Below are 72,089 nucleotides of genomic sequence, written 5' to 3' on the forward strand. Positions count from 1 at the left end.
TGCTTGAACTTGGCTCACATTATGCCTATATAAAGAAGGCATTGAGCAGTAGGAGTTTTGGAGCATTTGGCTCGGCATGAGTTGTTCTCTTGCTAGTGTTTGGGAGTGATGTTGTGTGTTAATTGTGTTGGTTGGCTTATCATGGCGTTTTCGAAACTTGGCCAAGGTGGAGATTGTTGAATTGTGGCCAAGTGGCCAACTCAGCATCACCTTTTACCTATTAAACAAAGCAAAAGAAAAAAAGGGCCAAATTATTAGATATCTTTTGGCTAATAAAAAAATAAAAAGTGGGGAGACATTATAATTATGTTTCTTATTGTTTTGTGGAATTCTAAAAAGGCTAGCTTCGGATGGAGCATTATTCTTTGGTGAAAAGAATAGTTGTTTGTTCTTGTGTGGATAAAGTTGGTTTTGAAGAGAGAGTGAAAAATTCATTCTGAGTGCAGAGAGAATAGAGCAGAGAGTAGAGAGCAGTAGAGCAACAGAGAAAGGGTGACGTAACTCCTCATAGAAAAGAAACTGCTGTTCATTGGTTAGTAATCATCCACCAAAATAGTACTGTTGTAATAGCTTTGAGCTATATGTATAGAGAAGAAATTATTCATTATATTTCTTACTCTATTTGTTTCTTTGGAGTGTGAGAGCTATTGGGTGTATTGGGTTATTTGGGTTGTGAGATTGCCAACACTTTGTAAACTCCCATTTGGTTGATAGTGATTATTGGGTGAGCTCCTACTGCTCCGAGGACGTACTCCAGTTACACTGACTGTTGAGGAACCTCGTTAAAATCTTGGTGTCTTTAATATTTTGTTCTTGCATTTCATTTGATATATTTTCTGTGGGTTATCAAGAGTTTGTTCCATAAGGTTTGGTGCTATCCTAGCACAACATTGGCTTCAGCTGGTATTTCAATGAACATCTTTAATTATATCTCAAAGATATTTAATATCCCTCTCCTCAGTGTTGCTACATCTTTTGTTGCTGAAGACCTTGCTAAGAGTGAAAGTAAAGTTCTACTTCAGGTGAAGTTCAACTTTTGTTATACTTCCCTGGTCATCTTTGTTGTACACATATTTGGTCTGTCTTTACGTCTAAATTAGAGCAGAGATTACTTAAACCTTTTTTTTTTTGGGGAATCTGATTTTGGCTGATTTTCGTACAGAAAATGGTTATCTAGACGGCAATACTAATGGTAAACCCAAACCTTTTGATGGAATCGTTGAGAGAAAGCAGCTATCTTCAGTGTCTACAGCTTTATTGTTAGCAGTTGGGATTGGAATCTTTGAGGCCGTGGCCCTGTCCTTGGGATCTGGGTTGTTTCTAAATATGATGGGCATATCATCAGTAGGTTACTTGATCTAAAATTACTTCTCATACTGATTTGTTTGTCTTCCTTGTCTTATATCTTTTTACATGATTATACAAACTTTAATTTTTTGTATACATAAATGCAATTATATATATGTGAACAATTACTATACAAGTTTCTAGGTCTTGTGCATGTGCGGTTACTTAATTTGATTTTTTATTTTTGGTTATGTGGGGAGCTTATACGTTTCCTGGTTTCCCCTCTCATATTTGACTGTTTAATTTAAGGAAGATCTTTTTTCCCCCTAATATTATAGAGAAATAGATAGTGACAGAAAGAAGCAGTTCTGTATTATGAATAAATTCCTTAATCATTTGTTTATCATATTGATACAAGATATATACAAGCCTGTAGTTGACTTTGTACAACATAAAAGGTAACTAATAACTCTTGATTATTTACATAAAACAATATAGAGAGAATGGTGGGATTATGTTTAGACAGCAGATGTGGTGGAGAGATTTGTGGTTGATTCAATACTCTTGTCATCCCCCCTCAAACGAAACGGAACAAAGTGTAGATTGAGCTTGGAAGCAAGGAAAGAGAATCGATCACGTGAAAGTCCCTTGCTGAAGATATCAGCGATTTGATGATGAGAGGAGATGTGTCGAGTTTGAAGGACACCATGGGTGAGAAGCTCTCGAACAAAGTGGTAGTCAATCTCTGTGTGACAAGTACGCGTATGAAAAACTGGGTTGGCTGCCATGTGAAGGGCAGAGACATTGTCGACGAAAATGCAAGGTGGAGTACGAAGCGGAATGCCTAGTTCACGGAAAAGATAGCAAAACCAACGAATTTTAGCGGCTGTGGTGGCAAGAGCACGATATTCAGCTTCGGAACTAGAACGAGACACTGTGGATTGCTTTTTGGCGGTCCATGTAAGGAGGTTGGGACCAAGAAAAATGCAAGCACCACTTGTTGAGCGACGATCATCAATGGAACCGACCCTGTCAGCATCAGAAAAGCCCTGAATAGAGAAGTCTGGAGACGAACGAAATAAAATACCTTGTTCAACAGTCCCTTTGATGTAGCGGTAGATACGTTTGACGGCCTGAAGATGAGTTGATTTGGGGTTGTACATGTACTGACAAACTTGATTAACAGCAAAGGAAATGTCAGGGCGGGTGAGGGTCAGGTACTGAAGTCCACCAACCATGCTCCGATAGACATCAGGATCCGAGATAGGATAACCATCATGAGCAGACAAACGCAAAGAGGAAAGGAATGGTGTAGGGCTGGGCTTGCACTGGTCCATCTTAAATTTCTGTAATAAATCAGAGGCATAACGACTTTGAGCTAGAGATAGTTGGCGGCCTCGTCGAGTGACTTCCATTCCAAGAAAAAAATGGAGGTCACCTAGCTTGCGGCTAGCAAAGCTGGTACATATTGTATCAATGAACCTGTGAATAGCATCATTGTTTAAACATGTGACAATGAGATCATCAATGTATACCAGAACATAGAGTGAGTATGTAGAGGAATGCTAAATAAACAAGGATGCATCCGATTTGCTATGGGAAAAGCCTTGATTACGCAAGAATGAGGCTAAACGCTGGAACCAAGCGCGAGGTGCTTGTTTGAGGCCATAAAGAGCCTTGTGAAGGCGACAAACATACTAGGAGTGGTTGGAATCAACAAAGCCAGGAGGTTGTTTCATATAAACTTCCTCGTGAAGAATACCATTCAAGAAAGCATTGCGGATGTCAAGTTGCTGCAATGACCAATTTTGTGAGACTGCTAAGGCAAGAATGGTACGAATAGTACCTGGTTTAACAACAGGACTAAAGGTCTCATCGTAGTCAACCCCAACTTGTTGATTGAACTCCTTGGCGACGAGACGAGCCTTGTGGCGGTCAATGGAGCCGTCGGCCTTTCGTTGAACACGAAATACCCATTTGCATCCCACAATATTCATATGAGGAGTAACAAGAACAAGAGACCAGGTGTGATTCTGAAGAAGTGCATCATGTTCCTCTTTCATCGCTTGCTGCCAATGCGGGAACTTAGACGCTTGAGTATAGCTAGTGGGCTCAATGGACATAGGATTTTCAAGGGCAGCGGTTAAACCGTGAGGAAGTGGATGTCTGGGCGAGTCGTAAGTGAGGGCATTGATGCTCCTAAACTTGCGTGGAGGAGTAGAATCTGGAGAAGGGACAGGTTGTGGTGAGGAAGCAGTGGTGGATGCAGATGACTGAAAAAGTGCTGTAGGTGAAGTTAGTATAAGCGCTGCAATAGCCGTGGGTGGAAAGTGAGGTGGTGGAGGATCAGAAGCAGTTGTTAGAATGTTGCGGGGAAACACAGGTACTGCTGCATGCATCAGTGGCTCCAAAAATAATGGTTAATGGGACTGCTCGTGATGAGGAGAATCTGTCCTGCGATTTTTATACGGAAAGGTGAGTTCATCAAATTGTACATTGCGAGAAATATACACCTTACCAGAAGCAACATCGAGACAGCGGTAGCCTTTGTAGTTGTTATCGTAACCAAGGAAGAAAATATCGGTAATATCGAAAATATCGGTAGTCCGAAAACACGGAAATATCGATGGAAATATCGGGATAATATCGATATCGATAAAAATTACATGGAAACCACGGAAATTGTAAGAAAAACTTGGAAATTTTTAATGAAACTTTGCAGGATGTTTATTTAGTCAATTATCTATTAGTTTATCACAAAAAATTGGAAGGAAATGCATTGCATGATGGATTTAACTGATTTAAGTTGATTATATAGCGACCTGGCAAATTTTTCACTCTTTAAGTTTCAAATTTTTCACTCTTTCCCTGAAATTATATATTTTCACTTTTTCCTTGAAATTGAGTCCTTTATCCTAATCTAATCTGGACCCCTAGATTAATCTATATTTTCACTCTTTCCCTGAAATTATATAAATTGTGCAATTGAGTCCTTTATCCTAATCTAATGTGGACCCTCCATCTTGATTCTCACTCTCTGTCACGCTGCCACGTGGCAGACCACTAACCCTAACCCTATCTCTCTCTCTCTCTCTTTTCCCGAGTCCCTCTCGGACCCCTCACTCTCTCTCAGTTCTCAACTCTATCTCTCTTTCGAACTCTCGTTCTCTCACCTCATTTTCTCCGGCGCCGACTCTGGCTTCGGCTGGAGTCGGTTGCCCTTTCCCCCTTCCTCCTCCTGTTTTCTCTTGTTTTTCCCTTCTCGGTCTGTTCCTCTGTCTTTTCTTCTTTTTCTTCTTCTTCTGTTTTTCTTTTTGCTTTCTCCTCTGTTTTTTCTTTTCCCCCCTGCGTCATTTCCCGATCCGGCCATGTCCTCCTACCCACCCCCAGCGACGATCATCCTCCTTCATCTTTCAGATCCCACATGCAGCTGCTTTCAAACCGCATTTTGCTGCGGTATTTCGAGAGGGTGCGTTGAGATCCGGTGTTCTCACCGACTCGGGTGCTCCGCACCACCACCCTTTCAATGTCTCTCATCGTCGTCGGTTTCAAGATTCGGAGTTCTGGGTATGTTTCTTAATGGGTAGAGATCCCGAGTCGCCGCCGATCCGCAGTTCCCCTTCAAGGTTCTGATGGAGGAGGTCTTTTACAGTCGGCCGAAGCTGTAGAAGCTTCGGCGTTCTTCTCCGATTAGCACAGTGCCAAAATATCAATATTATCGAAAATATCGCGATATTATCAATATTATCGATAATATCGCGATATTTTGACGAAAATCATTTGGATAGTTAAAAAAATATCGGACCCCCAAAAAAACGATAATATCGGCGAAATATCGCCGATATTATCGATTTTTTCTTCCTTGGTCGTAACCAATGAAGACACATGGGATGGACTTGGGCATTAACTTATGTTTGTTGTAAGGAACCAAGTGGGGAAAGCATGTGCACCCAAACGTCTTAAGAAATCGGTAATCAGGAACTTTGGCAAATAGTTTTTCATAAGGAGAAACATTCCCAAGATTATGAAGAGGCAACCGATTTATAAGAAATACGGCGGTTGTGAAGGCTTCCACCCAAAACGTTTGCGGGATATGAGATTGAGCAAGGAGACATAGTCCTATTTCGGTAACATGGCGATGTTTGCGCTCAACTATACCATTTTGTTGTGGCGTATGTGGGCAAGAGAGTTGGTGTGTTATGACATGATCACGAAGAAAATGCCGAAATGCAAGGCTAGTGAATTCACCACCACCATCCGTTTGTAATACTTTAATAGTGCGATTCAAAAGATTTTCAATTATGAGTTTGAAAGTAACAAGGGTAGTCATGACATCGGACTTACGAACAAGAGGGAACAACCACACAAATCTTGAATAATCATCCACCATAGATAAATAGTACTTGTAGCCAAAATTAGACACAATAGGAGCGGGGCCCCATACATCAAGATGTAAGACGTCTAAAGGATATGGAGCCATGGACGTCCGAGAGGAAAATGGAAGGCGACATGCCTTGCCTTGTAAGACAAGCAATAGTTCTTTCATTACCCCAGCGATAATTCTCTCGTCTTCATATTCAAAGTTTGTTACCTAATTGCTTTTGGTAACAACTCTGCGATGGTGTAGGTGGCTTTCTTCTTGGACGAACTATTGCTTGTCTTACGACCTTGACATTGGGAACATCAATGGTGGCTCGTCAAGGTCCAATAGCTATGGCTGCTCATCAGATATGTATTCAAGTATGGTTGGCTGTATCCCTTTTAACTGATGCAATGGCTGCATCTGGTCAGGTATGGACTCGCTCTTTTTATCATGGTAGTCTGTATCTACTTGTTTCCATTATTGAATCAACATGTGAAGCCTACGTATAGTTTCACTAAATTCACTGATATTTGTCTTCTCTGAGTTGGAGTTTTTGAAGAATTGTGTCTTTGTATATGGCATCAAAGTTATGAAGCTAAAATGTCTCTATTTGCAGGCCCTGATTGCAAGTTACTTATCAAAAGGTGAATACAAAATTGTGAAAGAAGTTGTTGACTCTGTGTTAAAGGTATTTGTTTTATTGACTTATCTGTGGTGTAGTTTTGTTACATTGCATATGTAGTTTCTTGATTTCAAAAACGATAAATTTACGTGAATGTTTTTTTCAGATAGGATTGTTCACAGGTATTTCCTTGTCTGTAATTTTGGGAGTACCTTTTGGTTCTCTAGCTACGTTGTTCACCAACGATCCTGAAGTATTAGCTATTGTTAGATCTGGGATATTGGTACGTACTCAAATTTATGTTTGGCGGTATATTAGTCTAGATTCATGCAAATGCAGATGTCTTGAACATAGGTAATGATGTTTAATTTTCCACAGTTTGTCAGTGCTAGTCAGCGTTTGAATGCTCTAGCTTACGTTTTTTATGGCCTCCATTATGGTGTTTCAGATTTTGCATATGCTGCTCGCTCCATGGTAAGCTTGCTCATTTAGACCATCTCAGGCTGGCCAGAGGGTTTGTTTTAGCCCTCTGGTCCTCTATGATATTAATATTTTAATGAACAGTACATGGTCATATTTACCTTCATCTCCAACCGAGGACTAAAGGGTCATAGGCTCATTTTAGCCTTGTCACAAAAAACCGTTTCCAACCGAGGGCCAAAGGGCCATAGGGATAAACATAATTTATTATTTAAAATGTTGTTTCATGTTACTTAATTTAATTTAATGTTGTATAATGGCTTACGAAGTTAGAGGAAAAAAAATAGAATTTAAAAAATATATGAAACAAATTTAATGTTGCAGTCATATTTATAATAGGAATGTGATTGTGTAAATCCTAGTAGATATGGGAATGTATCTCATATTCCTATTAGAAGTAGATTACCTATTAAATGTTGTAATCCTAAAGGGAAAGGTTTTTACCTATCCTACTTCTATATATAATGGCACAATGGGGTGAATGAAACACAACTCACAATTAAATCACTCTCTCTCTTCTCCCTCAATATTGACGGCCCCCTCTCTCTCTCTAAACCCTAGATCGTTCAATCAAATAGGCCTATAACACGTTATCAGCACGCTCTTGCCAGAAGTTGAAGAATGGACGCATCGTATGAGGAGGCTATCTTCCACCAAATTCAAAGGCTTATTTTTGTTTTATGCTAATCAGGTGCGTTTAAATAAAAGAAGATATTTGAAACGTCCACGAAGCATGAAAACATTCCCCATGATGCATGAACCCCTCTATGTTTATATTTTCCTTTCGATATATATATATATATATATATATATATATATATATATATATATATATATATATATATTGTATATGTTCATATATTTGTTTCATGCATCGCACAATTAAATTGTTATGTGGAATATGTGAGTCAATGTATAAAATTAAATTAGAAGCATATTTAGTGTTTCCTCAACCCTAAGGGATTTTGAAAAAAAGGGAAATTAGACATGGTGTGGCACACCCACCGCACCATCACTATGCATGCAAAAACCAGGCCTCGGCTTGGGGTCAATCTGATGGGCTTGAAGCCCTTTGCCTATTTGCACCATGGCCCACGCCATTCAACCAACCTAGATTGGCTGGGATTTTCCCCTTGCACGTAGCAACTTTATGGTTGTTAGGTTTTGTGTTGCCCAGTCCCACAGCCAGCACCTTGGCCAGCGTCACGACCTGTTTCCTCCACGCCAACGCACAAGGTTGGGCTTGGTCCCTGCAACTTACTCCGCGCATCACCTACAGCCAACCCATGCGGCTGGGCTTCTTGCACCAAACACATAGGCTAGCTTTCACTGGGCCTTATGCCGTGCCCTCCCTTAGGACAAAAATTGAAACCTAGCTGCTGCTGGGGTTTCTCCCACCCCTCCCCTTCCCCCGGTAGCCTGCAACCCACTCCCAAGGCCTTTTTGGGCCTTGCCTTTTACTCAAGGCACCCAACCCGAGCCCAAATATTTTTGGGGCTATATTTTCGATCCAATAATATTATTTAGCTTCTACAATCGACCCCGTATGGCCCGATTTATTGAATTAATTAAAAATGACCTGCAATCCATTAATCTGATAATGAATCCAAAATTATTGACCTAAAGATCACTTTTGGACATTAACGATTCAATAATTTATTTTTATACTTTGAACCGTGACATACTTTTGTAGTAACGAAGCTCTCACACTTGAGTTCCTGAAGAACCTCAAATCCACTATATTTAAATTAGTATATTGCATTATGTGTTTCTCGCAGGAACCTCTCATTATGAACTAATTGTTCATAAAAACTAAATTGAACTTGTAGTTTTAAATTTAGTGCCTTTGAAACCTGAAGTTTTCATTTAAAAGATACCACATGAGACCTGCAATTTTCATGTATAAATTAAACTAATACATGTCTATAGAACCTGTATGTTCTATGATATATGTCTATGGCTTCCATATGACTAATCATGTTTTTCCCTCTGTTTTAGGGACATGTCGAACTTGAACAAGCTCGATTTCTCTGCTCTAGAAGTCTCTGGAAGAAACTATCTGAAGTGGGTTCAAGACGTGAAGCTTCATCTGACTGCAAAGGGTATTAGAGCCACCATTGAAACACCTATCCCCCATTCAAAAGATACCACATGAGACCTGCAATTTTCATGTATAAATTAAACCAATACATGTCTATAGAACTTGTATGTTCTATGATATATGTCTATGGCTTCCATATGACTAATCATGTTTTTCCCTCTGTTTTAGGGACATGTCGAACTTGAACAAGCTCGATTTCTCTGCTCTAGAAGTCTCTGGAAGAAACTATTTGAAGTGGGTTCAAGACGTGAAGCTCCATCTGATTGCAAAGGGTATTAGAGCCACCATTGAAACACCTATCGCCGACAAACCTGTTGATGAAACTCAGAAGGCTACTGCAATAATCTTCATTCGAAGACACATCCATGATGCACTGTAGACTGAGTATCTCGCTGATGAGGACCCACGCACCTTCTGGCTTGCTCTGGCCTACCATTTCTATCACCATAAAGACATATACTTGCTTGAAATAAGACATGACTGGCAGCATCTTCGTTTCCAAGACTTTAAGTCCGTGAATGAATACAACTCTGAAGTTTGTAGAATTCGTTCACTGTTGAAATTCTGAAAAGTGGAACTAACCGAATCAATGGAGAAAATCTATTCAACCTTCCATGCCACTAATATTGTCCTGCAGCAACAATATAGAGCACAAAAATTCACCAAGTTTTTGGGTTTGATCTCTGTTTTAGTTATTGCTGAAAAGCATAACCAACTTTTGATGAAGAATCATCAAGCTCGACTAATTGGCTTGAACGCCGCGCCTGAAGCGCATGTGGTTAATTCTAGCAGCCATCAATGACAAAAGAATCGTCGTAGCCGTGGCAATGGGAGCAAGCCCCACCACAGACCCAAGGTCAATAAAGTGTTGCACCTAAGGGAATAAATGTGCCCCAGCATCGTCCATCACTCGCCTCTATGAACCTAAACTTCAAAAACAAGGGCAAAGCTTCTGTTCAACCTGGTTCTACTGAACTAGACATGTGTTATCGCCGTGGATCAAGGGATCATTGGTCACGCGTATACTGAGCTTCCCCTGAGGCTATTGCCAAGTGTCATTCCTGTTGTGAGTCTAACTTTGCACATGTGGATCGTCTGGAAGATGCAACTACATCAATGGAGATGTCATAATTTCAGGAGGCTAAGCTCCTATGGATGAATAAATTAGACATGTTTTTAGGGTGTTTACCCTTAGTGGCCGAATCCACTAGAAGTGGTCAGCCTTACCTCCCCTATTTTTCTAGGTTTATGGTTTAATTTTGAACAATTTTTCTAAGTATTTGGAATAATTTGTATGGTTTTGGTTTGTTTTGAATTATGGATTGTTATTTGAATGGATATTATTTTCTCGAATTGCTTAATTGAATGAATAGACTTATATTTATACATGTGACCAATTCAATCAATTTATTTCTAGGTATGTCTAGTGGGGAAGTTAGTTGTCTGGCAGATAGTGCAACCACGCATAACATCTTGCGTGAACGACACTATTTTACTAACTTAATACCCAAGAAAGCTCATTTGACAACTCTCTCAGGCTCATCCAACTTGATTGAAGGATACAGAAAGGCATGTATCATGTTGTCCAATGGTACAATCTTGACCATTAATGAGGCACTCTATTATCCACATTCCAGAAGAACGTTGTTGAGTTTTAGAGATATTCGAGATAATCAATGTCATATTGAAACCATTGAAGATAATGGTTATGAATTTCTTTGTATTACCTCATATGAATATGGCCTGAAACGTATTCACGAGAAGTTGGAACGTTTGCCGAGTGGGTTGTACATCACAACCATTTGCGGCATAGAAGCCCACAATGTGGCTGACCCTATGCATGAGTTCCAGGACACTTTGTTGCTTTGGAATGACCGTTTAGGACATTATGGATGTGACATGATGCGCCGTATCCTCAAATCTTCACACGGACATAAGTTACATCCCTATGTTGGACTCCCACCATGCAAAGCGTATTCTTTAAGGAAATTGAATACTCAACCCTCATATACAAAGATTATTCATGACCCCTCTAAGTTTCTTCAGAGGATTCAAGGGGACATTTGTGGACTTATCTAACCAGCCTGCAGACCATTTAGATACTTTATGGTGTTGGTTGATGCATCAACATGATGGTCACATGTTTGCCTGTTGTCCACACGTAACGCCACGTTTGCTAAACTCCTGGCCTAAATCATTAAGCTTAGTGCTTACCACCCTGATTATCCGATAAAGTCGATTCGATTGGATAACGCTGGAAAGTTTACGTCACAGACTTTTAACGATTATTGTATGTCAGCAAAGATTGATGTGGAACATCATGTACCCCATGTTCACACCCAAAATGGCATGGCAGAAGCTTTTATAAAGCACCTTCAATTGATAGCTATGACTTTGGTTATGAGAACTAAATTGTCGGTATCTGTCAGGGGCTATGCAATATTGCACGTAGCTATGTTGGTCCGCCTGAGGCCCACCGCTACTCAACCACATTCACCGTTACAGTTGGTCATTGGATGCGAGCCTGACGTCTTACATTTACGGGTGTTTAGGTCCGCCATTTATGTGCTAATAACGTCATCGCTACATACCAAAATGGGTCCAGAGAAAAATGGGAATCTATGTCTATTATGATTCGCCATCAATTGTTCGTTACTTAAAACCCTTGACAGGAGATCTCTTTACCGAACATTTTGATGATTGTCACTTTGATGAAACAGTCTTCCCGTCGTTATGGGGAGATAAGCATGCTAACGTTCCTCGTAGAATGCCGCGAATTATCGTGGTATGCTCCCACTATTTCTCATTTACATCCTCGCACTGCCTAGTCTGAAACTAAGGTGCAACAAATTATAAATCTTCAGAGCATTGCTCAAAGCATGCAGGATGCTTTTAATGATCTAACAAAGGAGACAAGATAACATATACCCGCTGCAAATGCACCTGTAAGGATAGATGTACCCTGCATACGTCCACAACCCACTTGGGAAGGCCGGACCATCCCGGAAGGTAGGGAGGCCACACCTTCCATACGGCAAGGTACATTAGCGGCTAGCTAATCATCTGCTCCAACCCTGAAGCATGGTAGACTCCTTCGTTCAAATGATTCACAACCCCAGAAGAAGAAGATGACACCAATTAGTGACCCTAGTTTGAATCCGATCATCGCTCACTCATTCGTTCCAACGTATGAGGTTATTCTAGATTACGATTATGCTTCAGACGAAACATGTCAGCCTCTCGAGAATCATGAGATTTCGATCTATTTCGCAGTATTGGATGAGGTTTGGAATAGGAATAAGATGATCATCAACTATGCATTCACGTACTCAGTAGTTACTGACATCATGCTTAGCGATGACATTGAACCATGTTCCGTCGATGAATATCGATGTAAAACCGATTAGTCAAACTGAAAACAAGCAATCTAGGTCGAACTCAATTCGCTCGCGAAACGTAAAGTGTTTGGACCTATCGTTCTTACACCACCACGCGTGAAGCCCGTTGGCTACAAGTGGGTTTTCATGAAAAAACGTAATGAGAAGAATGAAATAGTAAGATACAAAGCATGCCTCGGAACGCAAGGTTTCTCTCAGTGTCCTGGGATTGATTACGAGGAGACGTATTCCCCCCTAATGGACGTTATAACATTCCGCTACCCAATCAGTTTGGTAGTTTCCCAAAATCTGAATATGCAGCTTATGGATGTGGTACCCGAGTATATTTATGGGGATCTAGATACGGAAATTTACATGAAAGTTCCAGAAGGACTTCCATTGACTGGTTCAAATAGTTCTAGACCATAAATCACTCTCTCAATTAGGTTGAGGAGGTCACTTTACGAATTGAAACAATTCGGGCAGATGTGGTATACCGTCTGAGTGAATATTTGACAAGTCAGGGTTATGTGAACAACAAATTATGCCTATGCGTGTTCATAAAGAAGTCATATTCTGGATTTGCAATCGTTGCAATTTATGTCGATGTCATGAACCTCATCGAGACTCCCGCAGAGCTTGAAGAAATTGCTGCACACTTGCAATCGAAATTTAAGATGAAGGATCTTGGAAAAACTTGATACTGTCTCGCCCTAGAGATCGAGCATTGTTCGGATGGAATCCTAGTACATTAATCAAACTACACCCAAAATGTGTTGCGTCCTTTTAATGAGGATAAAGCGAAGCCATCGAGTACATCTATGGTCGTTTGGACTCTAGATGCTAAACAAGATCCCTTCCGTCCAAAGGAGGATGAGGAAAAGATTTTGGAACCCGAAGTTCCTTACCTAAGTACAATTGGGGCTTTATTATACTTGGTTCAGTGCACTAGACCTGACATCTCCTTCACTGTGAATCTTTTGGCAAGATACAACAATGTGCCCACACACAGGCAATGGAATGGTGTTAAAGACATTTTCCACTACCTCAAGGGTACTACGGATTTGGGCTTGTTCTATACCCATGAATCTTCCAGTGTTGCCACCCCCTATGGTTCTTGGATTGATTCTCGCCTTGTTGGTTATGCAGATGCTGGATATCTGTCTAACCCACATAGGGCACGTTCTCAAACAGGTTATGTCTTTACTGTTGGAGACACCGTTATATCTTGGAAGTCTACCAAGCAAACGCTAGTTACGACTTTGTTGAACCATGCTGAGATTCTTGCCCTGCATGAAGCATCGCATGAGTGCTTTTGGCTGAGAGAAGTTATGGGACACATTCGAAGCACTAGTGGTCTTACATCAGTTGTTGACCTTCCTATGACGATCTTTGAAGACAATGCAGCATGTATCAAGCAGTTGAAGAAAAGATACATCAAAGGAAACAACACCAAGCACATAACGCCGAAGTTCTTTTACTCACACCAACAACAGCAGCATCAGAACATTGAAGTCAAGCAAATCAATTCCCAAGACAACCTGGCCGATCTCTTCACCAAGTCATTGCCCAAGTATACTTTTCAAAAGCTTGTTCAAGGAATCAATATACGTAAATTATCTGAGTTGAATTGCTTGTAATTCTCTTATTTAGAAGTTATGTCTAACTCAGAGGGAGTATCTAGAAGCATACTCACATGATCGTAATGTACTCTTTTTCTTATGATTAGGAGCATTTTTCCCACTGGGTTTTTGCTAGGTAACGAGGTTTTAATGAGGCACCCATCCTGGGATGATCATACTCCGTTGAGTTCACTACTTTCGTCCTGTTTGACGTTTGTTTAAGACATTATGCATACTTCTAACTTTTCTCCTGAGTCTATGGTTTTTCCCTATGCCTTAGGTTTTACCATAGTGAGGTTTTTTGTGAATTTTACCATAGTGAGGTTTTTGTGAATTTTGAGACTCAGAATCACCTATTGTGCCGATGACTTCATCAACTATTCTACCTTATCTGCTGAAGATTTGATACGATGTTTTGTTGAGTATTTATACACTCAAGGGGGAGTGTTGCAATCATATTTAGAATATGAATGTGATTGTGTAAATCCTAGTAGATAAGGAAATGTATCTTATATTCCTATTAGGAGTTGATTACCTATTAAATGTTGTAATCCTAAAGAGAAAGGTTTTTACCTATCCTACTACTATAAATAATGGCACAATGGGGTGAATCAAACATACCTCACAATTAAATCACTATCTTCTCCCTCAATATTGCCGGCCTCCCCTCTCTCTCTAAACCTTAGATCATTCAATCAAATAGGCCTACAATAAAACAAATTTTGTAAAATAGAAGTTATAGGAAAAAAAATATAAAACAAATTTTGTAAAATGGAAGTTATAGGAAGTAATAGAAAAATAAAATAAAAGTTATAGGAAAAAAATTGTGTAAAAAAAATTAAAAAATAACGGCTAGCTGACATCAGCTAGCCGTTGCATTTGAAATTTGGCCTAGAATTTCTGGCCATCCCGGGATTGGCTGGCTGGCTGGATTGGGTCAACCGGTTGGTCCTTTAGCCCTTTCAGATTTCGTGGGGCCCACGAGCCCTTTGCCTAACCTTCGGTTGGAAACGATTTTCGGGTTATTTTCAGCGCTCTGACCCTCTGGACCCTTCAGTTGGAGATGATCTTAGAAAAGCCGAAGTTATTCAGTCATGTCTTTATTATTACTTTATGAAAGTGCACGTAATCTGTTTTTGTTGTTGACAAAATTTCTATTATTAATAGATGGTAGTGGGTGCAATATCTTCCGCATTTTTGCTATATGCTCCTTCCATTTTTGGCCTTCATGGAGTTTGGCTTGGTTTGACTCTCTTCATGGCTTGCGCGCAGTCGCGGCTATGCCAGGTAATAATATACCATGCCAAATTTTAAGTAAGTGGCTGGTTTATAACCCCTGATGATAATATATCTGAGGCTTCTATTGCTAAAATATGAATACGGGGCATTTGCTTATTTTTCCATTAGAAAAGGCCAAATGATTATTCGGATTTGATTTTTACGTTTATCAGCATCATCACTATCTTTGTTGGCGCTTATTCGTATCCTTGTTTTTCTTTTGTTCTCTTTTCAGATATCTGTCAAAATCAGGCCCGTGGTGGTTCGTGCACAGGGATATCCAGACACCTCAGGTTAGTGGACTGTGGACATTCAAAATTCTTCTAATGCTGTATTTTTCCGTTTTATTTTAGAAATTATTATTAGCACTCCAAAATTTTTATTCTACACTCCTAACTTTCTAAATTTGAAAAGAAAAATACACTTGTGAATAATGTATAATGAGATTTTTGAAGTGTTAATAACATTTTCCTTTATTTTTTCGTAAACTGCAAAATATTTTCACTCTAGCTTTTGACGGACTAGTTGGAATAGGCCGATGAAGCTGTATGAAAGTTAATGTTGTCACCGCGGCATCTTTTTTCCCCTTCAAAATCTTATTTAAAATTTAGAGAGACGATTTGATATGAACTATGAACATGTTTCCAGCTTTTAGAATGTGCCTAAAACTGCATAATCCACTTCTTTTTCCAGCTAGCCAATTGAGATTGGCAAAATCAATTCGATTGAATGGCATCATACGCCGAGTAACTCCCACAAGCCGAAGAGAGGTTTCAGCTGCGAATTGCGCATTTGTTTCAATATTTGTATTATATGATTACAGTTTTTATTTTCATTAATATTGTTTGGGTACGAAAAAAGACCCGAATATTACTTGGTATATATTCTTGTAAATTCCAGTTTACCGTTCTTTTAATGCGATACTCGTGGGGAAAAAGTTATTAATAAATACGTGGTGAGTCATGTTAGCAATTACGGTCCAATTCCAAACTTCCGTTAGAAGACCCCAGGGGCTAAAGTCTTCATGAGGACATGATTGTTCTGCTGGAAACAATGTAGGTTCTACTTCTTGGATACGTCTCTCTTGGCCTTGACTTCAACAAATTCACTCCTTCCTTTGTCGATCCTCCCAAATCCCCAACGCTTGACAACGAGGCATGCCGTTGGCGTTTGGCGCTCCAGACACCGGAAGCTGCGATGGAAGCTGGTGCTAAAGTTTCTAGCTAAACAAAGACTTCGAAAACCCCGTGACCATGGTATAACATACTTTCTTTTTGGTAACTAGAAAGCGAATTCAATTGAAATCTACGCACTTGTCGAAACAACATAAAATAAAACAAAAAGACTTCAAAATTCCTTAAGACTATCTCCAATTCATGAGATAAAACTTAAAATATAAACTTTAAAGCCTCCCAAACAATCTCCAACCATTGGGCTAAAATAAGCCATGGGGAGAAAATATATCTCTTCTGGGCTAGATTCTCACCAGGATTTAAGTTTGGCTTAAATTATTTTGGATCTACCAAACTATCATATTTCAAACTTTTTTTTTGTTTTTTACTTATAATCTAACAGTCATGCTGAAATGAGATCAAATCTAACACTAAAAAAAAAAAGATTCGACAGCCCAAAAATAAATCTAACATCTACAATAATTAAAGAAAATTATTTAAATCAAATTTAACTTAAAATTTGATCTTCGTATACCATGCATTGAAATGTCTGAAGCAGATGCAAGAGGGCTAAAGAGCTTGATTTTCGTATACCATGCATTGAAGCCGTTGTTGGCTGGCAATAAGACTTTGTTGGTGACTATAACTCTTTTTAGGTATAAGTGCTCCCCTAGTTGAGTTGTAAAGCTTGAGGGTTTTTGATTATTTGTGAATGCTAGGAGTTCACATGTACAAGTTGTACCACTCATCTTCTGGTTGTTGGAATGAATGGTGAATTGCTTTCATCACTTGGTTGGTGGTACGAAGGTGAGTTCCTTCATCACCTTTCATCACATTTCATCACCTAGTTGGTGGCATGAAGGAGAGTACGGGTTGTACATTTCATCACCTGGTTGGTGGCATGAAGATGAATTCCTTCTTCACCTGGTTGGTGATAAAAGTGGCAAGTTGCCAAATAATATTAGAGTACGAGTTGTATATTTCATCATCTGTTTGGTGGTACGAAGGTAAGTTCCTTCTTCACCTGGTTGGTGATAAGCGTGGCAAGTTGCCAAATAATATTAGAGTACGGGTTGTACATTTCATCACCTGGTTGGTGGCATGAAGATGAGTTCCTTCATCACCTAGTTGGTGAGACCAAGGGCAAGGTGTCAAGGCACATTGTAGCAAATGTCGAATGACACAAAGTATGTTGAACCCTTTCGAAGCACAATTGGCTTATGTATGAATGTGTTGGAATGTATGACGTTTATGTTGATTGACATGAGTGATGCTTATGAATGTTTTGCTATTCATGAAGGGATCCATGCTTTCGATATGTGAACCATGTTGGTTGTAACACTTAGTATCACATACTTTGTGTCAAAGTATGCATGTTGAAGCTCTGAGTTGGAGTATAGAGGTAGGTCAGCGTAGACCAAGTGTTCCAGTGCTAGGAATGCAAAAGACTGAAAAGAAGTTGTCTAAATTCCCTCTTCTTTAAATATTTACCGAATGGCTTGTGTGACAAAAGATCTCAAACGGTTGTGAGTCAAAACATTTGTGATGTGTATGCCTTCTTATAATAGCATTTCTTTCAGTACCTAGTCCTCCATTTTGAAAGAGTGAGGCTTAGACCCATAGTCATAATAGTCAACAGTACGTTCACCCCTGGTTGTCTTGATACGAACTTTTATCCCTCTTGTTGTAATGGGCTTGCTGAGAGTAAAAATCCTTCCTCTTACCAAGACATAAATACATTTGGTGACTTAGCGAGTAGCTAAATAAGGTAGGAGATGATGCAATGGGTGTCTGAATGGCCAAGATATTCTCACTTGGTAGAACTTGACTTCCACTTCCTACTTGTTGATAAGGGTTAACCATATGGGGGTTCCCTTGGTATGTCCTTGCTTCGGCAGAGGTATGGTTGTAAGCTTGTGCCATCACCTCAGAGCAAGTCTTCCAAGTGTTGGCATTGATCATGTACTTGGAGAAACAATCACATAGGCCTGTCGTGAAGGCTTTGAGGACGGTCTTGTCATATGCCTTAGCGCAGCGAGAATACTCATGGCTGAAGCGACCGGCATACTCTCGTAGTGACTCGTCCAGCTTTTGGCGAATAGTGTACAAGTCATCTACAGAATGTAAGCGATCGATCTGGAAGATGTGTTAAGAGACAAACAGTTTCCTTAGTTCCTCAAATGAGTCTACTGTCTCGGGTGGAAAACGACAGTACAAGTTTAGAGCTCCGTCAGAGAGCGTGAAAGGGAAGAAAAGACATTGCTCTTCATCGGTATGTATCCGATATGCCATGGTGAACTCAAAGAGGTTAAGGTGTTCAATCGAGTCCTCCCTTCCAGTATAGAGTTGTAAACAAAGCTTTTGTTTTGTCTTCGCTTAAAGGGGGGTTGTCGAAGATCTTCCTTGTGAGAGGACTAAGCATGGGTTGGTTCCAGTCAGGTATCTTGGCCTGACATTCGGCCTTCAACTTGTTTACTTCCTCAAGGAGTTGTAAGACAAGGGGGTCCTGAGTGGAGTCATGTACCACTGGAATTTTCTTCTGTAAGTCTCTATCGTCTCTTGAATATAGGAATGTTTGAGCAAGAGCGTGTGATTTTTCCTTGGACTCGCCTTACAAACTTCTAGGCTAGTCTGTCGGAATACCTCCGAGTCCCCTGTACCTTCATGTTCATCTGGGACCTGTCGTTTCTTCCTTAGATGAGCAGCTGGCCTGGGTCGTGGAAGGGGACCGAGTCTTTCAGAAACCTTTGGGTCATTGATTTTCGAGCTTATGTTGAAGGGATTATCTCGACGTTGCTTTAGGAAGTCTCGGCAGTCACGATAAACGGCTTTCGATCCTTCCAACCCTTCTGCAAGGAAGTGTCTTCCTCCACTTCTCCTGCTTCGGGTCGAAGCAGCTGGGTTGAGAGAAGTCTCATGTTGATCAATGTTTTGATGATTAGCTCGCTCTTCATCAGGGATACCCATGTCGAAGGAAGGTGACCCTCCGTGTTAGGGGGCACCCAGATGATGGTTGATGTCTACAGGGGCAACAAGCTCGCGTGTTTGAGTACGCCTAGTTTCGTAGAACGTCTCGAAGAGCTTCTCATATTGTTCTTGGAGGATCTCATTCTTTATTGCTATCTTGTTGTTTTGAGCCTCCAGCTCCTCGACTTTAGCGTGAAGAGTGAGCTTCTTTCCTTCATTCTTTCATTGTTTCGCATTAGGTGCAAGATGGGTGTCATTCTGTGTGCCGTGGCTTCCTTCGTTCCCCATGTTAGAGAGGAATGGCTGGTCAAAAGAGATTGTAAGAACGGTGGAAACCAGCTTGACAAAGCTAAAGAAAGTGGGAATAAGTATCGTTCCTACAGACAGCGCCAAATGTTGATGCACAAAATCAGCGAGGATTTTGGTACAACAGAAAGTGTTAAGTTTGTGACCTTCGCTAGATTGCTCCGGTCATTAGTGTGGATAAGTATGTAAATGGATAGAGACAAGGAAGCAAACACAAGATGTACGTGGTTCACCCAAGTTGGCTACATCGACGGAGTAGAGGAGTTCTCATTAATTGTGAAGGGTTTACACAAGTACATAGGTTCCAGCTCTCCTTTAGTGAGTACTAGTGAATGATTTAGTACAAATGACATTAGGAAATATTGTGAGAGAATGATCTCCTTTTATAGAAGAGAGTCTCTAGCTTTGTTCTAACTTTGACACATATCATGCTGTGTTGGCCTCGGATGTTGACACATGTCGCGTTGTGATTGGCCTCTTGGTTTGAGGGAAACTCTTGTGGATCCTTGACGGTATAACGTTGACTGGTGCTCAGTAGTTTCGGGATTGGTCAAGTATGGTACAAATATTATTCTCCTAAGTTCTCGAGTGAGGGAAGCTCTTCGGTTGGGGACTTGCAAGATCTAAGCCGTTGAGTAATCACGAAACTTCTAAGTACCGAAGTGTGGTATCGTTTTCACTTGCCTTATCTGTCTCATATGTAGATGTGGCATCTTCTCTGGAAGTACTTTTCCTCTATCTAGGGGTGGTACCTTTAACCGATGTGATGCACAAGGTAATGTATCAATTTCACTTGAAGCTTACTTGTAATTTCGGACATGGTCAAGCGCGATACAAACCCTATAGTAGGAGTCCCCCAAGTCTCTGAGCGAAGAGATCTGCCGAAAGAGGTGACAGAAAAAGTAAGCAATCAGAGTTCCAAGCAGTCAATCTTAGATCGAAAGTTTGATCTTATGTTCCGGCTGATTGCTCTCATTCTCCTTGTTCTGTAGACATCAACAAGGACAAAGGAAAGGACATGGAGAAGAGATGATATGAGATACTTTTACTTTTGAAGAAGTAACTTTCCACAGGCTTATTCTTGAACCGAGCTGAAAGGTTTTCTGGTTTCCTCCATAGTATAATGCCGACTTAAGAATTTGAGGGTCCAAACAAGTCCATCAAATCAAGAGTGTGTTCGACCTTGATGATATGGGATACTTTTGCTGTTGACAAAGTAATAAATGCATCGTCACATGTTCTGTTGCGTTTGTCTCCACATGTTTCCTTGTATCTTTCTCACTTGCCCTATCTGTTCCTCAAGCAGATGTGGTAACTTTTCTAGAAGCATAAGATGTTGAAGATGAGTACTCGAGAGCAATGCCAAGTAAGTAATCAGGTAAGGAGTTCCAGGCAGTCAGTTCTTGATTGGAAGCTTGATTCCAAGTGTTGACTAATTGCTCTCTTTCTCCTTGTCTTGTAGGTAAGAACAAGGGCAAAGGGAAAATCATGATATGGGATACTCTTGCTTTTAACCCTGATGATATGAGATACTCTTACTCTGGTATGGCTTGTTTGTAGAGGTATTATTGAGGGGAAAAGAAGCTGAGTATTTTGAGAGACTCTGCTGAGAGTGCCCTCTCGGATGTGAAGAAAAGTTAAGCATTTTTTTGTTTATTTGCAAGTCTGCCTTGCTGTGGAGGAAGAAGGTTGATATATATAGGAATTGCCCTAATAGCGAGTAGTAACGCTGTTCCTTTACCCTTCTCGGTCATACCAATGTAGTGGGAGCTACAAGATTCACGTGTTTTAACTTTGTCAGAGCAATTTGAAAAAGTGGTGTGTGGTATCTGGAAAGCTGATGTTGCGTGTGAAGATTGCAGACAAGCTTTATCCAAGGAAATCTGGCTTTTGAAGTTTGAAGAGCGGTGCCTCTTTGGTTTTTGAACAAGCAATCCTGTCGAGGATCTGGCTCTCGAGATTCGGAGAACAGTGCCTCTTCGATTTTTGAGACAACAATCATGTTGGAAGTCTGGCTTTCGAGATTCGGAGAGCGGTGCCTCTTCGATTTTTGAGCAAGCAATCTTATTGGGAGTGTTTTCTCGAATGTGAGTAAAGGTTGGGCATTTTTGCCAGTCTGCCTTGCCACGGAGCACGGAGGTTAACACATATAGGGACTTTCCAGTTATCAAGCAGTGGTGTTGTTCCTTTACCCTTGTGGGTAATAGTAGGGTAGCTGGACCTTCAAATTTTATGTGTCTAAACTTTGTCAGATATCTTTGGCTCTGACAAAGTTATATGTGGTACCCGAGGAGCTGACGTTATCTGTGGCACCTCCAAGTCCCATGTACCTTCATGTTCCTCTGGGACCTGTTATTCCTTCCTTAGATGGGCAGTTAGCCTGGGTCGTGGGAGGGGACCGAGTCTTTCAGAAACCCTTGGGTCATTGATCTTCGAGCTTATGTTGAGGGGATTCTCTCAACATTACTTTAGGAAGTCTCGGCAGTCACGATAAATGACTTTTGATCCTTCCAACCCTTCTGCAAGGAGATGTCTTCCTCCACTTCTCCTCTGGGTTGAGAGAAGTCTCATGTTGATCAATGTTTTGATGATTAGCTCGCTCCTCATCAGGGATACCCATGTCGAAGGAAGGTGACCCTCCGTGTTGGAGGATCTCATTTTTTATTGCTATCTTGTTATTCTGAGCCTTTAGCTTCTCAACTTTAGCTTGAAGAGCGAGCTTATTTCCTTCCTTCTTTCGTTGCTTCGCACTAAGTGCAAGATAAGTGTCATTCTGTGTGTCGTGGCTTCCTTCGCTCCCCGTATTGGAGAGGGATGCCTGGTCAAAAGAGAGTGTACGAATGGTGGAAACCAGCTTGACAAAGTTGAAGAGAGTGGGAATAAGGGTCATTCCCACAGACGGCGCCAAATGTTGATGCATAAAATTTGCGAGGACTTTGGTACAACAGAAAGTGTTAAGTTTGTGACCTTCGCTAGATTGCTCCAGTCACTAGTGTGGATAAGTATGTAAATGGATAGAGACAGGGAAGCAAACATAAGATATACATGGTTCACCCAGATTGACTACGTCCACGGAGTAGAGGAGTTCTCATTAATTGTGAAGGGTTTACACAAGTACATAGGTTCAAGCTCTCCTTTAGTGAGTACTAGTGAATGATTTAGTACAAATGACATTAGGAAATATTGTGAGAGAATGATCTCCTTTTATAGAAAAGAGTCTCTAGCTTTGTTCTGACTTTGACACGTGTCATGCTGTGATTGGCCTCAGATGTTGACACGTGTCGCACTGTTATTGGCCTCTTGGTTGGAGGGAAACTCTTGTGGATCCTTGACGGTATAACGTTGACCAGTACTCAGTAGTTTCGGAATTGGTCAAGTATGGTACAAACAAAGTTTGGCATAAATTATTTTGGATCTACCAAACTATCATATTTCAAATTTTTTGTTTTGTTTTTTACTTATAATCTAACAGTCATGCTGAAATGAGATCAAATCTAACACTAAAAAAAAAAAAGATTCGACGGCCCAAAAATAAATCTAACATCTAAAATAATTAAAAAAGATTATTTAAATCAAATTTAACTTAAAACTTTATGAATATTGTATGATTTTTAATTACTTATCGGAATTTAAATATTTTTAGATTAAAATGTTCTTAAAAATAATTAGTATAATCTACATAAATTTTATTTTCAAAAAAGTTACCGCAAAAAAAAATTAAGTTAAAATCATTATTTAATAATTTTGAGTTAAAATTTTAAGTAATAAGGATTGGTAAAGAAAATCAGTTTTCTGGATTGTGGCTTAAAATTTTTTGGCTTAAATTTTTAAGCTTTATCCCCAAAGTTGCAGGTGGAGTTTTAATACTACAACCCCTTTATTGAGTTGCTTCAAATTAAATTGCTTCAAATTAAAGGGGACAGAATTTAACCCCATTTGCATGCTTTCTTTTCGGTTGGAAATATAAAATGCAAATCAGGAACAAAACCGTCATCTTAGTTTAAAGATACATTGCCTGAATACAACGACGGGTTCAACATAAACTTTTATGCAACAAAATATAAGTGCCTGAATACAACGACGGGTTCAACCATGAGCTTTTATGCAGCAAAATACAAGGAAAACTAATCTTTTATTATGTTGCTGTTGACCATTTCAAGAGGAAGCATAATCCATGGGGCCATAAGGCTCAAACAATTCAGCAAAGAGTCCCTTCTTTCTTTTGGGGTTCCATCCCATGTCCTTGCACAACTGGTCATTGTACCACAGATGAAGGGCACCGATGCATGATCTCCGGTAGTATTGGCTGGAAGCATATCGCTTCGCGTATGCGTCCCATTTTTCCACATCTTTCTCCATCTCTTTTATGCTTGGTAGCTTAAATGTGCCTCCGAGAAGCTCCGCTAGCCATCTGCATCTCATCTCGGAGGTGTATAAGTTCGAAATACTCTCGGAGAATCCAATCACAGCTAGCTGTGGAATTCTTCCATGTATGCATTCCCTGATTGAAGTAAAATCATACATAAGATTTCCTATTCAAATGTTGTAGCTAATAAAGATACCTTACAGAAACATTTGTGCCACATTTACAGATCACACGTCATTCGAAATTAAGACTCAAATAAAGTTGTTATCTAAGATATGTGATCAGTAATGTGGTACGGTCTATGAAAGGGGCTTAACCTGTAAAGGGGTAATATGGACTTTGGCGAACCGAGGATGTAGTCCTGAAAGGTGGGAGACACAAACATGTCCTTGAGCTTTTTCTCACCCCTAAACCCAGTAGCCAATATGATCAAATCTGACTTCACAGGGGAGCTTTCACCATTAACCAGAATCCCTTCTTGGCAAAAGCCAAAGCCGCAGGGAGACTTTTTCAGTATGATGCTTCCCTCTCGGACTCGATCAAAGAACTTTTCCGGTACTGTTGCGATCATACAAGAACTGATTTCTTGAAGGAAACTGTGCTTAGGTACCATTCCATACTTGGCTAAACCAAGCTTCTTATTTATATAGCTTTCGACAAATTTCGAAAATCCCCATCTCTGTTCAATCCTTATAAGTTTTGTTAGTTTATCTATAAGCATCACAATCAAATGGCATAATTAGGGTTAGCAAAAAATGAAGTTTACCACAGGTGAAAGAATGGTTGCAAGGAGACTGAGCAGGATGCCTTCACCGGGCTTGTGTACCAAGAGCTCCGAGAAGCGATTGAAGTATAAGTATGCGATGGGAAAGCCCCATGGAAGATAGTCAGGAAGATTCCAGTGTTCTGTCTTGTACAACACTGTACATGGATTTGCAACCCCTGAATATTACCAACTATTGAATTAAGGGAAAATGCAACACAAACAGTCTATAAAAATGGTCAAATTATTGCTGAGCTACTTCTTGGACTTGTGTAATGTGGCATTTAAATTCTCAGTTTAGTATAATTACCATTTGTGTTTGAGCACTCCATTGCAATGTCCATTGCAAATTTCTGAAATCCCACAACAGTTACTTGCTTTCCTTCCACAAATTTAGCTGCGCTTTCGTAATCCATGTCCGCATAATTCATGGAGTGTATAACCTCTCCATGAAATGCTTCTGGTCCCTTGTTTGGAGGGAACTCGGGAATGTTTGGAACGTCGCTGAATCGCCCGATGCAAAGGATCACAAAGTCCACCACATGAATCTGCTCATTCATACTAGATCAGTATGACTGAAATATTGATAGTTCGACAACATAATATAATTAAACTCAAAAGCATACGTATATAAATATATGCACATAATGTAAGTATGTACCTTAGTTGAAAGGCTTTGTTTGTCTTCTACAACAACCTTCCATTTCCCTCCGGAGCTGAACGGTTCTCCGGTGCCACCCCAGTGACTCCAAGCTTGCATCTCATCGCCGGATGGACCTTCATACTCAATCCCGCTCACTTTGTTGTTGAATTTGATGTGCTTGAGCAAGTCAAAATGTTGAGCATATGATTGGATGTAATTCAAAACCTGATTCTGGTCTGGGTGGCCTTCTGTCACTGAAGATGGCCATGGAAAATCAGAGAACTGGTAAAATTCTTTAGGGGTTTGGATCTTGGTAGTCTCAACAGTTTTGGTCCACACTCCCCCAATGCTGCTTGAATTTTCAAAAACAATAGGATGAAAGCCCTTTGAAAGTGTGTACTTGCAGGCAAGGAGGCCGCTAATTCCAGCTCCTATAATAGCTACCTGCTTTCCCATTTGGATACAAGTGTTCTGATCTTCTGTTTCTATGAATGGAGTCCTATTATGCGTGTATATATAAAAGGGAGGAAATGATTAAGTATTAATGTCTTGCCCACATGAACTTTTGAGGCTATATACCTAATTATCTTTGGCCTTAATTACGTAGGGGGAATCAATTTTCTAGGAATCCATCCAATCTAACACTAACGATTTTAAAATTCTCAACAAAAACGCACTACTTATTTACTTATTATTGATCATATGTGTTAAGATTTCAAAGAAAATTATAACATAAATGGGTTAAAGTCTTTCACTCAATCATATCGATATATAAAATTTTGGCATAACTAGAAGTTGAACCATGCAACATAAGTCACATTTAATTTGGTTAATTTTTTTTATATGACATTTTTGTCCTATTGACACTCCCTTCATATGGGACCACTACATAATCGGCCAAATGTGCAACCAATTCTATATCAGTCAAACAAGAGCACACTCAAGGCAATGTAGTAAACTCGGTACTTTAGGCAAGACAATACAAAGACCAATTCCAACCCAATCTCACAAAGCGATTATGATACCATGCTAAGATTTTAGAAAGATGGGTCACTATCCCACAACTAACCACACTGATAATGTCCTCTAACTTGCATCTTACTACATGCACAACACGTCATGTGGCTAATACCTTGGGCATAAAATAAACATTTTCTACGGGATCCTTGTGTGAGTATTTTACACAAAAGTCCTTAGTATAACAAGAAGTAGAACCACATATTATAAGTTAGGGTGAACTACTCATTTAGTCCTTGAATTATTACCTCATAAAAATTTAGGTCCTAACAATTTTTTGTGTAAAATAAATCCCTAAATCCCTAATTTCATCCCTACTATTATATTCAAAGCTATTTTATCCAATTTTTCATCAACTTAAGTCACATGACACATTTTAGAGGATAATACCGTCATTTTTCATATATAAGCCCTTAACGTTCCATATAGATTGCGAATCTAACGCCTCATTGACCCTTCAAAATTAACTCCATACACTACTTCTTAAAAAAAAAGTCCTTCAATTTATGAACTACCAATTTATGCTCCAAAATGTATTACATACAAGTCATGTGACTTAAATTGACGAAAATTGAATAAAGTAACTTCAGGTGACTTAAATTGACGAAAATTGAATAAAGTAGCTTCAAATTTAATATTAAGGGATGTAATTAGCATATTTTTATTAGTTTAAGGACTTATGTTACCAAAAAATAATTTAGGTTTCTAATTTTTACTAAAATGATAATTCAGAGACTGAATTGACAGTTGATTCTGTAAATTATATTTCATATTGTCAAATTTTCAATATGAGTTTTTTGTATTCTTTAATTAGAGCAAGAAGCTATGTATTAGTGTGCAGCCCCATGAAACTCTATATGGATCTTTTGATATAGACCAGTTAACCTGCAAAATAAAATAAAAACCTAGTTTTTGAATTGTGATGTTTATGCGCATTTTGCCCCTAAATTAAATTAAAATAATAATAAAAAATTTGGGCAAACGATAGTATTTACACTGAGATAGTGAGAAAATGAACTAAGCTTTAGAATGGGCTTGCACATGATAATGTGGTTCAATTTTGCTTTTGGCGAGAATCGAACCTAAAACCTCTCACTGTCAAGTGAAGAGAAATATCACTAGACTATAATACTACGTGACAAATTAAAAGAAGAATTAATTGAATTCCTAGTTTATGCATTTTTTTTGTTGTAATTTGATTTTTTAATTTTTAATCATTTCTTTGTAAACAACACTTTCAATGCACCTGTCAAAGGTAGAAGCATAGATATATATAATACAATTGTCTACCTATAACGAGGAGATTAATTGTTATCAATTATGACAAAGAAATAAACATTATATATTTATGACGGTGATATAAACTATTATTTACTTATGAAGAAGATTGACATCATTATGTACCTATACCAATTATATATAATTTGTACGTATTGTAATGATAGAAAATAGAGAATAACTAAATACATGCTAAACAGGTCATTTAGTATTACGATCTAGTGATTTTTTTTTACTTATAAGTAAGAGGTCTTAGATTCGATTCTTCCTAAAAGCAAATTTGAACCACATTATTGTGGCTCGCCTTGTGAGGTCTAACACTCTTCCACTCCTTTAGTGTAAATAATTTCGTTAGTGCTAAAAAAAAAATACCTGCTAAATGGATTGCAACAGGTATAAAATATAAAGGGCAGACTTTATATGTACGTTGATACAAGATAAGCCATGTCATCATTTGAATCAAGTTAGAGACGAGGTAAATACAAAGTAGATGACCCTTACATTCTATTTAGTGTGAAAATTGACCTTGCTAATTTACTCGGATTACGTTTTTGTTTGATATTTAGTATGAAAGTGGCCAAAATTACATTAAAAAAAAATTAGGGTTAAATATGAGTTAACCCATCAACTGAAGGGCATAATGAGAAGTTAATTGAGCGAAAAATATGATCAATGAGTTTATAGTAAAACATGAGGATTTCTCCTAAAATGTGCTTGGGAATTGGGTTAATGTGCAGCCCATGTGAACTGGGCAACATTTTACCATTACTTAATTACTCATCAACCCTAAACTCTAAACCCTATCAAACATATTCGACTTTTGGTGGTATGTACTCATCAACAATTTTTTAATTAGCACCCAATAAAATACACTACTCATATATAAATATATTCATTGAGATTGATGAATTGATGATGATAATAATACAAAGACAGTAATGCCACCGGTCAAATTTGTACAGCTCGGAGATAAGATTGTTTTTGATGAGTCGCTTCATGGGGATCCCTCGGGCCACTCCATCTTCATTCCTCAGCTCTGTGTGTTTAATCTGTCAGGATTGTGACATCTGTAACCTCAACATATGGCAACTCGGAAAACTTATCAACAGTGAAAGCGCATTGCTAAGAGCAACTCCACCCATGGAGCCTTCCCCCCTGGCAATCCACTATTGAATCCATCATTTTGAACAGTAACTGCCTTAAATAAATAGTAACTGTCATTAATGAACAGTAATTGCCATTTGCATCTCCACCCTTGGAGCTCTCCCCCCAGGCAATAGGCAATAAAATATTAGTTTTTTTGTTTGTTTAAATAATACAAAATAAAATTATTTGTAATTTCGGATAAGATTTTTTAAATCGTTCTCGTTGCGCCACATGTCATTTTATAAAAACAAACAATTATTTAGCGATGGATTTCGATAAGATTTTTATCCAATGTCATCGTGCCACGTGTCGTTATTTTTTAAAAATCTATGACGATAGATTTTGATCAGATTTTAACTCGTTCAAAATTGCGCCACGTGTCATTATCCGAAAAGATAATTATTGGAAATCGATTTCGATAAGAATTTTATCCAATGTCATCGTGCCACGTGTCGTTATCTTTTGAGAATCTTTGACGATAGATTTTGATCAGATTTTAACTCGTTCAAAATTGCGCCACGTGTCATTATCCGAAAATATAAAATTATTGGAGATCGATTTCGATAAGATTTTTATCCAATACTATCGTGCCATGTGTCATTATCTTTTCAGAATCTTTGAGGATAGATTTTGATTAGATTTTTAACGAATAACGACATGCCACGTGGCCTCATCTACAATCCGATCATTTTCTGAATCGTCCATATAATCCACCATCCATTCTCACAAATCTCACACCAATTTTCTCAACATCTCTATCTCATTATTCATAATTTCTGCTTCTTCTTCACCATCCATCCTTACAATGTCTTCTTCTTCATCAAGGATGATGTGGGAAATCGATCAGCAAGAGGAGGAATTGTTTAACCAATCTGAAGGAATGTTCAACCTTCAGATAGCCGAAAATGAGATGGAAGAGGATGAGGAGCGTAGAAGGAGAGATGATGAAACAAGAATGGCCAGAGCCTCACATTCCCGTCGAGTCATCCAGACTGTTGCTCAGATATGCAGGCCCAACCGTTCAAGAAACATTGATAGAAGCAGGCAACGACGGGGTGAAGAGCTGTTGGACGATTACTTTGTCCATAACAGTGCATTTCCTGATACATACTTCAGACGCCGTTTTAGAATGGAACGACATTTGTTCAACAGAATCATGACTGATGTTTGCAACCATGATTCTTACTTTGTGCAAAAGAAGGATGCTTGTGGTGTTATGGGTCTCCTGCCTGAGCTAAAAATCACTGCTGCGTTGCAGATGCTTGCGTATGGAGCATCTGCAGACCAAGTGGATGAGATAACGAGGATGGGGAAATCAACAATTCTTAAGGCCCTGATGAGGTTTTGCGGAGCAGTCGAATCTTTGTACACCGCAGAGTGCCTCCGAAAACCTACTCACGTGGACTTGCAAAGGCTTCTGAAGAAGGGCGAGATGCGAGGTTTTCCTGGGATGATAGGAAGCATCGATTGTATGCACTGGACGTGGAAAAACTGTCCAAGTGCATGGCAAGGCGCATATGGGGACAGAAAAGGATCAAAATCTATCATTTTGGAGGCAGTGGCATCTTTTGATACATGGATATGGCACGCCTTTTTCGGGGTTCCGGGGGCTCAAAATGATCTAAACGTCCTTGCCCAATCCCCAGTGTTCAACGACGTCCTGCAAGGAAAGGCACCAAAAGTCACGTACGTCGTCAACAGACGTAAGTACGACGGGGCATACTACCTAGCTGACGGCATTTACCCACGGTGGGAAACATTTGTCAAAACAGTGCCACGCCCGCGAAGTGCAAAGGAAAAACACTTTGCAAGCTGTCAAGAGGGGTGTAGGAAGGATGTGGAGCGTTGTTTTGGTATCCTTCAAGCTCGTTGGGCGATCGTCAGGGGTGCTGCTAGAATGTTCGATGTAGAGTCACTTCGATCCATCATGATGACGTGCGTCATTCTTCACAACATGATTGTGGAAGATGAGTTTGATTATGATGCAGTTGATGAATATGAGCCAGAACCAGACACGATGAACAATTCAAGAACACGGATATATTGTGCGCATGATGGCACCGAAGAACCCGTGCAACACGAGCCATTAGAAAGGGATGGACGTTACAATGAAAGGGTCATTCAACGATATACTGCACTTCAAAGGTCATCTATGCACAATGATCGGCAAATTGACTTGATAGAGCACCAGTGGGCATTGAAACAAGCTGAAGATACTTAAGTTTATTTAGTATGTTTGTTTGTATTTGGTGTGTTTATGTAATTTTATTTGGTGTGTTTTTTGTAGTGAGTTTTTTATTATTTCGTATGTTTATGTATTTTTATTTGGTGTGTTTTTTGTAGTGAGTTTTTTATTATTTCGTATGTTTATGTAATTTTAGTTGGTGTGTTTATGTAATTCCAATTGGTGAGTTTTATTTGGTGTGTTTTATAATTTCATTATACGTGAACAATTTGATGAATTAAAGATTCTATTATTAGGATAAATATATTACGAAATTAAATACATGTACTCTCACTTTAAATAAAGTACTAACTTCAATAAAATGGAAACAACATAAATAATAAATTACAACCCAAAGTGATTGGAAAACTATGGGCTCCGATTACAAAAGTACCCTATTCCTCACCACTTAACAAATCTGTGGTGCTAGGATCATCTTGTCTTGTTGTGCTAAGACCATCTTGTCTTGATCTCGCTTCTCTTGCACGCCTCCTTTGCACCACATCCGCTTTCTCCGACTGCCAAAAATATTTAGAATTTGGAGACATCCCTTCTAAACGCGTGTTCATAATGTCACGATCTCGTTGTGCAATTCTTTCTTCTCTACGCAACTCCCTTTCTTGCCTAAGTAGCTCTCTTTCCCTCTGTTCAGCTTGAAATGCTTGTTGAATAGCTGCAGCTTTTACCTCTTCTCTAGCCTTGTCAGCCTCATATTTCGCCAATTCCCGCGCCAACGTCAATTCACCTTGACGAGCAAGTTCTTGCATGTACTTTCCATAATTATTCTTGGAAGCACTCCCTTTCCTCTTTGAAGCCTTCTTACCTAGAAGCCTAATTGGATAACGGGTCGACCCCGACGCTTGTTCAGGAATGGGCGTTTCAGGCACTTCTTCTCCATCTTCTTCATCCACATGGGAGCCATGATCGGGTGTAGAGTGTGGAGGGGTGCTATGTACAAAGGTGATGTGTAGAGGAATGTTGTTCATGCATACTTCTGGACCAACAGACACAACTTTGAATTTAGGACAATCTTTAACAATATTCCAACATTCCCACCGGGTGAATGATTTGTTTCTTGATTTGATTTTGGCACCATACCATGCTTGTGCTTGAAGTTGCTACAAATGAATAATATTGAAATTATTAGGTAACAAATAAATAATACAAACAAATGAATAATAATGAAATTATTAGGTAACAAATAAATAATACAAACAAATGAATAATAATGAAATTATTAGGTAACAAATAAATAATACAAACAAATAATAATAATGAAATTATTAGGTAACAAATAAATAATACAAACAAATAATAATAATGAAATTATTAGGTCACAAATAAATAATACAAACAAATAATAATAATGAAATTAGGTCACAAAAAAATATTGCAAACAAATAATAATAATGAAATTATTAGGTAACAAATAAATAATACAAACAAATAATAATAATGAAATTATTAGGTCACAAATAAATAATACAAACAAATAATAATAATAAAATTAGGTCACAAATAAATATTGCAAACAAATAATAATAATGAAATTATTAGGTAAAAAATAAATAATACAAACAAATAATAATAATGAAATTATTAGGTCACAAATAAATAATACAAACAAATAATAATAATGAAATTAGGTCACAAATAAATATTGCAAACAAATAAATAATACAAACAATTAGGTAACAAATAAATGAAACAAACAAATAATTATAATCAAATTAGGTAACAAAATTATAATACAAACAAATAATTATAATATATTCTTACCTCATCCGCATAATTTGCCCCACTTCGAACATTATTACTAGCTTGTGTCAAGGCATCTCTCCACGTACTAAAGGAATGGCTAAGTATTTTCCAACGACTGGATATCGATTCTTTGGTTCTTTTCCCACTCATTTGCTCAACAAATTTGGTATGAATTAAACTCCACATTTCTCGCAATTGCATCTCATTACCCGTAAGGGAATTATGAGTAACTTCAACCCAGCTAGTGCACAACGCAACATCTTCAAGAAGCGACCAATTCGAACCTGCATCAGTAGCCATTTTGTGGAAAAAATGTGGATTGAAACTTTGAGAGAAAGATAGGAATTTGATTGAAAGTAGTTGAGAAAATATGAAATTGTGGTGTAAGGTAGATGGAGAAGAAGTGGTATTTATAGAAAAGTAAAAACAAATTTTTACAATTTTTTTTCAGATTTTTTACAATTTTTTCGGATTTTTTACAATTTTTTTTAAATTTTTATTCAAATAATTAATCTCTGCCGTTGGATTTAAAATTTTTGAATTCCAACACTTCAGATTGTGCCACGTATTACAACGGTAACTTTTCTTAATTTTAAAACTATTTTTTTTAATTTATAAAGCAGATTAATATCAACCGTTGATCTCAGATCGAACGGTTGATATAAAATCAGTTTTTTTTTTTTTACCGTTGTAAATCGGACGGTTCTTATTAAAGAACCGTTGGGATCTAACGGCCCATGGGAAGCCACGTGGCTTCCCAACGGTAACTGACGCGCGGGCCATCCCCCTGAAATCATGTCGGGCGACGCGCCCCCACTCGCGAGTGAGGGGCACGCGCCTGACACAAAAAAAAAAAAAAAAAAAAGGCCGAACCCAGCCCTTGCGTCAGCGTGATGTCACACGAGCTCGGGGGCCAAGCCTTTCAACTTTCCGCGGGCCTCCGACTCGGGCTCCCACCCTCACTCGGGTCCGTCCCCGCTGGAGCTGCACCCACCGGCCCGAGGGCCCTTTCTCCTCGCCTGTGGCCCGAGCAACCAGCATGGCTGGCGTTGCTCTAAGTGGAAATCCAAAATCCTGTTTTCGGATCGAACGACAAACACAGTGAGCTATAGCGACATAGCCCATTCAGTTCAGTCCATTGTCTTGAGACAAACACATAATTAATTTTCACCTGATAATACTTGCATTTTAAAAGCTTAGGCACTAAGTTAATACAGTATTAACTATTCGTTTTTACTCTACATTGTACCTTACGATTTGTTGATATATAACCCTTGAGCTAATATCTTGGAGCTAAAGTTACAAATTTTGATTTTCCTTTTATGTGCTTTATCTTGCTGATGTAATCTGAGCCATTGGATCATAGTCCAAGTGGTCTCTTCTCTAGCATAGGATCTAAGTGATATAACAAGACAAGTGGCATCATCTCATAGGATGATAGCAATGTATGGTTGAGATTGTGTTGTGTATTGGTGAGTGAAGGATCTCCGTTCCTCTACATACATAACGGTTACAAATGTATTTTTGGATATAGAGTGAAATCGAAGAGACACATTCAATCTTCTTCTCTCTCATTTCTCTGTTTTGTTCTTCAACCTCCAACACAGAGATCTCCATTGAAAAACACATAAAACACAAACTCTAATATGGCCTCAGAGCTAGGTTCGGTTATCTAAACTGGGCGTAAATCTGTGAAAAGAAAACTGGAATTGATTCGAGCTGCAATCTAGCTCATACGACGATCGAGGTGGTGTGATTTCTTGAATCTGATGTCTAACATGGCAGGATCAGGCACTACTGAGCTTCGCACACCAGTTTTCAATGGAGAAAATTATGAGTTCTGGAGCATTCGAATGAAAACCATTCTGAAATCTCATGGGTTATGGGATCTCGTTGAAAATGGGTTCGATGCTTCAGATCCAAAGAAGGAGAAGAAGAAGATAGAAGAGATCGAGGTCACGGAAGTGGAGAAGCCGACGTTAGCTGAAATCCTGATGAAGGATGCTCGTGCACTTGGGTTGATCCAAGGTGCTGTCTCAGACCAAATTTTCCCCAGAATTGTGAACGAAGAGACCTCAAAGGGTGCTTGGGACATTCTGAAGCAAGAGTTCAGAGGAGATAAGCAAGTAAGGAGCGTAAAATTGCAAGGTTTGCGTCGAGAATTTGAATATACTCGCATGAAAGATAGTGAATCCTTATCTGTATATCTCACTAGATTGTTTGATATAATGAATCAAATGAAGAGTTATGGTGAGGATCTGTCTAGAGAGAGAGTTGTGCAAAAATTGTTGATTAGTTTGCCTAGATCATATGATCATATTTGCTCCGTAATTGAACATTCTAAGGACCTTGAAACTCTTGAGATTCAAGAGGTAGTTGCTTCTCTGAAAAGTTTTGAACTCAGATTGGATAGACATGCTGAAAATTCTACTGAACGAGCTTTTGCTAGTCTAAATGTTGGAGGTAAAAACTTTAAGGGAATAGGTTATTCTGGAAATCAAAAGTTTCAGAAAAACTGGAAATTCAAAGGAAAGAGGTGGGATAATAAGCCAAATTTTGTTCAAAGACCAAATGTCTCTAATGATGGAAACAAGACAGCTTGTAGACACTGTGATAAATTGCATTATGGCAAATGTTGGTTTGAAGGGAAGCCAAAATGCACAGGTTGTGGGAAACTTGGCCATGTGATCAGAGACTGCCATGGAAACAAAAATATACAGAAGGTGAACTATGTAAACCATGTTGAAGAAACTGGTACCCTGTTCTATGCATGCAATGCTATGACAGATGTGAAGGTGAATCATTCATGGTACATTGATAGTGGTTGTAGTAACCACATGACAGGTGATGAAAGGTTACTAATCAACATCCAAAGGAATCCGACTTCCAGGGTGAAGATGGGAACTGGAGAGATTGTTCAGGTTGCAGGAAAGGGGACTCTTGTTATAGAGACCAAATTGGGAAGAAAGCACATTCAAGAAGTGATGCTTGTTCCTGGACTTGAAGAGAATCTGCTAAGTGTTGGACAGATGATGGAGCACAGGTACTATCTATTGTTTGAAGGAAATATTGTGAGTATCTTCGATGGTTGGTCAATGGATAATCTTGTGGTTAGAGTGCAGATGACAAACAACAGGTGTTTTCCTCTTACAATGATGCCAGCAAATCAGATAGCCTTGAAAGCAAGTGTGACACACTGTATGCAGATATGGCATAAGCGTTTGGGGCATCTAAATAACAGAAGCATCAAAATGCTTGAAGATCAAGAAATGGTTCATGGATTGCCTCATTTGGAGAAAACCTCTGTTGTGTGTGAAGGCTGCATGCTAGGAAAGCAACACAGAGAGTCTTTTCCATCAAAATCAGCTTGGAGAGCAAAATTTCCTTTGGAATTGGTTCACACAGATATCTGTGGACCAATGCAAACTGAATCTATCTTTGGAAATAAGTACTTTCTTTTGTTCACTGATGATTGTACTAGGATGTCTTGGGTATATTTTCTCAGAAACAAGTCAAGTGCATTTGATTGTTTCAAGAAGTTTAAAGCAATGACAGAGTTGCAGTGTGGATATAAGGTGAAATGTCTAAGGAGTTCTTATCAACTGAATTTGATAGTTACTGCAATGAGCTTGGAATTCAAAGGCAATTAACCATGGCATATTCTCCTCAACAGAATGGAGTAGCTGAGAGGAAGAATAGGACTGTGGTGGAAATGGCAAAGTCTATGATGCATGAAAAGGGTCTTTCTTATGCATTTTGGGCAGAGGCTGTGAACACTGCAGTCTACATACTTAATAGATGTCCCTCAAAGTCCCTCAAGAAGATAACTCCATTTAAAGCATACACTGGTAGAAAACCAGGCATTGCACACTTGAAAATCTTTGGGTCACTATGCTATGTGCACATTCCCTCAACACTAAGGCATAAGCTTGAAGAAAATAGTCGCAAGTGTATTTTTGTAGGCTATGGAATCTGTGAAAAAGGGTACAGAGTGTTTGATCCAAGTTCTAATAAGATCATCCTGTCTAGAGATGTACACTTTGATGAGAATGCTTCATGGGAGTGGGAGAACACTGATAAGAGTGAAATACAAGTTCCCATGATTATTGAGAATCAAATGGCAGATTGTAGTGAAGGACAGAATCAAGTGGAAGTATGTGAACCAAGACAATTCTTGGATACATCAACTCAAGTGGAGGATGTTGTTGCATCACTAAGTGAGAATGTTTTTGAAAGTTCTCAAACAACTGATCACACACCACAGAAATGGAGAAGTGTAAATGAGATCATGGCTCAGTGTAACATGTGCATTGTAGAACCTGAAAACTATGAAGATGCTATTCTAGATGAGTCATGGGAAAATGCAATGAAATCTGAGCTTGAAATGATTGAGAAGAACAACACATGGGAGCTAGTTGATAGACCATTTGACAAGCCAATCATTGGTGTTAAGTGGGTCTATAAAACCAAGTTGAACCTTGATGGATCCGTGCAGAAAAACAGGCCAGACTGGTGGAAAAAGGTTATTCCCAAAAACCTGGGATAGACTACAATGAAACATTCGCCCCGGTTGCAAGATTAGTTACTATTAGGACCTTGATAGCACTTGCTGCACAGAAGGAATGGAATCTACATCAGTTGGATGTAAAATCTGCTTTTCTGAATGGAACTTTGAAGGAGGAGGTTTATGTTGAGCAGCCACAAGGTTTTGTGAAGGAGAGTGAAGAAACCAAGGTGTATAAGTTGAACAAGGCTCTGTATGGGTGAAGCAAGCTCCGAGAGCTTGGTATGATGAGATAGATTCCTATTTTGGCAAGGCAGGTTTCAAGAAGAGTTCTAGTGCAGCAACACTTTATGTCAAAACTAGTGAAGCTACAGGTATCATTATTGTTTCACTCTATATGGACGATATTGTATATACTGGAAGTTGTCTAAAACTACTCGAAGAGTTCAAAAATGACATGATGCAGCATTATGAGATGACTGATCTGGGGTTACTTCATCATTTTCTTGGCATGGGAGTAGTGCAAACAGATAAAAACATTTTTATCCACCAGAGAAAATATGCAATGAAGCTTATTGAGAAATTTGGGATGAAAGATTGCAAATCAGTGGCAACACCACTGGCTGTGAATGAGAAGTTATGCAAGACAGATGGTAGTGAAGCAGCAAATGAAAGTGAATATAGACAAGTTGTAGGTAGCTTGTTATACTTGACTGCTACAAGGCCGGATATAATGTTTGCTTCTAGTTTACTTGCTAGATTCATGCATAACCCCACAAAGAAACACATGGGAACAGCCAAAAGGGTGTTGAGATATATTCAGGGCACTCTTGATTTTGGAATTGAATTTGTAAAAGGGAAGACAACTACTCTGATAGGGTACTGTGATAGTGACTGGGCAGGAAGTGAGGATGACATGAGAAGCACCTCAGGATATGCATTTACACTTGGATCCGGTATGTTTTCATGGGCATCAATCAAACAAAACACAGTGGCACTGTCCACTGCAGAAGCAGAATATGTCAGTGCTGCAGAAGCAACATCACATGCTAAATGGCTAAGGTTTGTGCTTGAAGATTTTGGTGAGGAGCAAGTGGAAGGCACACCAATTCTGTGCGACAACACTTCAGCCATAGCAATGGCAAAGAATCCAGTTCTACACCAGAGAACTAGGCACATCAGTAGGAAATTTCATTTTATCAGGGAAGCTATCCAAACAAAGGAGATTGAACTTGTCTACTGCAAAACAGAAGACCAGATTGCAGATATACTGACCAAGGCTCTGTCAAAAGATCGATTTGTCTACCTAAGAGATCTACTTGGTGTGAAATCAGCTAAAGGGTTAGAAGGGAGTGTTGATATATAACCCTTGAGCTAATATCTTGGAGCTAAAGTTACAAATTTTGATTTTCCTTTTATGTGCTTTATCTTGCTGATGTAATCTGAGCCATTGGATCATAGTCCAAGTGGTCTCTTCTCTAGCATAGGATCTAAGTGATATAACAAGACAAGTGGCATCATCTCATAGGATGATAGCAATGTATGGTTGAGATTGTGTTGTGTATTGGTTAGTGAAGGATCTCCCTTCCTCTACATACATAACGGTTACAAATGTATTTTTGGATATAGAGTGAAATCGAAGAGACACATTCAATCTTCTTCTCTCTCATTTCTCTGTTTTGTTCTTCAACCTCCAACACAGAGATCTCCATTGAAAAACACATAAAACACAAACTCTAATACGATTTACACGGTTCATTTTTATGTTTTCATTGAAAAACCATCCATACGCAAATTTATTTAAGCCAAAAGCATTTAATTATTTTAATGTGGACTAAACAAATAAACAAATACAGTATTTTTTATAAACAATGATATGTGCATGGTAATACTCAAACTGAAATGATTTTTTTTTTTTTTTGTAGAAATGATGCTTGAATTAGAAACTAAATTAATGAATTACTAGAATCACACGATTAAATTGAAGAATAGGTCAAAACAATTGATTTTAGTCATGTGTTGTAAGGAAAATTTTGGTTTTCCTTTTTTGGTAACTTAAATATACTTGGTATGATTATGTTTTTTTGTGAGCCTGTAAACAAGCTATATAAGGGCTTACTCCTGTGGTCAAATTGAGAGTTTTTCACCGTGTGTGTTGGGGCATCCTTCTTCAGAGATTAGAGAATTTGAGGTTTGATTCTTTGTGAGTTTGTAAGCTTGTAAGGATTGGCTGTATGAGAGGAAAGTGATTATTGAGAGATTTGTTTTTTGTCTAACAAACAAGAAGATAACTACATTAAATTCATATAAATTACGAAAACTGAGATCCAATATTTTATATTTGTTTAGTGGAATGTCCATCAAATGCCTGGGGATGTAACTGTTACACCAAAGCACCGATGATGTGTTGTTGCTCAGTGAGCAACATACTTAAGATCATGCAAACCATGATGAGTCAGCAACTGCGAGTGGCAACTGCGATCACCGACAACCAGCAACAAACGTGGCCAGCAGCAGTGAGCACCGACTGCACCGATTGCAACAACATGCAAACATTCATGCGGGGTACGTGGAATTGACACCTGATAAAAATGGCACCCTCGTGGCAGCGATGACAGACTGCAGCGGTAAACAGAAATAAATCCTGGGCACGTGGAGTTAGCCATTTTGAATGACCACCAACTAGATTCACCAGCCATATCAGTCGGTGTGTTTCCACCATTTTTGAGGAAATCAAATTGGAGAATGATATAGACTTGGTCTTCTAAGACAAATCCTTTAAAGAAGCTATTTTAAGTGTTAACTCTAAAACCCATGCAATCTGAGCTAACTTCGACGAAGGACATAAAGTATAGGAATTAGTAGAACAAAAGGAAGGAAAGAAACCAATAAGGTGTAAGTGGGTATTCAAGACGAAGGATTCGAATGGAAATGTCGATTACAAGGAAACATTCAGCCATGTGTCTACCAATGATGCATTTAGGGTGATCATGGCGATTGGTACTCATTACGATTTGATTTTACACCAAATAAATGTTAAAACTGGGTTCTTAAATGGTGATTTAGATGAGAATATATATATATGAGACAGCTAGAAAAGTTTATAGAAGAAGGAAAGGAGAAACTAATGTGAAAATTGAAGAAATCTATCTATGGTCTCAAGCAAGCATCGAGATAGTGTATCTTAAGTTTCAGAGGGTGGTGAAAGAGTATGGTTTCATTGAAAATCCATTTGATGGTTGCATCTACATGAAGATCAGCGGGAGCAATTTTATTATACTTGTTCTTTATGTGGACGATATTCTCCTTGCCACAAATGATACATGTTTGTTAGATGAAACTAAGTCATTTCGAAATTTAGATGAAACTAAGTCATTTCTGCAGAAGAATTTCGAAATGAAGGACCTTGGGGAAGCAACATATGTCCTTGGAATTGAATTAAAAGAGATAGAAGTAGAGGATTCCTGGGGCTGTCACAAAAAGGATATATTGAAAAGTTCTTAAAAGGTTCAACATGTCTTCTTGTGGAGCCACATAAATGCTGATCTCAAAGAGTGATAAACTAAGCAAGTGTCAGTGCCCTAAAACTGATTTAAAGAAGAAAAATATGGAGGAAAGACCATATGCTTTTCTTGTTGGAAGCTTGACGTATGCACAAGTGTGCACACGACCTGATCTTGCCTTCATAATAAGTTTACTTGGCAGATTTCAATATTGCGCAGGTGAAGCTCACTGGAATGTAGAAAAAAAAGTTTAAGATATCTTCAGAAGACAAAAGAACACATATTGGTTTATAGAAGCACATATAATCTTATATTGGGGGGTTACAGTGACTCAGACTTCTCTGGGTATCAGGGTTTGTTTTCACAATCGCAAGTGGTGCTATTTCATAGAGAATTATAAAGCAAGCAATAATGGTAGCTTCAACCATGGTGGCTGAGTATCTTTCTTGTTGTGAAGCTATTGATCAAGCTATTTGATTGAAAATTTTCATCTCAGGTCTAAAAGTGGTTGATTCAATTTCAAGACCAATTCAGCTTTTCTGTGACAATAATGCAACCATATTCTTCACCAAGAATAACAAAAGAGACTAGGGCTATGTTACTGAACCCTTGAACAAGACTATACCGTTTTCAATTTTCAAGAAGCATGTCACAAATATGAGAGTTTTGGCAAGATTCGATGCAACTGACTAGTGGGAGCTAAGTATTATTCAAAGAATTTTCTTGTTTTCTTGTTTTCTAGTTGCCAAGTTTGTTTATTTATCTTATTCAAAGACTACTAAGGATTCTTGACTAATAAAATTGAAACTATGAGGTTGTCAAAGTTTTCCCTTAAATATGCAGTTTAGCTGAGAATGTTTGTATATATTTTATATGCATAATGGTATGACAATCTGTGCAATTGTTATCAGGATTAATAACCATTAAGATGAATTGTTTTTTCAATTCGAAAGAGGACCATGTATTGAGATGATGATGAATACATATGCAGACTTTTTCAATACAATAATTTTAATATCTTGTTGGGGTTTAATGTGTTGGTCAGCTATGTAAATGTGATTATAGGGATATTATTCAAGTTAAAGAATATGTTACCCTTTAGTCGTTTACAAATGTTGGCTAATGACCTAAGCATGGAATCATGATTTGTGTCAATATTGATCTCATGGCCATTTAAGAGAATCTCGCATTAAGGTTAGCAATGGTTAACCAAGTGTAGTTCTAGTGGGAGAATGTAAGTTCTGAAGAGAGCTATACTGTAATACCCTGAAAATTTAAATATATGGAATAGAATATTCATAATTATGAATATGTGGAGAAAATTGAAAATAAATCAATTTATGGTTATGAATATTTAATTGAGGAATTTTAAAATTTTGTTACTGGAAATTATTATAATTTACGTATTTGTATTATTGAGATTTTATATTATTTTTTGAGAATTTATATTAATTTATTTGAATTGAGTTTTAAATTAAACTAGTTACGAAGTTTGGAAATTAATTATCTAAAATCTGTAGACCCTTCGAAGTCACATTTATATGTTTGAATAAAGCTTGATCTCACAAACGTGTAGGTGCAAACCGTTTGTGAAACGGAGTTATAACGAAGAAGTTATTAATGTTGAAAGTCAGGGATATTTTTATAATTTTAACCTTCATACAGAATGCTCTAGATTTTCTGGAGCAATGGATGTGCCATGTGTGTGGCTGTGATGGGGAGGAAATGAGAGAAAATGAGGGGGTGGATGAATCAGAAGGGGGGAGGAAAAGGGAGGACGAATCAGAAAGAGGGAAAGGAGAGGAAATGAGAGAAAAAGAAAAAGGGAGAAACAGGGCCGACCCATATCGCCTCTTTCCCAGCACCTTTCTGTTGGTTTTTTGGCAATCCAAACCACCTAACCACCTGGGAAACACTCTAAGACCTTCCCTCTACCCATTCAACCCCAAATTTGATGGAATTTGGTTTTAAAATAGTGAAACCCGCACAGTGGTTGAGACGGGTTCGTGCGAAGATTCATCAAATTTAGAAATGTTTTCCTCCAATTACGACCATCATTAGACTCCCTTTGAGGCCTGAAACAAAGCCCATGCATTGGTTGGGGTGTCGGAGTTATTTTGGAATCGAATCAAGAGCACCCAATTCGAGGGTTTCAGGTAGTTCGAAGGTGATTTAAGGTGTTTCCCAGTCGAATTGGACTTTTGCCCAGGTATGAAAAGTGTTCCTCTCCTTGAGTTGTACATTCTTGCAAAATTTGGTAATGTTTGGATATAGTTAAATTTGCTGGCGAGTCGGGGTGGCCGACCACCACCCACGTCGGCACGTGGCCAGTGGGCGAACGCTACCATTTTGTGCAAATTTTAATATTCTAAATATGAATTTGGTATCCATTTGATGTGTTTGGTTATTAAAGCAAATGTTGGTTATTTCGGTGATTTGAATATGTTGATGCACAAAATCAGTGAGGACTTTGGTACAACAGAAAGTGTTAAGTTTCTGACCTTCGCTAGATTGCTCCGGTCACTAGTGTGGATAAGTATGTAAATGGATAGGGACAGGGAAGCAAACACAAGATGTACGTGGTTCACCTAGATTGGCTACGTCCAGGGAGTAGAGGAGTTCTCATTAATTGTGAAGGGTTTACACAAGTACATAGGTTCAAGCTCTCCTTTAGTGAGTACTAGTGAATGATTTAGTACAAATGACATTAGGAAATATTGTGAGAGAATGATCTCTATTTATAGAAGAGAGTTTCTAGTTTCATTCTGACATTGACACGTGTCGTGTTATGATTGGCTTTTGATGTTGACATGTGTCGCGCTATGATTGGCTTCTGATGTCAACACGTGTCACACTGTGATTGGCCTCTTGGTTGGAGGGAAACTCTTTTGGGTCCTTGACGGTATAACATTGACCGGTGCTCAGTAGTTTTGGGATTGGTCGAGTATGGTACAAACAGTGCTCCCCTAAGTTCCTGAGTAAGGAAAACTCCTCGGTTAGGGACTTGCAAGATCCAAGCCATTGAGTAATCACGAAACTTCTAAGTACCGAAGTGTGGTATCATTTTCACTTGCCTTATATGTCTCATACGTAGATGTGACATCTTCTCTGGAAGTACTCTTCCTCCATCCAGGGGTGGTATCTTTAACCGATCAAGATGCATAAGGTAATGTATCAATTTCACTTGAAGCTTACTTATAATTTCGGGCTTGGTCAAGTGCGATACAAAACCCTATAGTAGGAGTCCCCCAAGTCGTTGAGCTAGGAGATTTGCCGAAAAAAGTAACAGACAAGGTAAGCAATCAGACTACCAAGCAAGCAACCTAGATCGAAGGTTCAACTTCGGCTTCCGGTTAATTGTTCTCCTTCTCCTTGTGTCGTAAACATCAACAAGGATAAAGAGAAGCAAATGGAGAAGAGATGATATAAGATACTTTTGTTTTTGAAGAAGTAACTTTCCATAGGCTTATTCTTGAATTGGGCTGCAGGGTTTTCGGGTTTCCTCCAGAGTATAAGGCCGATTCAAGAATTTGAGGGTCAAAACAAGTCCATCAAATCAAGAGTGTGTTCGACCTTGATAAAGTAATAGATGAATCGGCATGTGTTCTGTTGCGCTTATCTCCACATGCTTCCTTGTATTCTTCTCACTTGCCCTATATGTTCCTCAGGCAGATGTGGTATCTTTTCTGGAAGCATAAGATGTTGAAGATGAGTACTCGAGAGCAATGCCAGGTAAGTAATCAGGCAAGGGGTTCCAGGCAGTCAGTTTCTGACTAGAAGCTTGATTCTAAGTGTTGACCGATTGCTCTCTTTCTCCTTCTCTTGCAGGTAAGAACAAGGGCAAGGGAAAAGACAGAGAAAAAGCCTGATATGGGATACTCTTGCTTTTGACCCTTATGATATGAGATACTCTTGCTCTGGTGTGGCTGGTTTGTATAAGTATTATTAGGGGGAAGAAAGCTGAGTATTTTGAAAGGCTTCATTGGGAGTGTCCTCTCAGATATGAGGAAGGGTTGAGCATTTTTGCAGGTCTTCCTTTCCGTGAAGGATGGAGGTCGACATATATAGGAGTTTCCCTAACAACAAGTAATAATGTTATTCCTTTACCCTTCTTGGTCGTAGCAATGTAGTGGGAGCTGCAAGTTTCACGTGTTTTAACTTTGTCAGAGCACTTTGAAAAAGTGGTATGTGGTATCTGGAAAGCTGATGTTACGTGTGAAGATTGCAGACAAGCTTTATCCAAGGAAATCTGGCTCTCGAAGTTCGGAGAGCGATGCCTCTTCAATTTTCAAACAAACAATCCTGTCGGGGATCTAACTCTCGAGATTCGAAGAACGGTGCCTCTTCGATTTTTGAGAAAGCAATCTTGTTGGGAGTCTGGTTCTTGAGATTCGGAGAGCGGTGCCTCTTCGATTTTTGAGAAAGTAATCTTGTTGGGAGTCTGGCTCTTAAGATTCGGAGGGTGGTGCCTCTTCGATTTTTGAGCAAGTAATAATGTTATTCCTTTACCCTTCTTGGTTATAGCAATGTAGTGGGAGCTGCAAGCTTTACATGTTTTAACTTTGTCAAAGCGCTTTGAAAAAATGGTCTGTGGTATCTGGAAAGCTGATGTTACGTGTGAAGATTGCAGACAAGCTTTATCCAAGGAAATCTGGCTCTCAAAGTTCGGAGAGCGGTGCCTCTTCGGTTTTCGAACAAGAAATCCTGTCAGGGATCTGGCTCTCGAGATTCAGATAAAGGTGCCTCTTCGATTTTTGAGAAAGCAATCTTGTTGGGAGTCTGACTCTTGAGATTCGAAGAGTAGTGTCTCTTCGATTTTTGAGAAAGTAATCTTGTTGGGAGTCTGGCTCTCGAGATTCGGAGAGTGGTTCCTCTTCGATTTTTGAGCAAGCAATCTTGTTGGGAGTGTTTTCTCGAATGTGAGTAAAGGTTGGGCATTTTTGTCAGTCTGCCTTGCCACGGAGCACGGAGGTTGACACACGTTGGGACTTTCTAGTTATCAAGCAGTGGTGCTGTTTTTTTACCCTTGTGGGTAATAGTAGGGTAGCTGGACCTTCAAAATTTATGTGTCTAAACTTTGTCAGAGATCTTTGGCAAAGTTATCTGTGGTACCCGAGAAGCTGATGTTGCGTGTGGAAAGTGGTGCCTCTTCGAAATCCAGAGAGTAGTGCCTCTTCGATTTTTGAATCAACGGCCCTATTGCCCTTTCTTTTATAAGGGCACCAATTGTGTGCAAGGAGTACATTCAGAGAGTTATTGCTTGTAGGAATTTTCCCCTTACTTCAGAGATTCATTGCACCTTATTTCTCCTTCATCATTTCTGAGAATGTCTGGCCCATCTTACCGTCGTTTTGACTTGAACTTTGGTGAAGAGGCAGCCATGCCTTTTTAAGACAACATATGGCGCTTATCCTTCTTATCTCATACTGGTCCTCTTACCGTTGGGAACTCTGTGATGAAGAATGATATGACCGCCACGGTGGTGGCCAGGAACCTTCTCACTCCCAAGATAACAAACTACTTTCCAAACGGTCTGATAAGTTGGCTGTTAAGGATTCTCTAGCTCTCAGTGTTCATTGTGCAGGTTCTGTGTCTAATATGGCCCAATGCCTATTTGCTTGAACCCGCCAAGTTGAATCATTGGCAGCTGAAGTGATAAGTCTCAAATAGAAGATCAGAGGGCTCAAGCATGAGAATAAACAGTTGCACAGGCTCGCACATGACTATGCTACAAACATGAAGAGGAAGCTTGACCAGCTGTAGGAATCTGATGGTCAGATTTTGCTTGATCATTAGAGGTTTGTGGGTTTGTTCCAAAGGCATTTATTGCCTTCGTCTTCTGGGGTTGTACCGCGTAATGAAGCTCCGAATGATCAACCTTCGGTGCTTCCTCCTTCTGGGGTTCTGCCAAGTACTAAGGCTCCAAATGATCACCTTCCGGTGCCTACTCTTTCTGGGGCTCTGCCGACTGTTGAGACTTCTCATGAGCAACCTTTGTGAAGGCTCCATCTTGTTTGTTTATTTTGATTCATGTATATGTACATATTTGTAACTTATCGGAGATATCAATAAACAAGTTTTGCTTCATTTCAACGTATTGTGTTAAATACACCAATGCCTTCTTCACTAAGTTCTTTGAATTTTTCCTTTTGTTGAAGCTTGTATGTTGAAGCTTTGTGAGTGAAGCATATAGATTGAGGTAGTGCTCCCTTAATTTCCCGAGTGAGAAAAACTTCTCATTTGGAGACTTGAAAAATCCAAGTCACTGAGTGGTCTTGAGACTTCCAAGTATCAAGGTACAGTAGCATATGGTAGGAGTTCCCCAAGTCTCCGGTCGAGGGAGTTGACGAATGAGGCATTTCCTTTCTAAGTGGTAGCCCAAAACTCCTTCTTCATATAAATTTGTTATGAAAGTTGTTAGGCCCAAAGAAGAGGAAGCCTAGGCAATTTTTTTTTTTGGACATTTTTTTTTCGATTTTTTTTTTCGAATTTTCAAATTTTCGAATTTTTGAATTTTTGAATTTAAAAAAAAAAAAAATATATATATATATATATATTTTTTAAAGCTTTGGTGTTGAAGCTTTATAGGTGAAGCTTTGAGGTTGAAGCTTTGTTGGGCACCATGAATTGATTTTGCTTCACACTATCTTGATCAAGATAGTGTGAAGCTTTTGTAGGTGAAGCTTTTATGTTGAAGCTTCGTAGGTGAAGCTTTTATGGGTGAAGCTTTTGTGGGTGAAGCTTTTGAAGTTTTTGTGAGTGAAGCTTTTGTAGGTCAAGCTTTTGTGGGTGAAGCTTTTGTAGGTGAAGCTTTTGTGGGTCAAGCTTTTGTAGGTGATGGGTGAAGCTTTTGAAGCTTTTGTGGGTGAAGCTTTTGTGGGTGAAGCTTTTGTAGGTCAAGCTTTTGTGGGTCAAGCTTTTGTGGGTCAAGCTTTTGTGGGTCAAGCTTTTGTGTTGAAGCTTTTGTGGGTGAAGCTTTGGAGTTAAAGCTTTGTAGGTGAAGCTTTGGAGTTGAAGCCTTTGTTGGGTACCATGAATTGATTTTGCTTCACACTATCTTGATCAAGATAGTGTGAAGCTTTTGAGAATTTGTAGTTGTCCTCCATTGATGAAGCTTTGTAGGTGAAGCTTTAGAGTTGAAGCTTTTGTTGGGTACCATGAATTGATTTTGCTTCACACTATCTTGATCAAGATAGTGTGAAGCTTTTTAGAATTTGTTGTTGTCCTCCACTGATGAAGCTTTTGTTGGATTTCCCTTTTTTTTTTCCTTTTTTTTTTGGGAAACTAGAAATTTGAAAATGTGGGAGAGACAACATATACAAATTTTGCTTCCACACTATTGAGCAAAAGCTTGTGATGCAAGCCACACCTTGTAGTAGTCGAAGGTTTGGATGAACCATATAAATTGAATTTGCTTCAAAGGTCTCAGAATTTTAATTGCCCTCCATTGATGAAGCTTTTGTTGGCACTATAAATTGGTTTTGCTTCACACTGTCTTGATCAAGAGTGTGTGAAGCTTTTGAGAATTGTGGTTGAACTCCTTTGATGAAGCTTTTGTTGGCACCATAAATTGGTTTTGCTTCACACTGTCTTGATCAAGAGTGTGTGAAGCTTTTGAGAATTATGGTTGCCCTCCACTGATGAAGCTCTTGTTGGCACCATAAATTGGTTTTGCTTCACACTGTCTTGATCAAGAGTGTGTGAAGCTTTTGAGAATTGTGGTTACCCTCCATTGATGAAGCTCTTATTGGCACTATAAATTGGTTTTGCTTCACACTGTCTTGATCAAGAGTATGTGAAGCTTTTGAGAATTGTGGTTGAACTCCTTTGATGAAGCTCTTGTTGGCACCATAAATTGGTTTTGCTTCACACTGTCTTGATCAAGAGTGTGTGAAGCTTTTGAGAATTGTGGTTGCCCTCCATTAATGAAGCTCTTGTTCCCACAGACGGCGCCAAATGTTGATGCACAAAATCAGTGAGGACTTTGGTACAACAGAAAGTGTTAAGTTTGTGACCTTCGCTAGATTGTTCCGGTCACTAGTGTGGATAAATATGTAAATGGATAGGGACAGGGAAGCAAACACAAGATGTACGTGGTTCACCCAGATTGGCTACGTCCACGGAGTGGAGGAGTTCTCATTAATTGTGAAGGGTTTACACAAGTACATAGGTTCAAGCTCTCTTTTAGTGAGTACTAGTGAATGATTTAGTACAAATGACATTAGGAAATATTGTGAGAGAATGATCTCTATTTATAGAAGAGAGTTTCTAGTTTCATTCTGACATTGACACGTGTCGTGTTGTGATTGGCTTCTGATGTTGACACGTGTCGCGCTATGATTGGCTTCTGATGTCGACACGTGTCACACTGTGATTGGCCTCTTGGTTGGAGGGAAACTCTTTTGGGTCCTTGATGGTATAACGTTGACCGGTGCTCAGTAGTTTCGAGATTAGTCAAGTATGGTACAAACAGAATATATTTGAAAATGGATTGAAAATGAAATGTGAACTACGATTAGCTTGATCCCTTCGTAGGGTACATAGGCAGTCTAACAAGAAGGTTAAATGCAACCATAAAATAATCGAGATTAATCTTTTGTTGGGAATTTGAATTAAGAAAAGAAACTTGGTGATTAATTGTAAAATTAAATCTTATATTTTGGTAATTAAATTTTGGTTATAGATTTTGTGAGTGATTAATAAATTTAGATAAAGAATTATGAATTATGGTAGTTAAATAAACAAGAGTTTAGTTTGGCTTATCACCACAATTATTTTCCGAAATAAATTTTTTTGGGCCAGGGCGTTACATATACACTTGGTTAGCACTTGTTATTCATGTGGGAATATTAGAGATCAACATTGACAATGTTTGTGAGCTGATAAGGAATATGTATAATATGAATCATTAGCTTGAACACTCATGATATTTCTGGAAGTCTTTCTAGCTGATATGAATAAAGGAATTCGCAGTGATAAGGTTAAGATCAATCAAGATTACTCAATGGGAAGAATCCTAGTTGATTACCATTGTGTATGGTATATATATTAGGGTCTCTGCACTCTCTCTAAACACGCAAGCTTACAGAAACTCAAACCCATTCTTGAGGCTTCGCATACAGAAGATGAGAGCTACAGAAGAACTCTAATCTTAGTAACATGTCATCATCTTTAGGTTAGTGGTTACATTTGGTATCGTAAATTACATGTTTCCGCATATATTGATGTTACATTGAGTTAATTATTTCCTTTTTATTTATCAATGTGCTTCCTAGCTACACCATTGATTATTGTATGTCGAAGATATTGTGACTACTTTAAGTCTCTACAACTTCTCACTCAGTTCACCGCTCTTCTTGGATAGTAGTTTGACATCAAAGATTTAGGTCCTCTCACTTATATTTTAGGCCTTCATGTCACTAGTGATTCCACTGGCCTTCACATCTATCAACTAAACTATGCTCATGATCTTTCTCATATATTTGACATGGTTTCCTGGAAACCCCCTTCCAAGCCTCTTACTGCTAAGGTATCTCTCATGGCGTCTAATGGGTCCATCCCACTAATCTAAAAATCCCCACCTAGTAGGCGCTAGGCAACTGGTCACCTTCCCAATTAGTCCTTAGGCATTTGAAAATTAAGAAGGTGCACTTAGACCTGCTTAGGCATCTGCCTAGCCCGCCTAACCTGCCTAAACTTGTCTAGGCACCTACCTAGGTAGCTACTCTCACTTAGATAGAAAATCTGTAATCTTCATTTTGTATTTTATTTTTTCAATAAAATTTCAGGCACTTGTTGAACACTTGGATGAACACTCATTATATACTTGTTCCCTATAGTTTCAATATTTCTGATACTTTATAATCTATATGTCATTTTATTTTGCAATTTATATATACAATTATGTGTTTATTAAGTATAAATAGGCACTTGTTTATACAATATATAATAAATTCACTTAAATCTGCCTAGTGTGCCTAGGCGTTAGACCCCAGCCTGTCGCCCGACTAGCACTTAGCGTCGTTTAGAACCTTGGTCTCTCCTTGCTTCTCCTACGTCCTATTGTGAGTTAATTGGCTCCTTACAATACCTTACTTTAGCCCTGACATATCTTGTTGTTAATAATGTTGCTCAATTTATGAGTTCCCTTTGCACTATTCACATGATTGATGCCAAACGGATTCTCCATTACATCAAAGGTACTATGGATTTTGGCATCACTTGGACTCCTCAGCTTGCTTCTGCAAAATTATTTACTTATTTTGACGCTGATTGGGCGGGTTGTCCAGATACTCATCGCTCCACCACTAGCTACCTCATTTATCTTAGCACAAATATCATCTCTTGGTGCTCTATAGCAATCGACAGTTGCCCCATCTAGTGGTGAATCTAAATACCGGTCTCTTGGTCATTCTTGTGTTAAGACTACAAGACTTTGTTTTCTTCTTTGTGAACTTGGGGTTCATCTAAGTTTTCTAGTTTTACTTCAGTGTGACAACCTTAGTTCCACCTATCTTGCTGCTACTCCAGTTCATCATGCTCATATTCGCCACATTGAACTTGATTATCATTTTGTTGGTGAAAATGTGGCTCTCGGTAGTCTTTGTGTTTGCTACATGTCTTCTATTGATCAGCCTGCTAACCTTCTTACAAAAGCTCTTCATCAGCCACGTCATGGTGTATTTTGTTCGAAACTTGTCCGCTAAGGATTATTCAATTTGCGGCGGGGAGTTAGAATAGAAGTAAATAATCCGGAATCATCTTTGTGATTAATGGAATGCAATATCAATTGTAATTAATTTAGGATTCCTAACACATATGAGTTTTCTCAAATCCTATAGTATTGTAAACATCGTACATGATTAATTTAAGGAATCATAGTTCTACACCAATGTTGCCTGAAGATTCAAGCACAATGAGCTGAAATCCCTATGAAAGTGTGTACTTGCAGGAAAGGAGGCCGCTGATCCCAGCTCCTACAATGGCCACCGGTTTTCCCATTTTTGATAATTAATTGTTTGATATAGAGTACTTTATGTTTGATATAAATGGGAGGAGGTAATTACTTTTGGGTATACACTTTTAACAATTTTGCAGGCTTCAGAATCTCAGATGCATTTTATATAGGAGAGAACCAAAATCATAGGAATCATTGAAAATAACCTATGGCTGTAAGTGATAGAGATGGTATATAGTGTGTGAGATTATGACACTTGGCAGAAGATTAGCTAGGCAGTTAGAGTAGTTGCAATATTATGTCCTCTATAAATACCTTGTATTGAGATGACTTTCAGATTAAGAAAAGAAAATATATACAAGCGAATTACATTTAGCTCTCTCTCTCTCTCTCTCTCTCTTTCTCTCTAGTTCTTCCTTGTTCTTCTTCTTCTTATCTCTATTCATATATATACAGAATTCATGTTTCTCTCTCTAGCTTAACATGGTATCAGAGCCACCATGGCTACCGCTTCTTCGATCTGTCACAAGCTTCCGCTTTTGTCATTGATTGTTACAAAGTTACAGTGCAATTGTTGAGTTGTGTTCTGTTTCTTCGGTTTCTTCTTCTGATGAGTACTTGATCTGGACGATGCATGATCGGGCTCTTATGCAGTTGATCACTGCTACTTTGTCTCCCATAGCCATGTCCTGTGCTATAGGTAGCACTAGTTCTCGCGATCTATGGACTCGACTACGGGAACAATTTTCTACTGTTTCTCGTACTAGTATTTTTCAATTGAAGTCCAATTTGCAGAACATAAGGAAAGGTACTGATACTGTGGCTCAGTATTTGCAAAAGATAAAAGTAGCTCGGGACTATCTTACTGCTGTAGGTGTTTCTTTTGCTGATGAAGACATTGTCATTTTGGCTTTAAATGGGTTGCCGGCTGAGTATAATACATTTCGGACTGTTATTCGAGGTCGAGAACAAGTCATTTCTCTTCAAGAATTCAGGTCTCAGTTGCTTGCTGAAGAGGCCATTATTGATTCTACTACAGCTGCACCATTTTTAACTGCCATGGTTGCCAATCTTCCTTCTCAGGCACCTACAGGCTCATCTCAGTCTTTTTCCAATGGTCCAGGACAATCTACTTTTGTTCACAAAGGCTTCAAGCAGTTCCATCAATATAAAAACAAGGGCAAGGGCAAGTTTAATCCCGGGTCCAGAAACTTTATTCCCCGACAATATTATCAACCACAAACTCATGTTTTTCCAGTTCCTACTCCAGGAGTACTTGGGCAAGCACCGCAATCCTCTTATAAACCTTCTGGTCCAAATTTTGTTACATGTCAATTGTGTAACAGTGACGGCCACACAGCACCATTTTGTGCTTCTCCACATTCTACCCGCCCTCAATGTCATATCTGTGGCAAAACGAATCATGTCACATGGTTTTGTTTTTACAATGAGCAAGGTCCTAACTATGTTGGTTCTGGTTCTCAACGGCCTCTCATGTCTGGTCAACATTTTGGATCTCCTCCTGGACAGCAATATGGACCTCCCATGTCTGCTTATCATGCGCAACCCGGTCTATCACAGCCACCAATGCAGGCCCTGCACACAGTGGTTAATCCTCCATCCCAACCTTCTCCCTCACAGGCTAACTCTCAGGTTTGGCTTACTGATTCCGGTGCCACCAATCATATGACCGCCGACTTGAGTAACTTGTCACTGGCTTCGCCCTATCCATTCAATGAAACCATTCAAACGGCTAATGGTGAAGGTTTGCAAGTGTCCCATATTGGCAATACTATGCTTCAAACTTCTGTGCTTCCTATAAAGTTGAATTCGGTGTTATATGTTCCCAAATTATCACAGAATTTACTTTCAGTTCACAAGATCTGTCTGGATAATAACTGTTACCTCATTTTTTATGCTTTTTGCTTCTGGATACAGGACAAAGCCACAGGGAGGATCCTGTTCCGCGGGTTATGCAGTAATGGACTGTATCCCATTCATTCCTTCACTACTCCCACTCCTGGTTTTTCTCAGTCCAAGCTCCAACCTACAGCCTTTGTTGGACAACTTGTTAACTCTACTATATGGCATAGTAGGTTAGGTCATCCTTCTAATTCCATTGTCTCTTTGATGTTGCATAAGTCTAATATTTCCTGTGCCAAAGATTCTGTACCTCTTGTGTGTGCCAGTTGTCTAGAAGGTAAATTTTGTAAGCTGCCATTTCCCCCTTCTGTAACTAAGTCTGTCATTCCCTTTGAAGTAGTGCATAGTGATCTTTGGGGTCCTGCACCTTGTAAATCCATTGATGGATATCGGTATTATGTTACCTTCATTGACGAATGTACTCGATACACGTGGATATTCCCACTTCTTAATAAATCAGATCTTTGTGCCACTTTTATTGCCTTTTATGCCTATGTATTGAATCAGTTTTCTGCTACTGTGAAAGTTTTCCAAAAGTGATGGGGGAGGGGAGTTTAGTAGTACAAAGTTTCAATCTTTTCTTGTTGAGAGAGGCATTGTCCATCAAAAATCATGTCCCTATACCCCTGAACAAAATGGGTTGGCTGAGCGCAAGCATAGGCATATCATTGAAACCTCCATTACTTTGCTTCAAAATGCACAGATTCCTCCTCAGTTTTGGAGTTTTGGAGTTTTGCATGTCAAACAGCCACTTATCTTATAAATAGAATGCCTACTCCTTTATTATCCAATAAGTCTCCTTTTGAGTTACTATATGGGAGTGTTCCTGCTATTTCTCACTTTCGAATTTTTGGCTGTGCGTGTTACCCTCTTCTTAAGCCTTACAATAGCACCAAATTACAAGCCAAAACTACTAAATGTGTCTTTTTAGGCTATGCTTCCAAATACAAAGGGTTTCTTTGTTATGAAGTCCTTCGACAACGCATATATGTATCAAGGCATGTCTTTTTCTGTGAACATGATTTTCCATATCCCGATTTATTGACAGCATCTAAAAAGGTTCAGGTTCATAATGATACTGTTTCCTTGCCTACTTTTTCTGTGTCTTTCCCACAACCAGTTGTTACCCCACATAACTTGGTTGTTTCTTCTATAACTGTTCCCTGTCCTTCTTCACCTCATTCAGTTTCACATTCACCATTATCCTCTTCAAGTCCCAGTTCTTCTCCGTCCATTACTGTTGAAGGCAATGCTACTGTTGAGCTTCCTGTGGCACCTGTCCATGTTGAAGAAAATGCTACTGATGAGATCCCTATGGCCCCTGTCTATTGTCCTGAGACTCTTCAGGCAGTCTTGCCACTTCCACCAATGAATCTCCACCCTATGCAAACCAGAAGCAAAAATGGGATTATCAAGAAGAAAGCATTCTTATCAGCCATTCCTCCATCTGATGTCACCGATTTGTCTTTGATTGAACTTACTTCCCATAAGTCAGCTCTCAAGTGTCCAGTTTGGGTACAAGCTATGAAAGAAGAGATTGATGCTCTTCATACTCAGAAAACTTGGAGTTTGGTGTCTTTGCCTTCCACCAAGAATTTGGTTGGTTGTAAATGGGTGTTCAAGATTAAGAGACATTCTGATGGGACTATAGCTCGGCATAAAGCTCGGTTGGTCGCCAAAGGGTTTAATCAAGAACCAGGGATTGATTATACTGAAACTTTCAGTCCTGTTGTTAAACCTACAACAGTGAGGATTGTTTTGGCCTTGGCAGCTCATTTTAATTGGTCTTTACGGCAGTTAGACGTCAAAAATGCCTTCTTACATGGCATCTTACAAGAGGAGGTCTATATGGTGCAACCTCCCGGGTTTGAAGACTCTACTTATCCCAACTTGGTCTGCAAGCTTCATAAGTCTCTTTATGGTTTGAAACAGGCTCCCCGAGCCTGGAATGAGAGATTCACTGCTTTTCTTCCTCAGTTGGGATTCAAGACAACTTACTCTGATTCTTCATTGTTTGTGAAGACTGTTGATTCTACATTGATCATTTTGCTGCTTTATGTCGATGATATCATCATCACTGGCAATGATCCTCTGGCTGTTCAACAGGTTATCCAATCTTTGACTTCTGAGTTTGACATCAAAGATTTAGGTCCTTTGCATTATTTCCTGGGCATTCAAATTTCCAGAACTGGAACTGGTTTGTTTCTATCTCAGCACAAGTATATTCATGATTTACTGGTGAAAACAGAAATGGTTGATTCTAAACCTTGTGACACACCTTGTCTGCCTTATACTCGGCTTTTGAAAGATGATAGTGAACCCTTCAATAATCCTACCCTTTATAGGAGTGTTGTGGGTGCTCTGCAGTACTTAACCTTTACTAGACTTGATATAGCCTTCTCCGTTCATCAAGTGTGTCAGTTTATGCAGTGCCCTATGCTTTCTCATTATACTGCAGTTAAACGGATTCTTCGATATCTCAAGGGCACTATGGATTATGGTCTGTCTTATTCCCGAACTTATTTGGACATTAAAGCATTCAGTGATGCTGATTGGGCCGGCGATCCCAATGATAGGCGATCTACAACGGGGTTGATTGTTTACTTGGGTGGTAGTCCTATCTCTTGGTCTTCAAAAAAGCAACAAACTGTTTCCAAATCCTCCACAGAGGCAGAGTATAGAGCTTTGTCTTCTACTGCTGCAGAACTTGATTGGATTAAACAAATTTTGGGGTTTCTTCACATCACCATCTCTTCTGTTCCGGTTTTATTTTGTGATAATATGTCTGCCATTGCCTTATCTTTCAATCCAGTGCAGCACCAACAGACAAAGCATATAGAAGTTGATGTTCACTTTGTTCGCGAACGTGTTGCCAAGAATCAGCTTCAGGTTCAGTTTGTGTCTTCTCAGGAACAGTTTGCCGACATTTTAACTAAAGGCTTGAGTGCTCCTTTGTTTCACACCCATTGCAACAATCTCATGCTAGGATCATTCAAGCATGAGTTTGCGGGGGGATGATAGAGATGGTATATAGTGTGTGAGATTATGACACTTGGCAGAAGATTAGCTAGGCAGTTAGAGTAGTTGCAATATTATGTCCTCTATAAATACCTTGTATTGAGATGACTTTCAGATTAAGAAAAGAAAATATATACAAGCGAATTACATTTAGCTCTCTCTCTCTCTCTCTCTCTCTTTCTCTCTAGTTCTTCCTTGTTCTTCTTCTTCTTATCTCTATTCATATATATACAGAATTCATGTTTCTCTCTCTAGCTTAACAGTAAGTACTCATCAATTTTTTTTTTTTTAAAACAGTACGATATTCATTGATAAGTAATGTCGATATTAATCACTACTGTTGGAATTATGGTTCTTATTTATAGTGACAATTATATGTCTCATGATCAGGGATATTTGAGATTTTTTGCTTATATGAGTTTTTCCAATACTTCAATGTTGGGATTAGTTACTAGTTCTAATTTGATACAAATTTATATTTTTTGGGAATTGAATACGTACAATTATTGAGAATATGATGCATACAATGGGCATCAATAAAAATCTTGATGGAGGTGCATACAAAGTGTTACTATCTTCAATAAGAAGATCAAAAATTACATCAGGGGATTCTTCAATCAAGTAAGTGGAGTATCAAGAGATGTCATCCAAAAGAAACTGTCCATTGGGTAAACGCTTAAAACACTTAGATTGATGATACGCCACTTATATTTATATGAATCATTTGTGGGTATAACAATTTGCAGGCTTCATATACATATTTAATTGTACGAGAGAACCAAGTTGCTAGGAATAATCCAAGCTAACATATTTAAATTTTGGTTGCAAGTACTCATTCAACTATTTTTTTTAACAAAATATATTATCTACATTAAGAGGATGAGAGAGTGCATTAAGCCACACACTCGGCTAACCACAATAATGTGATTTAAGTTTGCTTTTGGCGAAAAACCTTTCACTTACACGTAAAGAATACTACTAATAGACCGTACAATGAACAAAAATACACTAATTATTTATTCATTTATTTTTAACAAAAACATTTTGCAACATTATTTAAACTTAATTAAATACATGTAAGATGAAAAAAAGTTCCCTCCCGAGTTTCCAAAAATAAATAAATAAAAAATATAAATAAAAAAGTTTCCTCCCGAGGGAATAAAAACCCTTAAAGTAGAAAATCCTAGCTGCCGACTCTTGGTCTCAGATTGGGGTCGGCGCCAAACCTTCTTGTGTTGGAATTAAATCACAAACCGCTTGTTAAGTTAATTGTATTTTGTTTGGCTTAAGTGTGTTTAAGTTACTTTGTTAAAAGAAGAGGATCACTACTTAGCATTATAGTCTAGTAGTATTTCTTTTTATTTGTAAATAAAAGGTCTTAGCTAAGTTCAATTCTCGTCAAAAGTGAATGTGAACCAAATTATTATGGTTATTCCATTTTAAGGCTTAATTCACTCTCACACATGTAAATGTAATATCGTGTATATTAAGAAAGAACAAGGATAATACCTTAGATACTCACTAGTAAGTGCTCCATGTACACACTTTCTGATTTCGCCTAATAAAAAAATGCAACGTGTTTTATATTTTTTAAAGTCCAAAAAAATTAGATAGCATGTTCATTATTTTTTTAAATAATAAAATAGGTGCTAAAATATTATTTGATAAAATCAAAAGGTGAGTATTCACTAGTGAGGATTCAAGTATTATCCAAAGACAATGTTTGGTCCTGATTAAAAGCCAATGGATGGTTAGAATTTGAGCTGCTGACAGAGAATTTTGTCCGAAGCCAACAGCTCAAATCCAGTTTCAATAGTGGATTTAAGCTACGAATGGTTTGATAGACACAATGACAAACAATCATGTCAAGAAGAAAACCTCTTGAATGTTGGATAAATGAAAATGGGTGCTGGTTATTGTTTGGAGAAGAGGAAGCAGACATTTATGATGACAGAAATCTCACAAACTTGGTAACCAGAGTGAAGATGAAGAGCAATTGAGTTTTTCCATTAACTCCTGAGTGTATGAATGCCATTAATTTGAAAGCTACCACATAAGAATTGAGCTGGTTTAGGCACATAAGACTTGGACACATCAACTTTCAGAGTTTGAATCAAGAAGGCATGATTCATGGATTGCCCTCAATTCAGTTAACCGATCAGTGTGAAGGTCAATGGCGGAGCCATAGATTTTGTCATGGGAGGTGTTGGGGTGGGGGGAGGGGCGGGGTCAATTTTACAAAAGTATAATATCCATTTTTATATAACAATATTATATTTTACACAATGAGGTGAGAGGTTTAACTAAGTCACAGAATGAGAGTCAAACTTAATATCTCTCATTTTCAACTAAAAATGTTTTGTGCTAAAAAAATTGAAAATTATTATTGTTCATCAAAATAGAAAGAAAAAAAAAGTACACATCCATAAATACTATATCTTAAATACTAATATATAATCTCTGAAAGTTGATAATATACTAAATTCAATATATCTATGTAGTAGACTGATCAGTATCATTCCAAAAGTTATTATAAATAGACTTTGTGGGACCATGATTTTTCAAGGCCGGAGTAAAGCGGATCAGAATACTCATACCTCAAAGATCCGATCATGGACTTAACAGCCTCCGTTGCATAAACGAAGCAGCGATGCCAGCATCATCCTGCTCCAGAATTAGTAGGCAAAGTCAAACGATTTCATTGAGATTAACCACACTTTTTTAGCAAGATATGGAAACCTAATCCAGCAAGGAACCATCAGATTTCCTATAATTTTGGAGTCCTTAAAATCTAAGGATTGACGTGTGCCACAAGTAATCAATGGTAGGGCTGACAACCCTACATAATCAATTTGGAAGATCCACATATAAGATATGAAACCCCGTCCCTGATTTATCATATTCTGTTTTATCGCCACAAACGCGTAGGCACAAACGGATTCAAGTTTGGAGTTATAACGAAGATTTTACATTACGAAACGTCAAACGTTTTTCGAGTATTTCGTGTTTCATTTTTAGTGTTCTTAGATTGCGAACTGTGGGACCCACATGGGGATTATTGTTCCCTTATCCCTGTCCCCATCCGAATTCCCCCTTCCCTTTTTAGATTTTCTTATCCTTCTCTCTCTCTCTCTCCCCATCACTTTCTCTCCCTTTTCCCTTAAAACTCCCCCGAGCTCTCTCTTCTCTGCAAACTCTTCCTCTCCTCTCTAAGCTTCACTCACACAACAACAACCACAAAACTCACTGCTTGGACGTAGGACCTCGAAACCCCAGGCCAAAACTTGATACTTTAACCGTGACAGTCACGGTGCATCCCTCATCCGACGAACTCCAATGACTTTCATGACTTTTCTGACGTGGGTAAGTTCCTAGAAACCTTTTGGATGTGTTTTAAGGTTAGAACGAGGCTTGTTCTTGTTAAACGCAGAAATAGCTCGAAGTGAGCTTTCGCCAGTTTCCAGTGAGAACCCGTGACTTTCAAGCCATTTTTTGGCAAAACCACAACAAGTTAGTCGTTGTGTTCTCTTCATCTCGTTGAGAACTATGATTTTTGTTTTTGAATCACTCGATTTGGTTGAGTATTATGGAAGTTATAAGCCCTTGAAGTTTTACCCGACCTGATACCCTTAAACCTGGATCCAGAACCCAACTACTACCCGGCCCAAACCTTGGGCCATGCAACCAAGCCCAACCCAGATCCGACCCAACCTAGTCGGATCCCAGATTCCAATCAGCGAGTGGGTCTACGCGTAGACCTGTACGTGGGTGCGTGTGGGGCTGGCGCGTGGAGCACACGCACCTCCGTCGGAGGTAATGTGCTCCGTCGTCGTCCACGGCTGTGCCGACAACTTTTCCGGCCAACTTTCCGGCAACCCAACTTGGCTCGTGGGGGTACTCAAGATTGCCCCTTAGGTTTTCCACGTCCTAGATCCGTTTATGATATCTGTTTTATGAAATTCAACTATTTCAGTAGAGTTTTATTAATTGGTCCCTTTATGTGCTTAGGTGCGTTTGTTAGTGGCGTTTCCGTTCTCCCTAGTTCACACGGCTCTTCGATGACGGAGTATCTGTGAGTGGACCCCTTATAAAATACATGATTTTATTATTAGAAATGCATACATGAAAAGCATGATTTTATGACTACGTTTTATGAAACATTTATGAAGTAATCGAATTTAGGCTTTATGAAATATTATGCTTTATCGAATAACTATTACTAAGATTTATGATATGATGTTCGAGCTATTGAGCTCCGATTAAGATATATTTTGGAAATATTATTTTCATGATTTTATGTGCTTACTTAGTGGTTTTTCATACTATGTGCCTACGGACGAATGATATTTATATATGGTTTCGGCTGGGGGTTGTAGTGCCTACGGGCGGAAGATACTTATAAATCGCTTCGGTCGAGAGATGTAGTGCCTTCGGGCGATTGTGATACCACTATATTTTACGAAGGTTTTATGGCATGCTACGGTTTTCGAAAAACCTATTACTTATTATGCTATATGAGTTTTCTAAACTGGGGGTTAGTACGTTGATATATAACTGTTTTAGTATTACTTATATATAAACTTGATCCACTCATTTTGTTTTGCACCCCCCTCAAGACAGAGGAACGGGGCATACAATCTGAATTACGAGGCATTCCTACATCAGCGAACCTGTGTCCTCCTCTCCGCGTATGACATATCTTGCAATAGCACCTTCTATTTTACCTTCCGTTGTATTCTGAATTAGTAGTATGCTCTGAACATGTCATGCATTATCACTATTATTTTGTTGGCAGTTGAATATTATTATATTATTTTATAAGGTTTGCATTTGAATTTTACATTGCGTAGTTACGCGCGAAATTTTTTATGCATGTTTCACATGTTCTTGACATATGCATTCATTAAATGGCTTGCGTCACCTCGGGTGTCGACTAGCACGTGGCCATCCCATTGTCCTTCGGACACCAGGATCGGGGCGTATCATAAGATTTGTGATTCGTAAATTCCTAAGAGCCTCACATTAAACACACAACAACATATTATAATTTCATGACGATCTAACCTTCGGATCTTCGCCTATCATAAAGGTCAAGTGGCAGTCATTTACCAAATTACGCTCGTACAATGGAATCACATCAAACGAATATCAAAAACTGATTAAGAGCATTGCGATTAGCTTAGAAAGACAAGGTTGGGTCGCGGCGGCCAATCCTCGCCTGACCAACACTAAATTGGCTCAAATCTCACCAAAAGATAGAGTACAAGTGAAGCAACTTTGATACCTTCACCAGAGTCTAAAACTGGTCGGAGGCTGTTGAAAAACATCATGGAAGTCACGAATCGCCGGAGTTTCGTGGCGTCGCCATGGTTTCTCCAACGAGTGATCAGGATCCAGGGATCTTCTTCTGGGTTGAGTTGTCGACTGATGGTAATACGTGATGTCGGGGTGGACAGAATCACATGATCGCTGTCGGGATAGCTCGGAGCCAATGAGCTTCGAGTCATTGGAAATGGAGGCCAAACAGGGCAACGTTTGGCTAAGTTTTGTTCGTGGGAAGGAGATGAGTCGATCTAAGGTGGTGGGTAGGTTTGTCAACATCGAAATTGACCGAAAAAGCGTAAAAAAAAAATTAAAAATTAAAAATTAATAAATAAATAAATGGTTCAGTTTTCATGGGTCGTGAGGAAGAAACCTAGGTCAGCTCGAGTTAACCTTCCAAATTGGGCAAGGCTGCTCTAGCAGAGCTAGAGCCTTCTATATATTAGATGGTCCAAACTACCATTTTACTCCTGCTTGCCTATTTCTCCTTCGCTACAACTCTGTTTTGCAATTTTGCCTACACGTTTGTAGGATCAAGCTCTATCCAAAAGTACTAAGAGAGACTTTGAATGGTCTATGAATTTTTTATGAGTAACTATGGAAAATCAAAATTTGTAACTAGTTAACTAAAAATCCCAAATTAATGAAATTAAAATAAAAGCATGCTGTTACGAAATACGAAAACTAAAAACCGGGAACGGAATTTCACATTTACAGTTACACACCGCAGACAATTGACGCTTTACCACAATGACAAAAAGCAACCATACCTATATACTATGGTGTGACTTCGATCCTTACTAGTTCCCCTCCCTTTTCATATAAGGCCTATGCTGGTTGCTCTAGGGTTAGAGAGAAAGGAATAGTGCTCAGTTTTTCTTTCTTAATATAAAAAAAGCTTTATAAACTTTTGGTTTGTGATCTTATTATTAAGATGTGACATGACTTGAAATCTAAAGTTTGCTAGGAAAATCCAGAAGAACATAGAAGATGCATGAGATGAACATTATAGTCTTGTCCAGTCCTAAAATTCGGAAAGGTAGCTCAAAACTGAAACATAGGATCCAGATTCCACAAAGTGAAAGTAAAGTTAGGAAGATGATTATTCAATTTTCAAAATTCAACATTAGACTTTATCTATCATTATAGGAATGCCATTAAGTAGCTGAAATTAGAACTTTATGAAGAAAAAATAATTAGACTGGGGGTGGTACATGCTTAACCACAAAATATTGCTAATCAACAACAACAACAACAAAAACAACAAAATAAAAAAAATAATAATAATAAAAATAAAAAAAAATAAAAAAAACCATACCAGTTAAGAAGTACATATCAAGAAATGATGATGTGGGCTGACCCGCGCATCTGTTTTGCCGTGTATTTTATATATAGACTGAGAGCCAAGATTGATGACGACATATAATAATACAAACATAGTTATGGATTCAGTCAAATCCGGACAGCCCGATGATTAGTTATGTCTTCAACAACATTTGGATTGAGTTGGATTTATACAATTCAAAGTGTGTATGAAGGTGGAAGTAAATGGTCTTTCATTCTGACCCGTAAGAAAATATTAGACATGAAAGAATTCTAATCCTACCATTTTGTGAAAATTAATTTATTAAAAAGATAAAGGTCGAATTGGAATTATTAAGAAGATAAAGGGCCTCTGGTAATTTTATAAAAAAACAAAAATAAGAAATTGATATATATTTTTTTCTTTCATTTTTATCATATGAGAATGACCGTTTGTGATAGTTTGCTTCGAGACTGATCGTTTGTGGAAGAAAATATTGAAAACGTGTCTATTAACGAGATCTAAAATGAAAAAGAAAATCATAGTAGCTTTCGGGTTGGTAGTAGTGTTTTTCTTTGGTAATATAACTTTAAGATGGTGACGCTGATGGTGGGGTAAGGGTGGTGGCATTTGGGAAGCAATGATTGTGAATGTAAATTTTCATTTTTTTTTTTAAACGAAAATGCACTTACAAAATAATAACATCTAAGATTAAGGTTAAAAATCTCATGCGCCCACATTGAAAAGGGGGGCTTTGGTCGAAAAATCTCTGATGCCAAAGTTAGAATTTTGAAAAAATATGTGCTTAGGAGTTTGTGGGTAGCAAATGACTTAGTATTTTAGTAAGATAAGAGAAGTATTTATAGGAGGATGACTGACCTTTCGGATGGAGAATAGTCAGCCATATATGGTGGTATTTGGAGAATAATTGCAAGATATTATATAAAATAATATCTTGCAATTAACATGGCAATTATTCCTAAATTAAATAGGAAGTTTTGGGAGTTACCTTTTGAATAAAATCAATAAGAGATTGATTAGGAGTGATGAGAGGGATTTGAATAAATACCATATTGATCACCTTTGACTCTTCCTTGATTGAGCCGTTATTGTCTGTTGCATGCACGTGAGAATCCTAGTGTGCGTCGAGGGTAATCTTTTCTTTTTTACCCAAAAGTCCACATGTCACCTCCATGATTTTTTGGATTATTTTTTGCTCTACAAATGCCCCTATACCTACTGGGCTGTTCACAGGAAAATGCAGTAGGTGTAGAGATCTTCAACTGTGATGCAGTTTTCCACTTGAACTTGAAATTAGATTCTTTTAGGAAAGGGAAATAAATCACCACCAAAGCCTATTTAAGCCTACCTTAAGTATGAGATTAAATCAACTTCGGAGAGCAATTATTTATTCCTACAAGAAAAAGAGAAAGCTAGAGGATATTTGTTCCCCTTCCCCTAACATTCTTCTTCGCTTGCCCGTGCAAAGAACCTTCTTCAGTTGATTTCTTTATCTTCTCTATGTCGCACTAAAGTAACAAAAACTTAATTTTCTTTATCTTCTTCTTGGGTGATGCTTCCACAGGGCAGTCGTCGAGGTGGTGTGATACGTCGACTGACAGGGACCAGGAGTCAGCTCGGCAAGGGCCGAGGAATTGGTGTGGCAAAGGCCACGGCTTGGGCTGCCACGTCTGTGCTACTTGCCAAGAAGGAAGAAACTGCTTGGGTTTGATTTCTCAGCTATCGTAAATGGAGCAATTAATGATGGTGCTGCCAAGATTGGAGCTACTGAAAATGAATTGTCGGGTGAGCAAACTGCTAAGTGCGAAGTGGCTGATGAAGGCAGAATGCTTAGAAATTTAATAAACTACTTTAGCTTTACTCCATCTTTGTTTGCTTGAAGTGCTTTGCAAAAATTTTAGCCATAGAACCGTCGATTGGGCATGCTGCTTCGAAAAAGGTTGACGATCCCACAAAGTCACTTTGGGCGTGAGTTTTGGCTTCTTGGGGCGTCGAGCCGTTGAATTCGTCATCGGCTGCTGCCCCTTGACCATTTGTTGCTTAGCTGGTATTCGATTATTCTATCTTTTGAGTTGTGTGACCTGCATCACAACATGATAAAGATCTGTGGAATATGAAAATCGTTAACTAATCACATCAAAATGAATAGTTATGTGACATTCGTGGGAAGTTTGTCCCTTCCATTAAGGAGTAAACCCACATAGGTGTCAGAGATTTGGTTTATTCTCTCGCACTAAAGAGCTTACCCAAATGGGTGTCAAAGAATTAGTTTACCTTCTCGCACTGGAGAGCAATTAGTTTACCCTCTCGTATTAGAGAGCTTACCCATATAGGTGTCGGGGGATTGGTTTACCCTTTCGCACTTAAAACTAATTAGTTTACCCTTTTACACTGGAGAGCTTTCCCATATGAGTGTTAGGTGATTGGTTTACCCTTTCGCACTGGAGAGCTTATCTAGATATGGGTTTGAGAAGTTATTGTAGACAGCAGATGAGCCAGGCTTATGAATAACTTCTTGAATCTTCATTGAGAATAAAGAAATGTATCAACTGTGCTGGAAGGTAGAAACTTTATAACAACTGGATAATCCTCGGCTTGCAAGGTCTTACTCGTCGAGCTGCTTGAGATTTTGAACTTATTTGGATAAGCCTGAACGGTGATGGGACATTTCCCCATCATTCCATCATGTTACTACTTGATGAAAGTTAGATGCTTCCTTCATTCAAAACTACTCATATTCTGAAAGTGCTCAGACGTAGCAAAGATGCCATTAATCCGCATTGTCTTTGATGAGGGTTCAGTGTTGGCTTCCACTGCACTGATCCTTATTTGTCAACTTCTCGAGGTACTGCTTCCACTTCAGGTAGCCATTGGTAGTGTAGATTGGTCCTTGATGGAATGTGTTTGTATCGTATTTAGGGCCTTCGTATTTAGACCTCGTATAAATACTCGGGGGACTCAAATGTAATTATGTAATAATTGAAGGGGCAAATATGTAATAAGTGAGGAGCCCTTATTCTATAAAAGGACTCCTCACTCTCCTTATTATGGGAGGTCAAAGTTTAGGCCATGGGAAGAGAGAAAACATCTCAGAGATGGCAAACATAGAAAATAGGCTAGAGAACACACTGCTTCTAGCCTTTTTGTATATTCACCATTTAGAGTGAAACAATATCAACATTAGTGTAGACGTAGCCTAAACATTGGGGTGAACCACGATACATCTTGTGTTCTTTACTCTCTTGCAGATTCACGGTCGGATTTATGTTGTTCCAAGACCTTCCGGTTTTGTGCATCAACATTTGGCGCCGTCTGTGGGAAACGACACGAAAAACTATGTCGGTTCTTTTTCATTTTTTCATCTCACCACCGTGAAACCTTACCACAACCTCCACCGTGAATCTGCAGAAACCCCAAGAACCAAACACCTGCACAGTCATTGCAAAACCTAAAACCTCACCACCTCTATCTCTCTCCCCTCTAGTCTTCTGTGTTCTCTCTAGTTTCTTGTACACACACAAAGGTGAAAATGCACCCAAAATAAAAGAAACTTTTGTCACCGAAAAACACTCAGCTTTCTCAGCCAAGTTCTCTCAGTACCCGTAGGTACCTCCATCGACTATATTGTCCCCTACCCGGACCAAGTCCTCGAAAACGTTCTGGAAAACGTCCTTTGCTTCCTTACCTCCTGCCGCGACCGGAGTAATGCCTCATTGGTCTGCAAGTCTTGGTACCGCGCATAGGCCCTCACCCGATCCAATCTCTTCTCCCGGAGCCCCAAGCACAAACCCAGATCGAGCCTCTTAATCATCACCTCAGTCGTCATCGCACTCACTCTCACAGTATGCTACTTTTTTGTTTTCGTGCAAAATTCAAGAAATTTTGGTACTAAACTGTATGGGATTGCCATCGACAGCGGGAGAAAGGGAAGCCGAATCCATGTATTTGGGTACGGAGTCGACGGTGGTAATGGCGCCGTGTTTGATTTTGAAAAGGATGGGTTGGCGTCGATGCGGGTCAATCCGAGGCTCTCGGCGTATGCAGAGGATCCGGAATCGGCATGTGGGTCGCTACGGGAGCTTATGAAGTTTGGGAAGGGGAGGGTTCCGAAGAAGCACTGGGCGGAGACGAAGATTAGGCTTATGGTTACAGCGGGGCTTCGATTGCTTGACTTAGGTGTTCAGAATCGGATTCTGAATTCTTGTAGGAAGACCATGCTCTTGCTACTCTTGGTGGTGATCCAAAGTAAATAACTGGGATTATTGAACTTGGTGGAGATTATGCTCAGCTGCAAGGACATCATCAACAGGAGGAGCTCGAAAAGAATGACCTCTAAGAAGGCTAGAACGTGCAGGAAGCTTTATCAAAAGCTATAGACCACCAAATTCAAAAGAAAGATAAGATGCCTTTGCTTTTGCTTTTGGTTGAACAGTCAAGGCTAGAACGTGCAGGAAGCTTTATCAAAAGCTACAGACCACCAAATTCAAAAGAAAGATAAGTTTTATTCCGTCTGCCAGCAGCTTTTTTGAATGATGTGATTTACTTTTCTTATCTTTCAGAGATATCTGTATAACCCCACCAGAAGGTAATCATAAATAAAGAAAGAAGGCAGCATGCCAAAAAAAAAGGGCAAAATGTCGGCAAGCCCAAAATAGTGGGCTGAAATGTTATGTGGAGGGCGAAGGCCCATATGCCCAAAAGAGCCAGGCACTATGACTTCAAACTCCAACCTTCATCCCTCCACTTAAGGTTCACCCTCTATTATCACCAACCAGGTGATCAAAAGTACGTTTAGAACGCCAAAATTATTCGGCAACTTGCCGCTATTATCACCAACTATGTGATTAAAAGTACGTCTAATACTCCAAAATTATTCAGCAGCTTGCCGTTATTATCACCAACTAGGTGATCAAAAGTACAACCCGTCCTCCAAAAAATCATATATGAGCATCACTCATGACAATCACCATTATACATGAGCATCACTCATGTCAATCATACATAAACATTCATGAGCATCACTCATGTCAACATTCATGAGCATCAATCATGTCAATATTCATGAACATCACTCATGTCAATCAATATAAACATTCATGAGCATCACTTATGTCAATCAGCTTCGAAAGCTTCTGTAGACATCGAAATTTCAGTGAAATAAATGTTGATCAATAATTAAAATTTCAACAATCACGTGTCACAAAAATTTTACACATAGCATGTGACTAAACGAAAAATCAAAATAAATCGGAAAAGTCATCAAACAGGACACGTGTCAACACCTGGCAGAAATGATTTATTTCATCTGATTATTTAAATCAAAAAAATCAAGTTTTGGAATTCTATAAATAGGAGGCCAAGGCATTCATTTTGGACACCAATTCATAACCAATTCACCTCACACCAAAACCTTGAAGCTTTGAAACTCCAAAGCTCCCAAGCAAATCCCGAAGGATCAAGAAAGCTCTCTTCGTTCTTCGTCAAATCCTCATTCAAAATCAAGCCCCAACGACCCTTGAAGAACTTCCACTAATTCAAGATCAAGCCATGACGGCCCTTGAAGAAAGTGTTCATCATTCATCATTCGTTCATCCCTAGATCAAACCCCGACGGCCCTTTGGATCAACGACGTCAACAAATCCGCACAACTGTTTATCATAAGATCAAGCCCCGACAGCCCTTTGGACCAACAACATCAAATCCACCCATTACAAAGATAGAATCAGAGGCTAAATTTGTAGAAGAGATTGTAACCCCTAAATCATCAATACAAATATAATTTTGTACACGTGTTCTTGTCTCGTTCATCGCAGGAATTTCCATGTTTACAAATTTGGCACGCCCGGTGGGATAATCTCTACCTCTCATCTCTATCTTTGAATCCGTAAAAAGCACAAATGGCATCAAAGAGGGCTTAAGTTGTTCTCGTAGCCAATGCAAGGAACAAGAGCGTCATCACCGCAGGCGGTGTCACTTCGGACGTCATAACTCGAAGCAAGGCAATAGCTCTTTTTGCAGCCTCTTCCACCCCTGCATTAACTCCGCCGAAGGAATAAGAACACCTGAGGCACGAACCTGTGATCACCCTAGCCTCGCTAAGGGCATTAAAGAAGGAAAGCCCAATGAAGTACTCTGGTTACATGTTTTCCGATGCCGACTCAAGCGGCAACTCAGCCATGCAAGTCATGACTACTGGAGCGACTTCAATCGATGAGCAGCTGGCTCATATGAATGAAGCGATCGCAAAGCTAACACGGATTGTGGAGGAAAAAGACCAGCAAATTACCGCACTTGTCAATCAACTAGACGTAAAGCCCGACGCGAAAATCGAGCAAAGGGATGATTCAATAAAGAAGGAAAACGACAAGGATGAAGAGTCTCCGGTGGAGAAAATCGATGTGAAGCCGGAGCCAAGCCAAGCAGCGGCACTCATGGGATCTCTTTCTATCCAACAGCTGCAAGAGATGATCGCCAGCACCATCAAGGCACAGTACGAAGGAAGTTCACATGACTCCGTACTATACTCAAAACCTTACTCCAAGAAAATTGACGTTTTGAAGATGCCAAGGGGTTATCAGCCACCAAAGTTCATGCAGTTCGATGGAAAGGGAAACCCGAAGCAACATGTCGCCCATTTCATTGAGACTTGCACAACGCGAGGACAGAAGGAGATTACCTCGCTAAGCAGTTTGTACGTTCACTGAAAGGAAATGCCTTTGAGTAGTACACGGACCTAGAGCCTGAGTCAATCAACAGTTGGGAGCAATTGGAAAAGGAATTCCTCAACCGCTTCTACAGCACCCGCCGCACCGTGAGCATGCTAGAGCTGACGAACATGAAGCAATGGAGGGATGACCCAGTCGTGGACTAGATCAACTGATGGCACAATCTAAGCCTCGACTGCAAGGACAGGCTCTTGGAGATCTCTTTAATCGAGCTGTGCGTCCAAGGCATGCAATGGGGGTTACACTATATCCTTTAAGGCATCAAACCACAGATCTTTGAAGAGTTAGTCACCCGTGCCCACGACATGGAGCTAAGTATTGCTCATCATGGGAAGAAAGTGCCGATCATCGACTTCAAGAAGGATAAGGTGTTCTCCCCAAATGTAGACAAGACTGGGAAGAAACCCCCAAGGAAGCGTTCACCGTCAGCACTGTGCCCGTTAAGACTGCCTCCGCGCCTATTAAGATCTCCTCCAAAACCAAAGCAAAGGAGATAAAGAGATGTGAGCCTCCTTGCACCCAAGAAAGGTACAAAAGCACCTTGAGGGAATTGGAGTAGAAGGCGTACCCTTTTCCTGACTCAGACATGGAGGCAATGTTAGACGACTTTCTGGAAAAGAAGGTAATCGAGCTACCCGAATGCAAGCAGCCTGAAAAAATGAATCGCATTAACAATCCTAAATACTGCAAGTACCATCGAATCATAAGCCATCCTGTGGGTAAGTACTTCGTCCTCAAAGAGCTCATCATGAAGCTAGCACAACAAGGACGAATCAAGCTCAACCTCGAAGACACGGCCGTAACACATACTACTACAATTGCATTTGGATCTTTCGATCCCGTGCCTCTCCAAACAACACCTGACCATTCCTATCAATGCTCAAGTTGCACGATACATTCTGCATAACCATCGCTGGGGGAAAACGAACAGGATGCACATACCGATGATGAAGAATGATGGACATTGGTGACCTACAAAAAAAGCAAGGAAACCAAAACCACAAGCCACAAAACCAAAGGTGAAACAAGTGAGAAAGCACCGTCGTCGCAACAGTAAGAAGCCCAAAAGAAACGTAAAAGTTGATAAGCCAACGTATGCTGGGGAACCTATGGAGCAAGAGCCACGCATTCCTGTCTCCTTGCACGAGTACTTCTCGAATGACTTCTTCCAACAGTGCACTATCGCTGCATGCCACATGGTCGAAGTAGAAATGGAAGATATCACCACTGAGGGAGAAAAAACTCTCACGCTCGAAGAAGGTTTGCCAACACACTTTAGCATTGATGAAGCGTTACGATTGCCAAAGAAGATGCGAAGAGCATTAGCAACAGTCTTGGAAAGTCCCAATGACCACGAAGCGCAAGAAAGCAAAGATGAAGGCTTGAAGCTTCAACCACATGAATGCGCCACAAGTTGTGCCACCTATGATGCAATCAACTTCACTGACAAAGATTTACTGTTGGGATCAAAGCCTCACAATCGTCCTCTCTTTGTCTCGGGGTACGTAAGGGAGCACAAAGTCAACCGCATGCTTGTGGATGGTGGATCAGCCATAAACATCATGCTAAAGTCAACAATGAATACAATCGGCATCAAGGCGGATGAACTGTCCCTAAGTCGTCTACTAATCCAAGGTTTTAATCAAGGAGGACGAAGAGCGATGGGCATGATCCGAGTGGAGATGACTATTGGTGAACTCAAGTCAAGCACGATATTCCACGTGATTGATGCAAGAACTTCCTACGGCTTGCTCTTAGGAAGGCCTTAGATCCATGCGAATGGAGTAGTACCGTCCACCCTTCACCAATGCTTAAAATTCTACTGAGAATGAGTGAAGGTGATTTATGGTGACACCAAACCATTCACCGAAGCCGAATCACATTTCGCAGACGCCAAGTTCTACATGGATGAAGACATGGTGCCTGAAGCTCTTCTAAAAGAGATCAAAACCATGGGTAAAACAACATCTAAAAAGCAGGAATGGCAAGCCATGCCCAAGAAGCAAGAAGAAGAAGCCATGCCGTCTTCAAACAAAAACG

General features: G+C 39.2%; 2 protein-coding genes and 1 pseudogene across 3 annotated transcripts; 2 read left to right on the top strand and 1 right to left on the bottom strand.

Moving 5' to 3' along the window:
- Positions 1–5,604: 5,604 nt before the first annotated feature.
- Positions 5,605–16,079, top strand: LOC103446224 (protein DETOXIFICATION 45, chloroplastic-like; annotated as a pseudogene).
- A 7,460-nt stretch (positions 16,080–23,539) lies between these two features.
- On the bottom strand, positions 23,540–25,859 carry LOC114822910 (probable flavin-containing monooxygenase 1). 2 transcript variants are annotated; one of them, XM_070822457.1, is made up of 5 exons: positions 25,366–25,859; positions 25,015–25,252; positions 24,708–24,862; positions 24,259–24,620; positions 23,540–24,076 (listed from the first exon to the last, which is right to left on the bottom strand). In XM_070822457.1, exons 1-5 carry the CDS (start codon positions 25,801–25,803, stop codon positions 23,731–23,733), a joined length of 1,539 nt encoding a protein of 512 aa, XP_070678558.1. In that variant the 5' UTR covers positions 25,804–25,859; the 3' UTR covers positions 23,540–23,730. The 2 variants fall into 2 exon arrangements, with proteins under 2 accessions (XP_070678558.1, XP_070678557.1); XM_070822456.1 differs by having other exon boundaries at positions 24,708–24,883; positions 25,366–25,857.
- A 4,085-nt stretch (positions 25,860–29,944) lies between these two features.
- Positions 29,945–31,762, top strand: LOC139196166 (uncharacterized). Its single transcript, XM_070821833.1, has 2 exons — positions 29,945–30,257; positions 31,686–31,762. Exons 1-2 carry the CDS (start codon positions 29,945–29,947, stop codon positions 31,760–31,762), a joined length of 390 nt encoding a protein of 129 aa, XP_070677934.1.
- The last annotated feature ends 40,327 nt before the right edge of the window (positions 31,763–72,089 follow it).

The sequence above is a fragment of the Malus domestica genome, chromosome 05 (assembly GCF_042453785.1).
Source record: "Malus domestica chromosome 05, GDT2T_hap1".
NCBI lineage: Eukaryota > Viridiplantae > Streptophyta > Magnoliopsida > Rosales > Rosaceae > Malus > Malus domestica.

Excerpts from the sequence above, each read along its gene's own strand:
- LOC114822910 (XM_070822456.1), bottom strand. The coding sequence starts at position 25,803 with ATGGGAAAGCAGGTAGCTATTATAGGAGCTGGAATTAGCGGCCTCCTT. Across the intron at positions 25,253-25,365 it reads AACAAAGCCTTTCAACTAAG|ATTCATGTGGTGGACTTTGT; the intron begins GTACATACTTAC and ends ATGAATGAGCAG. Across the intron at positions 24,621-24,707 it reads CAACCATTCTTTCACCTGTG|AGATGGGGATTTTCGAAATT; the intron begins GTAAACTTCATT and ends AGGATTGAACAG.
- LOC139196166 (XM_070821833.1), top strand. The coding sequence starts at position 29,945 with ATGACTGATGTTTGCAACCATGATTCTTACTTTGTGCAAAAGAAGGAT. Across the intron at positions 30,258-31,685 it reads GATGATAGGAAGCATCGATT|CTGCAGCTTTTACCTCTTCT; the intron begins GTATGCACTGGA and ends CTTGTTGAATAG.